Source organism: Carlito syrichta, unplaced genomic scaffold (assembly GCF_000164805.1).
Source record: "Carlito syrichta isolate Samal-C Ts95f unplaced genomic scaffold, Tarsius_syrichta-2.0.1 Scaffold288072, whole genome shotgun sequence".
Lineage (NCBI taxonomy): Eukaryota > Metazoa > Chordata > Mammalia > Primates > Tarsiidae > Carlito > Carlito syrichta.
In genome coordinates this window covers 268,212-340,300 of record NW_007232168.1, presented here as the reverse complement: position 1 = coordinate 340,300, position 72,089 = coordinate 268,212, and the positions used below count along the sequence as shown (strand labels likewise).

Sequence of the window (72,089 nt, the reverse complement as noted above, 5' to 3'; positions counted from 1 at the left end):
AAAAGGAACAAAGTGGGAAGTATCATACTTCCAGACTTTAAACTCTACTACGAAGCTACGTTAATCAAAACAGCCTGATACTGGTAAAAGAACAGGCATGTAGATCAATAAAACAGGACAGAGATTTTGGAAGCAAAAACTCAGTCTTTCGACCAATTAATCCTCAACAAAGCCATCAATAGCAGTCACTGGGGAGAGGAGAGCTTATTTGGCAAATCATGCTGGGAATACAGGCTAACTACATGCAAAAGAATGAAACAGGACCCCCACCTATTGCCACATACAAAAAAACAACTCTAAATGGATCAAAGATCTAAATGTAAAGCCTCAAGCTGTAAAAATCGTAGAAGAAAATGCAGGAGACACTGTTATGCACTTTAGAGTAGACAACCAATTTGTGATCACAACCCTAAAAGCATATGCCATAAAAGATAAGATAGAAAAGCAAAACTTCATTAAACTGAAAAGCTTTTGCAAAGCAAAAGAAACCATCAAGAGAACAGGAAGACACCCCACAGGATGTGAAAAAATATGTGTTAATTATTAATCTGACAAAGGCCTAATATCCAGGATCTACAAGGAACTCAAAGGAGCTGAAAGGAGAAAAGCAAACAGTCTTATTCAAAAATTGGAAGAGAACATGAATAGACATTTCAAAAGAAGACATATGGGCAGCCTACCGATACATGAAAACATGCTCAGCCTCAGTAATCATCAGAGAAATGTAAATCAAACCACATGGAGATACCACCTAACTCCAGTAAGGATGGCCATCATTAATAAACCAAAAAACAGCATATGTTGACAGGGGTGCAGAGAAAAGAATAATGTTTTTATATTTTTATGGATAAATCTTCTGACCTAAGAGTTTCTAGCTAGAAAAATTACTGTTTGTATCACTTAGAGTTTATAGTTAGTTACCTCCTCTTTGCTTGCTTTTCTTCTTTCATTCATTTTTTACAGAGTTTTGCTCTGTGATGCAAGTTGGAGAGCAGTAGCACAATCACCTCACTGCTCAAGGGATCATCTTCTCTCAGCCTCCTGAGTCACTGGGACTACAGGCACACATACCACCATGTCCCGCTAATTTTTTTTTTTTTTTGAAATAGGGTCTTACTATGCAGCCCAGGCTGGTCTTGAACTTCTGGCCTCAAGCAATCCTCCCACCTAGTCCTCCCAAAGTGCTGGGATTATAAGTGTGAGCCACTGGTATGACCACTTTCTAAAATTTGATATTAGAAATTTTTTCAGGTATTCTGTATTCTTTGCTCATACTTAAAATTGAATCACTAATAATCTTATTGAAAACCATAGATGTCTGGAAGGGTCATGTAGACCGTATGCTTAATCATGGAGACAGCTGAAGGAGCTGTTTTATTTGGGAAACCCAGTGGTAATTAGTTTATTTATTTGTTTTCTAAGGCTGGTCAGAGTTCTCAGAGAAAACTTCCAATCTCTTCTCTAAAGTATAAGAAGTAAATAAATAAACAAACAGCTGCCAAAAATCTAGGAACTAAGTTGGAGATGAAATCTGCGGTCTGATGGCTTGTCTTCCAATGTGTAGAGGAGTTTTTTTCCATTTCCTATGTTTGTAATGCAGTGCCCCCACCTTCAACTGTGCCTTGCGTCTCTCAGTGCAGAACGTGCAGAAGCACTCCTCAAAGGGTCAATTTCTAGACATCTACTGCCATTGCGGCACAAAAGATATAACACCTTTCTCTTCTAGAAATGGGGTATGGGATCTGTAGTCAAACTGCAACTTAAAACGCATTTTTAAATAAACACATTGGTTTCAGCTTTTCTCTACACCCACTTCCAGAGGTACCTTGTTTTGCCCCTTCCTGAGCCTTTCAGAACGTCTGCAGTGCATAGCCTTGCCGTTGACCCTCTTCCAGCACAGGGCTCAATGTGGTCAGAATTGTGGCCCTCACGATTTGTATTCTACTTCTTAGCTGGGAATGGTCTCCTCTTTTAGTCATGTCCTTGTGAGTTTAATCATTTCAGTATAAATTTTATCACTTAGTTTTTGTTTAATTTCAGCAGGATATAACATAAATGTGCTTCAACCTAAACTTACTAATGGATTTTCTAACTTTAAATCATTTTCTAATGACTGAGATAAATCACAATTATTATAATGTGGTCTTTTTAAATTGTTTGCTGGGTCTGTTTGGAAAATGTTATTGATAATGTTTTCATTATGTCCATAAGTGATTCTCTTCTATAAGGTTTTATTTTCTCATATTGTCTTAGGTTGGTTTTGGAATAAAGTAAACTGGATTCATAAAATTAATTATAGAGATGTTTTCAGTGTTGTTCTTTGAACAGATTAATGTCAAGCATATATGACATTGGATATTTTGAAAAAAGGCAATTGTAAAACCATTTGGGAATGTTGTTTTTTCAAAAAGACATTTTACTACTGATTAAATTTATTTAGTAATGTTGTTTTATTCAGATTTTCCACTTTTTATAAATTGATTTTGTTAATTGTATTTTCCTCTAAATGTAGATATTTCATTTAAGATTAAATCATTTTGATCTTAAAATTTTAATGGGATTTTTTATAAGTTTATAAGAAGAACTGCATCTATAGTAATGCTTCCTTTATAATTTAATAGAATTAATTTGTGTTCTATTGTAATTTTCTTCTTTAAACTCAGAAATTATTAATCAATTTTAGTAGTTCTCAATAAATCCTCTTTTTATATTGTATTAAAATAAATAATCTGATCTTAATTTTTTTCTGTTCTACTGTCTGGTTTTTTTTTCTCTCTTTTTTAATTTTTAAATTTTATTTTATTATAGTGATATGGGGTAACATTGAGGATTCACTACATAAGTAGGCTGCATGTAGTTGAAGTTTGGGCTTGTAACTGGCCCTCACTCTCCCAGTAGTAGACCAGGTATCCTTCATATTGTCATGTGCCCCTCACCCTCCTCCTTCCTTCCCTCTCCTAGCACTGCCCCAGGGACTGCTGATCCCTTACTTGTGCTAATGTGACTAATGTTCAGGGCCCATATATGAGTGAGAACATGCAGTATTCAGTTCTTTGTTTCTGTCATAGATCACTTAGTATGATGGTCTCCAAACCCATCCAATTTGCTACGAAGTCCATGATTTTTTTCTTCATTGTGGCTGAATAATATTCCATTGTTTACCTGTACATTTTCTTTATCCAGTTCACTTTAGATGGGCATCAGGGTTGATTCCATGTTTTTGCTATTGTGAATAGTGTGGCAATAAACATGCATGTGTGTCTTTTTTGTAGAATGATTTATGTTCCCTCTGGATATATTCCCAGGAGAGGATAGCTGGATCGTATAAAAAGACAATTTTTACTTCTTTTAAGAATCACCACACTACTTTCCATAGAGGTTGAACTACCTTGCACATCTACCAACAGTGTAGAAGCATTCCCTTTTCTCTGCTCCTGCACCAGCATCTGTTGTTTTTGACTGATTTATGGTATGCTTACCAGAATTAGGTGGTTTCTTATGGTAGTTTTGATTTGCATTTCTCTGATGATTAGTGAGGCTTAGTATTTTTTCATGTGTCTGTTGGATGCTTATATATTTTTTCTTTTGAGAAGTGTCTGTTCATGTTCTTTGCCCACTTCTCAATGGGTTGTTTTTTTTCCTTTCACTTTGAGTTCCTTGTAAAACCAGGATGTTAGGCCTTAGTCAGATGCATAATTTGCAAATAGTTTTCCCATTCTGTGTGCTGTCTTTTTACTTTCTTATCAGTTTCTTTTGCTGTGCAAAAGCTTTTCAGTTTGATGAGGTGTCCCAGGTTTCCGTTTTCTCTAACATCATGAATTGAACATTTAAATTACTAATTTTTCACCCCTACCTCTATTGTAATATATGTACTTTGGACTCTAAGTTTCTTTCAAAGAGCCCTCTTTTTTTTTTTTTACTGATTATTTGGATTCTGATACATTATGTTGCTCAATTCTTAATATATGTTAATATATTTTTTCTTCTATAATTTACAAATTTAGAGTGTGTGGTTTTGGATTTTTGTAACTAATTTATACTATTATTAAAATATGGTCAGTATACACACCTGCATAATTTTGTTTATTCAGTATTTGTTGATATTTAATTTTTGCCTGATTGATGACCAGTCAAAATGTTTGTGTTTTGCTAAAAACATAAAGTTTTCTGTATCAGTTTCAGAGATATTTTTTAAAGTTCTATACTACAATTGTGGTTATGTCAATGAATGTTCAACTTTGTAGATTTGTTGGTACAAGTATAAAGATTAGGGAATGTGTATATTTCAGGAACACAATTATAAAATATTTAGAAACTGCAATTAAAATTTCATATTATAGAAATAAAATGTTACTAAATCTAAATTTAAAAACTTTAATTCATATAGTAGAGAATTCTAGTTTTTATTGTCAACAAATCTTTAATAAGCATTTTGGCTTAAGGTTTATTTTATCTGATAGTAAAAAGCTACAGCTTTATCTTGATTAATAATTTCCTGGAACTTTTTCTATGCTTTTACTTTTAATCTTTGGTATCTTTACATTTGAATTTTAGGTTGGTGCAAAAAATATGTATATGCAGAGTCACAAATGTCCAGCTCCCTCAAATGAACTAGTTATTTCATTTTTAAGTATGACTCTATCATTAATAAAAATTTAGCTTAAAGATAGTTTCTATATTATATATGTTTTAGTTTCATTTCATTTTTAAACCACTCAAATTATTCAGTATCACTATGACTTTTACTGTTAATGTTTTCTCCACATTTTTATTCAGTAATTTTTAAAATTTATACAATAAAATTTAATCGCAAATATGTAGTTTTTTATTAGATTTACATGGACATGAACAAAAATATAAAAATAAGGAAAAACAGATGAGCGCTAAAAACTAGGAGAACCACATCATTTCTGTTCTTCTGAGGAATTTTTAAATAGATAAATTTCAAAATTGAAGAAAACCCAGTGAACACGTAAGTTTCCTGCTGGTGAAACTATAAATTACTTTTTAAAACAATCTTACTGAGATTTTATTGACATAAAGTAAAAACTAAATGTTTATTGTATACAATTAGAAGATGATATGTGTATACATTCATGATATAATCACCACATTCAAGGAAAAGAACATAGGCCAGGTGCAGTGACTCAAGCCTGTAATTCCAGCACTTTGGGAGGCCGAGGCAAGAGGATTGCCTGAACCCTGGGGTTCGAGACCAGCCTGGGCAACTTGGTAAGTCCTCGTCTCTACAATAAATCAAAAAATAAGCTGAGTGTGGTGACACACACCTGTAGTTCCAACTACTTGGAAGGCTGAGGTAGAAGGATCGCCTGAGCCTAGCACGTCGAGGCTGTGGTGGCCATGACGGTGCCACTGCACACCAGCCTGAGCGACACAGTGAGACTCCAATAACAACAACCAAAAACATAACCTTCACCTTTAAAAACGTCCTGTGTCTCTTTGTGTGTGTGTGCATGTGTATATATTTTGCTTTGTTTTGCTTTTGTGATAAGAACTCTTAACATGGGATCTACATTTTCTTTTTTTTTTTTTGAGTTGGAGTCTCACTCCGACGCCCAAACTGGAGTGCAGTGGCCGCTCCCGGCCACCGCCGCCTCGACCTGCTGGGCTCTGGCGATCCTTCCGCCTCAGCCTTCCGGGTAGCTGAAATTACAGGTGCGCACTACCACGTCCAGCTGATTTTTTGATTTATTGTAGAGATGAGGTCTCGCCTGCCCAGGCGGGTCTCGAACCCACAGGCTCAGGCAATCCACTCACCTCAGCCTCCCAAAGGCGCAGGATTACAGGCTGAGCCACCGAACCCGGCGGGATCTACACTCTTGACATATATTTAAGTGTACAATACTGTATTATTAACTAAAAGCACTATGTTGTATAGCATATCTCTAAAACCTTTTCATATTGCATAACTGAAACTCTGGGAATGTAACAAGGTGCAGCCATTATAATAGACAGTATGGAAGTTCCTCAAAAAATTTAAATTGAGAGACCATGTAATCCAACAACCTTGCTACTGGATATACATATATGCAAAGGAAATGAAACGTGTGTTTTGAAGAGATATTTTTATGGTCATGTTCATTGCAGCAATATTCACAATAGCCATGATATGGAATCAACTTAAGTGTCCATTAAAAATATGAATGGATAAAGAAAATGTGGTATATATACACAATGAAACATCATTCAGCCTTAAAAAAGAAGGAAATCCTGCCATTTCAACTTGAACAATCCTGAAGGACATTATGCTAAGTGGATAAGTCAGTCACAAATAAACAAATACTGCATGATTCCACTTATGTGAAGTACCTAATAGAATCAAACTCATAAAAGCAGAGACTACCACGATGGCAGCCAGGAACTGAGGAGGCAGAAATACTGTGTTTTTAACCAGTTATTTTTTACTCACCGTTGTATCTTTCTGAGTTTTTTTCTTCACATATATATGGTTTAGTCAATCTTTCATTTAAAAACTATGAATAATAAATACCCTCATTCTTTCCTTAAAAACATCTTTAATTTTTTCTTATATAATAATATATTAAACTATGAAATTCTATATTTTGACTTTTTTTATCAATACTTTGAACATATTTTTGTCTTTATAATGGTCTAATTTGAGGAGAAGAAGTATCTGTTTTTTTCTATAAGGTTTTTTGATATTCACCTTTTACTCTGGCTTTCTTTTGCTTTACTATATTATTTTTAGAAGTCTATTTTATTCATTCTACTTGCAATTTAATGTGTTTCTTAAGTTGAGAGCTCTTGCTATTCTATAATTCTGTACAATTTTCAATTTTTATAACTGTTAGTCATTTCTGTGATTTTCCTGTTCTAGCAAGTGTATCTTTCCCATCTAACCTTTTCCTGAGGGACATCCTCTTCACATTGCCAACTTTGTAGGAGGTTCTCCATTTCATCTCTTAGCTATGCTTACAACCCTAGAACAAATTCCCTACAAGGGTGTTAAAGCCTCACATCCAAGCATTAAGAGTCAAAATCTGAATTATGAACCTACCGGGCAGAAATATTTGTGCACTGACTTTTATTTTATTTTTATTTCTTTCTGGAACCAAGGATTTCCTTTTGTTTCCTTTTTTGGTTTACTTCTACCAATTAATATATTTTTAGAATCTAAATTTATTTTACACCAGGATGAGAATCTCAATCAATTTGGTACTTCATGCTTCTATTAATACATAATATATTTAAAATATGAAAAGACAAAGGAAAAATAATCACATGAATTCCAGGAAGCCTAATAATAATAAGGTAATATCTGACATATGCTCTTATTTCCTCTTTAATGTAGCTACTAAAATAAGATAGTGTAACTTTTATTAAGTAAATAAACCTGCTAGTCTAGTTCTTAACTGCAAAATCCTAAGCCATTAGCCAAGCTCTGAGGTAGCACTAGACTATCAGATCAAAGAAAATCTTCCCCTTCTTGTGTCACTTTGTTACAGCCCTGATATTCCTAACTCACCGTATACAAAGCATGGTCTTCTTTCAGCTTTGCATTCCACTTCAATGAAGTAATACTATGTCATGTAGTATATCTGGAAGCTGTCAGTGCTCTGTATATTACTATTTTATAATAAGCTATCATCTCTTGACAGTGTAAAAGAAGGGAAGTAGATGGATTTTATAGTGATTGGAAGGAACCAAAGTTGTGTATAACACACTATAGGTGAAGCTCCTGCTTCTATGGAGGGGACGACAGTGAATGCGGGAGTTGAAAGCTAGAAGATTTTTCCAGATTTTGTCTTTCCCCAGAACTACTTAATACAGTAAATTGGATGGGAGGGGCACTTGCCTCAATTCCAGCTTCTTCTGTGGTGGTACAAGGTCAAAAATTTTAGAGCAGAGTTTCTTCCTTATGGCATGAAAGATATGTTTTCTCTGTGGTTCAGTATCTTTGATCATATTATATAAATATGCCATCTTGTCCAGTGGTAATTTTCATCTGGTGACATCAAAGACTTGACAAATATCAGATCCTTGAGGGATAAAGGGATCGAAAGGAACAGGGAATTCTAAGCTTGGAAATTTAATTACAGTTATGAAATTCCCCAAGGATCAAGAAAAAGTTTCTGAGTCCCTCAGCCTGTCAGTTTTTCTAGGATATGAAATAAAAATATCATAATATAAGATTTTAGTAGCATGATTATATATATTTGTTACTAATCTGAATTATCAATAAATAGATACAATGTGAGATAGGAAAAAAGTTTATAATCTAATTCTGAAAAATTCTTTTATATTAGTTACTTAAAACTTTTATAGAATTGATAATATAGCAAACTAGATGTAGTTGGATTCCATATCTTTTAATTTTTTTATTAAACATTTTTTATTTTAAAATTGTGGGGTAAGTTAAGGGTTACAAATATGCATCATTCAGGCACACTTGTTGGTAAGGGGTGTCCCCCCCATCCCCAGACAGATATTGACTACCATTAATCCCACCACCCTTCCCCTCCCTGTCCCCCCCTGCATAGATTCCCACCACTGTCAATCCTATTCTTATAGTATTACGATAGATGTTCAAGGTCTACTTATGAGTGAGAACATGTGATACTCAGATCTTTGTTGCTGTGAAAGATGACTCAATATTATAAACTCTAGTTCTATCCAAGTTGCTGCAAAATTCATGATTTTGTTCTTTTTTATGCCTGCATAGTATTCCATCATGTATATGTACCACATTTTTTTAATCCAGTCCTCTTTTGATGGACAGCATGGTTGGTTCCATGTTCTTGCTATTGTGAACAAAGCTGCAATAAACATACGTGTGCAGGTATCTTTTTTATAGAGTGATTTGAGTTCTTCAGAGTATATTCCCAGTAGAGAGATTGCAGGGTCATATGGGAGGTTGATATTTAGAGCTTTTAGGAATCGCCACACTGCTTTCCACAGAGGTTGCACTAGTTTACACTCCCACCAACAGTGTAGAACTATTCCCTTTTGCCACATCCTCTCTAGCTTCTGTTATTTTTTGAGTTATTGATAATGGCCATTCTGACTGGAGTTAGGTGGTATCTCAGTATAGTTTTAATTTGTATCTCCTTGATAATTAGTGAGGCTGAACATTTCTTCATCTGTCTGTTGGTTGCTCGTATGTCTTCTTTTGTGAAGTGTCGGTTCATATCTTTTGCCCACTTTGTAGTGGAGTTGTTTGTTTTTTTCTTTTCAGCACATTTGAGTTCCTGGTAGATCCAAGATGTCAGGCCTTTGTCAGACATGGAGTTGGCAAATACTTTTTCCCAGCATGTGGACTGTCTTCCTGCTTTCTTGATGGTTTCTTTGGATTTGCAGAAACTTGTCAGTTTAATGAGGTCCCACTTGTCTATCTTATCTCTTATGACCCATGCATTTTGGGTTTTGTTCAGGAATGGGATACCAGTTCCAATTTCCATAAGGGTGTGGTCTACATTTTCTAAGGATCTTATGGTTTGAGGTTTTACATTTAGGTCTCTGATCCATTTAGAGTTAATTTTTGTGTATGGGGATAGATAGGGGTCTTGTTTGAATCTTCTGCATGTGGTCAGCCAGTTTTCCCAGCACCATTTACTGAATAGGTTCTCCTCTCCCCAGTGGTAGGTGGTGGAGGCTTTGTTGAAAATGATTTGGTTGAAAAATTGAGGTTTTGCTTCTGGAATCTCAATTCTATTCCATTGGTATATGCCTGTTCCTGTACCAATACCAAGCTGTTTTGATTATTGTAGCTTTATAGTAGAGTTTGAAGTCTGGTAATGTGATACCACCTGCTTTCGTTTTTTTGCTGAGGATTGTTCTGGCTATTCTTAGTCGTTTGTGTTTCCATATGAATTCCTGTATTGTTTTTTCTAGCTCTGAGAAGAATGTTGCTGGTAATTTGATGGATGTTGCACTAAATCTGTAGATTGCCTTAGGTAAGATGGACATCTTCACAATGTTGATTCTTCCAATCCATGAGCATGGGATATTTTTCCACTTGTTTGTGTTACCTTTGATTACTTTGAGCAGTGTTTTGTAGTTTTCATTGTAAAGGTCTTTCACGTCTCTGGTTAGGAAGATGCCAAGGTATTTCATTTTTTTGTGGCTATTGTGAATGGAATTGTGCTTTTTATTTGGGTTTCTGTTTGTTTGTTATTGGTGTAAAGAAATGTGATTGTCTTTTGCATGTTTATTTTATATTCTGAAACTTTGCCAAAGTCCTTTATCAATGCAAGGAGGCTTTTGACAGATTATCTTGGGTTTTCAAGGTACACAATCATGTCGTCTGCAAAGAGAGGTAACTTGACTTCCTCTTTTCCTATTTGGATACCCCTGATCAAAATGTAGTTGGATTTCATATCCTTTCATTTTTTAAAAAAAGTAGTTGATACCTAATAGATGTACATATTTGTGGGATACATGTGACATTTTAATACATTAATATGATTGTAATGATCAAATCAACATAATTGGAATATTCATCACCTCAAACATGTATCTTTTCAAAAGATAAAAAGCTGGGAGCATTCTAATTTTTCTCTTCCAGTTATTATAAAATATACAATAGTTACTGTTACTATTGTCACCCAACTAAACTATTAAACACTATATCTTATTCTTTCTACCTGTTTTTGTATCCATTAATCAACATTTCTTATTTGAAGATGACATAATCTTATAGAAAAACATAAAGATGCCGCCAAGAAAACTGTTAGAACTGATAAAATCAGCAACGTGGCAGTAACAAAATCAACAAACAAAATCAGTAGCATTTATATATGTCACAGTAAAAAATCTGAAAAAGAAATCAAGAATACAATTCCATTTACAATAAGTACAAAAAATAGAAAACAACCTAGAAATAAATTTAGCCCACAAAGTAAAGTATCTCTATAAGGAAAACTAGAAACTAAACTAACATGATGTTCACAGTCATTCTGGGAGCTTATTTTACTATCCCTATTATACTAAAGAAGAAACTGAGGTCCAGATGAAGTTGATGGCTTATATAAAACAAAATATTGGTTTGTATGTTACTTTATTTCAAAGCCCATTTTTCTGTTTGATTTTTCTTTTTTTATAACTAAATTCAAGTATTATTTGGGTTCCCCTCATATGCATATTTTATCATGTTTTATTTTTAAAATGTGGGGTATAATTCAGGGTTAGGTATACAAATGTTCATTATGCATGCACCCTTGATGATGAGGTGTGCCACCCCCCCAGCAATTTCCCACTATTGCCAATCCCTTTCTTATAGCATTATGATAATTGTACAAGGTCTGCTTGTGAGTGAGAACATGTGATACTCAGTTCTTCTGTGATAGATTACTCAGAATTATAGACTGCAAGTCCACCCAAGTTGCTACCAAGTTCATAATGTTGTCCTTATTTATGGCTGTGTAATATTCCATTGTGTATATGTACCACATTTTTTTTTTTTATTCAGTCCTCTTTTGATGGGCAGCACGGTTGGTTTTATGTTTTTGCCACTGTGAATAATACTGCAATAAACATTCATGTGCAGGAATCGTTTTTGTAGAGTGATTTGAGTTCCTTCATGTATATTCCCAGTAGGGGGATTACGAGGTTATATGGAAGGTCAATTTCTATATCTTTTAGGAATTGCCAAACTGTTTTCCACAGAGTTTTTGCTAGTTTATACTCCAACCAACAATGGAAAAGTGTTCCCTTTTCCCCATATTCTCTCCAGTATCTGTTGTTTTTTGAGTTATTGATGATAGCCATCCTGACTGGATTTACGTGGTATCACAGTATGGTCTTAATTTACATTTTTTTGATTATCAGTGAGGCTGAGTACTTTTTATGTATCCATTGACTGCGTGTATGTCTTCTTTAGAGAAGTGTCTATTCATATCTTTCACTCACTTTTTAATGGGACTGTTTTTTTTCCAGCACTTTTGAGTTCCACTGTAGATCCCATATATTCGGACTTTGTCTGATATACAGTTGGCAAATATGTTCTCCCAGTCTGTGGGCTATCTCTCTGCTCTCTTGATAGTTTCTTTGACTTTGTAGAAACTTGTCAATTTGATGAGGTCCTACTTGTCTATCTTAGACCTAGCTAGACCAGCCAATAGAAGAAAATCAGGGGTATCCAGACAGGAAAAGAGGAAGGTAAGTTGTCCTTCTCTGCAGACAACATGATTCTATACCGTGAATCTGTGAAAAACCTCCTTGCACTGATAAAGGACGTTGGCAAGTCTCAGGGTATAAAATACATGTTCAAAAAACAGTCACATTCCTATACACCAACAATAAACAAACAGAAACTCAAATAAAAAGCGCAATCCCATTCACAATAGCCATAATTATAATAATAATAATAATGAAATACCTTGGCATCTTCCTAACCAGAGAAGTGAAAGACCTTTGATTTTTCTATGTATCATGTTTTCCTAAGTGAAAAGGCTATAATTAATCACTGAAAAAAAGATGTTTAACAAAAACAATAGAGTTGATATGAAAGTGATATGAGTACCATATTATAACAAAGGTGCTATTACAGAATTTCTAGGCCAAGAGTCTTGCTAAACCCCTTGTAGCTTTAGCATTGTTAACCATTTTGACCTTCACATATATATATGAATGATTTATAATGTGTCTGTGAGCTGCATCAATTGCATAAAATTATTATATTGTATTTAGTAATAGGACTTATACATGTTATAACAACAAACTTCTAGTAATTGTTGACTTTGTCCTCAGAAATGATGATTTGGGGGCCAACAGTGAAGACTTGAGTTCCAATAATGAACATTTTGCCTTTGCTTGTAATAATGTGTCTATTTCCCTTCCTTTTATTTTCAGCCAAAGTAATCCTGTTCATTTGTTCTTATGGACCCTAATACATATACGTTTTTCACACCATGCAATTTTTAGCACACCTAAACCTCCTTAAGTCATAATTTTTCACACTGCTGCTACAGAGGTAACATTTTCTGCAGTCTCTGTTTCAAACATAATCAGCTGCTTGAAGTGCTCAATATATCTTGTCATCTCAATATTTGCTTCTCCTTCTACCTGGACAACACTTTCTGTCCATTCTTTCCCCTTCATCTATTTACTTATACCAGTCTTCCTTCAAAGCTCAGTTCAGGCATCCTTTCTTTCCTGAATACTCTTCCTGGTCAATAGCATCATATCATACCCATTCACAGATAGTATGGGTTACATGTCTCCACTGTGGTCTCATAATTTCCTGCACATAAATCCCAACATGTAGACCTGGAGATATTATATTGTAGCTGCACTGATGAGTTCAAATCCTGAATTCATCAGTTGCTAGTTGCATGTCTTTGGGTAAGTCATTTAAACTTTCTGAACGTCATTTTCTTCATTTGCAAGATTAGAATTGCCATTTCATACAGGTTAGCTGTAAAAATGAATATTATACGGAAAGCACAGAGTAGGCATTTGTGTTGGATCACATTTGTGTTGGCCACTAGATCCATTAATTCTCAGCCCTTCTCTAACCGGTTCTGGGACCCATGAGACCAACTTATAAACACTGCATCAATGGGATCACTGCGCCTCTGGTTTAAGCTTGACTTCATCCTCACAGGTGCAGAGCTAGAAAATCAGGGGGAAGAAATAAAGTGATTTTAGAGGTCAGGATATTTAGTCCCCTATCTTTCTCTGCCACGTAGCCAGTGGTTGCCTGCACTTTTCTACGAGGTCACAGTTCCTGCCAGTTGGCTCAGTCAATACAGAGATCTTCTCTGTGTTTTAGTAATTGTTCCTCGCTCTTGCCCTTCATGCTCAGGGTACTGTATTATCCCTTGTTTGTTTCCTTTAACTCTACTCCAAAAATTGTAAATAGTTTCTTTGTTAAGCCCTTCTCAAAAGATCAGCTTTAGTGTGTCAGCTGTTTCCTGCCAGGGCCCTGACCGTTACCACATTCAATGTGATGAACAATATATACGTAATCAACTGTCCTAAAATTGTCTCTTGATTTCTCTAACTTCCTTGTTAGACTATGAGCTACTCCATAAATGGACCAGGGCTTATTTGTCACTGTTATTCTCCGTTGTCGTGCACATTGCTTGGTAAAAAATAAACACCAAATAAACAATCACTTAATTAAATGAAGGAAGGAAGTGATCCATGTTATTCCCTTAAAAATAGTCTTGTTTTACCTGAACATTAGGTACAGTACCTCACACAGGGTGATCTAAATAAATGTCTTTTATAATTGATGTATATTTGTTCAGAAATAAGAGTATAATATGATATGAAGGAATGTGTCAGGGCACATTAAGCTTGGGAACAATCAATAGGCCATCAAGTTAAGTGATATACAAAATCAGTTTAGAAGGATCTGCAGGGCAGGCTGATCTCTAGGAAAGGCACACAAGTTGGTATTAGGTGAATATGTTGAGAAATTCATAATTGGTTTGGTAATTTATGTAGTATTTGGAGAAAAGTGAATTGATAAATAAGTATTATATGGATTATTTCGGGAAACATTTTTTAACCACTGTCTTGTATAGAACAATATTTGGCGCATCCATTTAAAAAGGTATCACTTGAAGCATGATGACTGCAGTTAATTCTTTTCTCTTCATTGTAAGTGTTATGCTAATTTTGATCATTTGGTAAAGATTTTTAACTATGAAAGTTTAAACTATTTCTTTGAAAATCTGAGTTCACATCACAATTCACAATTTCTGATTGGCTACTTGAAATCAGTTGTCTTTTGTGTTTTCCTGAGCAGCGACTTGTTTCTAGATATTCAATGATCCCCGGGATAAATAAAGATTGTAATGCCCAACACTAGACCTCTGGGCAGGGGTGAAGAATAATGTAAACAAAAGGGCTCTTCTCCCCCCCAGAAACCCACATGTCATGTGAGGGTCTTCGGGGGGAAAGCAAGAAGGTGATCCTAGATCTTATGGCTTGCTTTGGGAGAAAGGAATTCTGGTTTCTATGACTCACTTAAGGGGAGAAAGGAAGAGCAGAGGAAAGTCAGAGAGACCTTCTTACTTCTGCAGTCCTTCCAGAGTACCTCAACTGAAAATATCCAGCATGCCAAGGAGTTACACTTGGGAGTATTATGTTATGAGTCCTGAGATGAGAACTATTAAACTGACAGTTTGTGTCATTATATATGTTTAATAAATACTGAAAGTCATGTGATTTCTCCTGGAGAATTCACACAATTCTTTGACATTAAAACCATTTTTATTTTTACTTGTGTAGGCTGCACATTTTAGCTCTACGTGTTGGTTCACTAGCTGACTCTGCTCAGAATTAATCAGAGGTTATACTGTCTCTCAATAGTCAACCCAGAGCTCCACAGTTTTATTTCTTTGCTAGCCCATATTCTTTATATTATGTCCTAAATTATGTCACCTGTTCTTGTAATGCAGACTTTGCTCTTTGGTAATGCTATTTAAATAATTTCTAGTAAAGATTTAATTACAAGTGGTGCATGCATTAAGTGATAGCAGAACTAGTTCTGCATGTAATAGAATTGTGCATAATCAGGAAATTGACTCCTGGGAGATTAATACCCTCTGCCTTTAGGATAATTTATAGACAGGCCAACCGTAGCAAAGAAAATGAGTCATTCAGCATTATGGTGACCACAATTTGCTTAACACTTCAAAAGTCTATGAGGACCAGTTTTTAAGGGAGCTTTAGTGCATAACTGAGGTAATATATCACAAAAAAACACCTTGAAACTGGAGCAGGGGTTGGCTTAGACTCACCTATAATCTAGAAGCCCATTAAGAACATAGCCAAGTACCTAAAGCTGACCTTCAGAACAGTTGAAAGAATATAAAACAGGCAAAGTATGGAGTCAAAAAATAGGAGAGGAGTAGTACAATAAAATGCAATCAGAAAGTAAAACTAACATTATCATGGAAGATAATATGATACAATGGAATATTTTTCAAGATTTGGAAATATACAGAAAGATATGGTCTGTGATTTACTAGTAATTTGATCTGAAGCATAAGCATCAGATTCCTTAAATATAGAGAGATATATGTCTTTCAGTCTTGTTTTGACGATTGAATTAGAAATATTGTATGTATAATACCTAGTCCAAAATAGACAACCAATAAATAATGTTCATGAAAATGATTGTTGAATAAATCCTAAGCAAGTATTAGTTGCCTTCCTCTTCTAACTGAGTCTCTGTCAAGTTGCTGGTGTAGTTGTGTCTCTCGTTTTCATCTGCCTGTTAGTTTCTTTTCATAGAGATCCTTCTCACCCTCCTTTCCCTTGGCTGAATTTATTGCTGGTTCTGTGTTCCCTACTTATTGACTGATACCACATTTGAAACGAGGGCTAGTCTCATTTCATACTTCTTCCCTTTCTCCTCCAGTTCGGCCTTTTCTGTACCCAAAATGATACTATGTGATATTAAAAGTTAGCTCACTCATCTAAAATATTAAAATGTATTAAATAAGTATAGTGAATTCATGAGTGCTCATTTTATTGTTTATATTTTTCTGCATGTTTGAAATATTTTATAGCTTTAAAATGTAGTTTACAAAATAAGGAAAACAAAAGAATGAATTGATCTGTCTATTCATCTATCCATCCATTTTTCATCTAATAAGATATATTTAAAGTGCCATGTGCACTTCAAGGTACTTGATGTGAAACCATAATATCATCCATAAAGGATCCTTGGTAAGGAAGGAGCATGAGACAAATCAATAGATTATTTAAATGCATTGTTGTGAGTGTAGTGACAAAGATGAGTTAAAGGTACAATGAGAAAAAAGAATAAAATTCCTTCAACCCAGCACTGGAGGAGGCCTGTAGATCTGCAAAGGTTTTCTTTAGGTTATAACACTTGAGCTGACTCTTACAGTATGAACTGGAATTATGGAGGTGAATAAAGGAGGAAAGCATTTTTAGTAGGGGAAAGAGCATGCGCTAATTTTTGAATTCTAGGGAAGCATGACATTTCTGTGTAATTGCAGAAGTTCAATATCTCCAAGAACAATGCTTTAATTGGAGAGAAAAGGGCAAGTGTGGATGGAAAGAGAAGAAAGGGACAATTTAAAATAATATCTAATTAGATCTAATAAAATAGCTATTTTCTAGCTCTTTACAGTAAAAAAGGATCTACAAGTAATGAGAACCCTGTAGTTATGAACACTAGTAGCATCAAATTTGTGGTTTTTAATAAAAACAATGAACAGTTATTGAGTACTTAATATGTGTCAAACCTTGTAACCTTGTATTGCATGTTCAATATCTATTATATCAATTAAAACTCAAAAGAGCCCTGTGTGGTAGGGCTGAGCACACTGAGGTTATGATAAGGTAAGTTACTGAACAAATATTAAATATATGCTCATACTCTTCTCCTTTTTTCCTCTCCATGAGGCTTGATAAGTAATAATATAATACAATTAATACAATATAATATAATATAACATAATGTATAATAATATAAATTTAGAGTCTGATTTTATAACATCAAATTCAGGGTCAGTAACTTGTACAATTTTGTATCCCCCATGTATGTGGTATAAGATCTTAAGAATTATAGAAGCTCAATATATAATAAATAGATGAATTGAATCTAAATCAAATATAGAATTGATGGCTACATATTTTTTTCTCAATCTCTATGCATGCACACATAAACTTATTCATAATAATCACTGGCCAACATACATGATGTATGCTGACTGATGTTCTCTAGTCAGCAGGATATTGGTCAAAAATTTGCACCTCAAAAATACACTAAATACATAAAAGTGTAGAAATCTTTATGCTAGTTAAAATATATAAATAATGTTTAGTATTGTCAATTAACCACATTATTCTGAAAATTGATAAATAAAAGACAGGAATCAAACATTTACCCCAACTTTCTTGTACAGAAAATATTTCAGGGTAACTAATAGTGAGGAAAAGTGACATTCTTTTACCAAAAAAAAAAAAACACAATTAATAAATGCAAAAGAATCATAGAATTAGATGAATAAGCATACTTAACAGTCTTTAGAAGGATAATAGATGCAGTAAACAATTAAGTGAATAATAAAACCATATAGAATTTTGTTAAAGAATGATATAATGGACAGGATGGTCTGGCATCACCTCAAGCCACTGATTAATTTTGAAAACAAATAATAGGAAAACTAAACAATATAGCCTTCCAGTGTCTTGGAATAAGTAGTACAGAGTAACATTTGTGAAGTAATTTTTAACAAAAGCAATAGCAAAATTGAACCTGAATACAATCAAATGTCTAGATCTAACTTCCTAATTATAAAAATTGCAAAGAAATTATTATTGAAAATTCATGAAATGATAGAAATTACAGGAAAATGAGCATGTTAATTCCACAGAGATAAAATTAGTTAACCCTGAAATATGAAAAATTCTACAGGACAAAACCCACTTTCTTGCATAAATAAATTGCATTAAAGCATTGGGAAGCTTATATATTAATAGAAATTGATAAAATATATCAACTAAATGCAATGTATGAAACAACAAAAATATTTTTGGAATAATTAAAGTAAATTGACTATAAATCTAAAATCAGGTGATATTAAGAAATTATTGTTCTCTCTGTTTGGGATATATGTTTATTATGTATCAGATGTATGTTTTTATTTTTAAGGCCTTAATTCTTAGTCAAATATACCTAAATTCTATAGGTAAATTGTATTATCTAAGGTTTGTGTTAAAATAATTCAGAATTTTTAAGTTGGTGGGAAAAAAAGAGAAACAATGTCAACAGAAAATTGCTGATTGTTGAAGCTTGGTAATGAGTATATACTAGTTCATTATATTATTTTTTACTGATTTGAGCATATGTAATTATTTCCATAGTAAAATTGATTTTTTAAATGGTAGCTATTTATACTGAGAAAATTACATTACTTACACTCAATAAATAGTAACTACTATTACAATTGAAGGATGGAGGGCTGAAAAACAAAGGTGGAGAGGTAGATTCAAGCTACCATCAAATAAAAACGCAAATACTAGCAATCAGTGAGAGGAAAAGAGTAAGACTGATGAGGTTAACATCAATGAGAGGGTGAATAGTCTATGGAAACACCAGAAATAGAGGACCAAGTGACTGTGGTTAGTTTACAGCCACAAACTTACAATTTTAAGCTCAGCTTATCTAAAATTGAACCCTCATTCAACTCCCACAAGCATTTACCATCTATTGGTTCTTATTTAATGGTACAAGCCAGAAATCTAGTAGTGAACCCCACATTTCTTTCCCCTTCACCTCTTAAGTCTCTTGAATTCATCATCTGAATGTCTCGCAAATATACTAACTTATATCCATCTCAGGGATCATCACTCTGGTCTAAGCAACATCATTTTTTGTTTGGTTTACTTTAATAATCTTCTAAATTTATTTTTACTACTCCCCTTCCACATCAGTTTTCTTTGTAGCAGCTTGAATAAAGTGTTTTAAGTTCATATGCATAATTCAGTTGGTTGTACGTATTTGAGTTTATTTCTGGATTCTTTATTCTGTTCCATTGGTCCACGCATCTGCTCTTGTACTAGCGTTATGATGTTTTGGCTACTATAGCCTTGTAGTATAATTTGAATTCAGGTAATGTGATGCTTCCAGCTTTATTCCTTTTGTTTAGGGTTGCTTTGGCTTTTCTCTTTTTTAGTTCCATACGAATTTTAGGATTTTTTTTTTCTGATTCTAAACAATGGCATTGATAATTTGATAGGGATTGCATTGAATCTGTAGATTAATTGGATAATATGGTCATTTTAATAATGTTTTTTTCAGTTCATGAACATAGGATATTTTTCCATTTGTTTGTGACATCTGCAGTTTCTGTCATCAGTGTAATGTAGTTGTCCTTATAGAGACCTTTAACCTCCTTGATTAAGTATATTCTTAGACTTTGACATAATAGACAAAAGCATACACCAAAAAAAGGACACCTTAGTCAACAAATGGTGCTTAAAAAATTGGATAGCTAAGTGCAGAAAAATAAAACTTGATCCCTATCTCTCCCCATACACAAAAAATTTACTCAAGATAGATTAAAGACTTAAATGTCGAAACTGAAATCATAAAAATCATAGAAGAAAACCTAGAAAAAATGCTTTTGGGTATTGGTCTAAGCAAAGAATTTATGGGTAAGTTCTGAAAAGTAAATGCAACTAAAATAAAAATAAATAAATGGGGATTAATTAAACTAAAAGTCTTCTGCATGGCAAAAGAAATAATCAATAGAGTAAATAGGCATGGGAGAAAATATTACAAACTATACATCTGACAAAGGACTAATATTCAGAATCTACAAAAAACTCAAACAAATCAGCAAAAACAAAAAATAAAAAACCCCATTAGAAAGTGGGCATGTGACATGAACCACCATGTCTCAAAAGAAGATATACAAATGACCAGCAAACATATGAAAAAATTCACATCGCTAATCACCAGGGAAATTACAATTAAAATCATGAGATACCACCTTACATCAATCAGAATGGCCATTATCAAAATATCTAAAAACAATAGATGTTGGTATGGATGCGTTAAAACAGAATGTTCACACACTATGAGAATGTAAATTAATACAACCTCTATGGAAATCAGTATGAAGATCTTTCCAAGAACTAAAATTAGATCTACAATTTGGTTCAGCAATCCCACTAGTTGATATCTACCCAAAGGAACTGAAGTCATTATACAAAAAGGACAACTGTACTCGTATGTTTGTTACACAATTCACAGTAGCAAGAACGTGGAATCAATCTAAATGTCCATCAACTGATCAGTGGATGATGAAAATGTGGTGTGTATGTGTGTCTATATAAGTGTGTGTGTGTGTGTGTGTGTGTGTGTGTGTGTATTCCATTATATATGGGATACTATTCAGCCATGAAAAGAAATGAAATAATATCTTTTGCAACAGCATGGACAGAATTAGAGACCATCATCCTAAGTCAAGTGATGCAAGAATGGAAAACCAAAAGTTACATATTCTCACTTATAAGTGGGAGTTAAACTAGCGAACTGTGTAGGTGTATAAAAATGGTATAATGAATATTGAAGACTCAGAAGGGGGAAGGTGGAAAGAGAAGTAGGGGTGAAAAATCACCCTTGGGTACAATTGCACAAGAAAGGCAGGAGATTACACTTAAAGCCCAGAGTTCTTTTTCACTATACATTACATCTGTAACAAAAAATATTTGTATCCCTACAACCATTGAAATAAAAATTAAATTTAAAAAAATAGACCATGCTACTTTCACTTCAGAGCCTTTGAATATGGTATTCCCTGTGTTTGAAAAGCTCACACTCCAACTGTTCTTTTCACCAAACAGACTTCTACTAATCCTTCAGATGTCACTTGAAATGTTACTTCTCCCAAAAATCTGCCCTTGATGATCCCTCATGAGCCTACATAGGTTCTGCTGCCATCTTCCCTAATTTCTCTATTTAATTTTCTTTTATAGTAACTTAAAAAGTAATGTAATCCCAAAAAAGGCAATTTAAAAATATATAGTTGAAATATTATTTAAAATTACTAAAATTAAAATATTACTTTGATAGACTACATCCTTCATGGCAGTAGAGACTTCTTTTTTGTGCTTACTGTAGAGTCCCCATCTCTCATCATATGCTTGCAAAGTATTTACTGAAGCCCTAATTTTAGAGTATAGAGTATTGCATTAACTTCATGCGGGTCATACAATAATCCTCCCAAATAGGAAAGAGTACTTTGAAATCCCCAAACAGGGAGACACCTAAGGAATGTGCATCTAAAGTCAGGGAGGAGCCAATCTAAGAGGAGTTCAGATTTAGGAAACCAGGACCGCCAATACGACAGCTACACATAGGTCAGAGGAAATAGTGACCAATGTTGGAGACAAATAGAGTGGTCTGCCAATTTAAGAAAATCAACTCTGTTAATTAATAGGACAGTGTACATTTTCATCATTCCTCTAAGCAGGTTCTGAAGATTGTGAAAAATAGACTTGGCAGAGCAGACACAAAAGCTCTTCAAGAGCACGGTGGAGACTTTCTAAATTATTTCACTCTGAGGCTTGATGGGGGGCAAGTGCAAGGCAAAATTCTTAATTAAATTGAACTCGAGAAGTTGAATTCTGCCTGCAAGTAGATGGAAAAGAATTGCAAAAGCCCACATGTGGTTACAAGCGGTACAGAACCAAGACTCCCCAGGGACAAGAAGCCCTGTGTTAATCTCTTTGTGACTCTGAAAGGAGAGAAAAGATTAAGCCTCCTTGTGGAGATCATGTGATGACTTCCTGATCTCAGTCAGAGACAGCAGCATTTCCATGGAAACTTCTCTTCCTCTTCACCCACACAATGCTCCATCTCCCTGAAAAGGCTGCTCTAAGTCTCACAAAAGTTGTATGGAGGAGCCTTGATGTTTTTAAAATAACGAGACAAATTCCAGCAAAAAGAGAAGAAAGCAGAGTAGGCTGACATTCCAGCATCACCAAGATAGTGATGGCTTCCCCTAGAATCCCTCAGTTAAGGGTCCAAACACTGATGATTTCCTCCAGGTTTTCACTTTCTTTCCCTTGTTCTTTAAGTTTAGGGGACTACCAACCTCAAGTGTGGAGCAGGATAAAGATGGAAGCTTTAGAGGGGGAGCTTTGATTTGACTATCGTCATTCTCCAGCTTACAAGAGGGCTCACCTTAATTCAAACCACTTAAAAAATCTATAAGCCCCTCCATGAGTTGGTCCCAGGTTTAATTTTCTATGATATGGGGAGGTCTATCTGAATCTAATGCTCCAACTCAGCAGATGAAATGTACCTCCCACATCTACACATCTCCCTTCCTCAAGTGTTGTCTCCATTCTCATTTGTTTGTCCAACTTATGTCCACCCATTGAGGTATTACTCAAGGGGTACTCCCTTAGTAACACTTGCATACTATTCCTGAACTATGCAATCCTTTCTAATATCCTCAGTTCACAAATACATTCCTCCTTTGACAGTTTGATGTACTTACCATCTTAATTACTGACTTAAAAACTAACATAAGTAGTTACATCTTATTTAAAAATACAATGCATTTCAATTTCCCTAACTCACTATATATACAGAGAAAAAATTCTAAAAGAATTGAGATGATCAAAAATATTTGCTGAATGAATATATTTCTCCTTATTAATTCACTGACTAAATTGAGAATTTCTTTACAAAAGCCACATTACAATTAAAAAAAAATCCCTAGTTTCCAGAACTTATAAAGTAAAACAACGTGAATACAGCATTAAAGGGGTGAGGAAAAGGAAGGAAGAGAAAGAGAGCTTTCTGGAGTGGAATATCCCCACATGAAGCAGACCACCCAGCTGTCAATAGAAACTATCCTTAGGAATAGACAGAAAAGCATCAAGACAAACAGGGGGAAGTATTAGGAAGATTTTTTTTCTGGATACTTTGTATAAAGTAAGCAAGCTGAAATATAATCATAGACAAGAAATAATCTCTGGGCTCTGAGAAAATTTTTCCCTAGTTCTACAATTGTTGTAGCCTATATATGGTCTCTGAGAATAACTGCTTTGAACCCATAATCGCCAATACTTTCTGACCTTTCTTAATAATAGAAGCTCTATGCCTGACACTATTTCTCATTTGCAAATTCAAATCATCATTAAGTTTTAGTTAATTAACTGAATTTGCTTAGGTCGGACATTATAATTATTAATCTCATTGTTAATATTCTAACAATAAGACTTAAACTATTGCTGGCAAACAGTGTTTTTCACTTCACATAGGCCTATCCTACTAGTAGGACACATGCCAACTCCAACAAAAAGTTAGTCATGTGCTTTTCAGAAGATGAAAGCTTAAGATAAAGGCTGAAAGTGTTTGATGCTGGAAGTGGGAGTGGCATTATATAGGTCTCAGCCAAGACATGTGATAGTCACTGTAGGGAGAGCTGGAAAGAGAAGTCTGTGGCTCTGATTAACCAGCTCCAGCAGACTTGTGAGGGCTAGAGGAAGAATGCTCCTGGTTGTATTATACTGCCTGCTGTGGAGTTTCCAGACCTCCGCCGGCCATTTCCCTAGAGCCTGTGTCTCCTCCAAGAACCTGATGGAGAAGGAATGCTGCCCGCCATGGACGGGTGATGGGAGTCCCTGTGGCCAGCTTTCAGGCAGGGGTTTCTGTCAGAACATCCTTCTGTCCAACGCACCACTTGGGCCTCAATTCCCCTTCACTGGGGTGGATGACCGAGAGTCTTGGCCATCTGTCTTTTATAATAGGACCTGCCAGTGCTCTGGCAACTTCATGGGATTCAACTGTGGAAACTGTAAGTTTGGGTTTTGGGGACCAAACTGCACAAATAGACGCCTCTTGGTAAGAAGAAACATCTTCGATTTGAGCGTTCCAGAGAAGGACAAATTTCTTGCCTACCTCACTTTAGCGAAACATACTATCAGCCCAGACTATGTCATCCCCACAGGCTCCTATGGCCAAATGAATAATGGATCAACACCTATGTTTAGCAACATCAGCATGTATGACCTCTTTGTCTGGATGCACTATTATGTGTCAAGGGACACACTGCTCGGAGGATCTGAGATCTGGAGAGACATTGATTTTGCCCACGAAGCACCAGGTTTCCTGCCTTGGCATAGGCTCTTCTTGTTGCGGTGGGAGCAAGAAATCCAGATGCTGACGGGGGATGAAAACTTCACTGTTCCATATTGGGACTGGAGAGATGCAGAAAGCTGTGACATTTGCACAGATGAATACATGGGAGGTCACCACCCAGCAAACCCTAACCTCCTCAGCCCAGCATCTTTCTTCTCCTCATGGCAGGTAAGATGTGCTGGACAAACAATGTCGGAGCAGAAAGATGCTTTAGCAACTGCCTCCTTGGGCAGGTCTTTATAAAGTTCCCTTCTGACCTTGCCTGCTCAGGATAAAAAAGAAAAAGTCCCCTGTTAAAAGCTCTCGATGTACACACCTTGCATGCTTCCTTTAGAGCACACTTTAGATATTTGTGCGATTATTTGTCTAATATCCTCCACTAGGTTTCTAAACAGCAGTGAACAAAGTACCTGAATCATAATGGTATTTTTCAGCACCTAGTATGATGCCTAGCAAATGGCAACAGCTCACTATGTATTTTGTGAATGAATGAATAAATGCACATTTAAATGATCAAACAAACAAATGATCCAGACTAGTGTTTCTGAATAATAAAATTTTTATTTATTCACAATAAAATTAATATGTTGCAAAAGTTAAAAAATGCAACTCTCTGGCCCTATCCCAGACCCCTTGATCAGAGTCTTCCCAGGAAAGGGTCCTGATGAGGCACAATTTCCTGAATGTCTGTAGTGATTGTTAGCATCAGGAATGTTTGGGGAATACCTATTGGATTATATCTTCATTTTTAAAAATATATAAATATCCTTATACTCAAAATAGGTAATGAAAACAGTTAATATTCGGTGAGCATCTAGCATGTGTGAACCCTGCTGCAAGTGTTTTTGTGCATTAACTCATTGAATACTCTTATTAACCTTTCCCCATTTTAAAGCAATAAAGGTATTAGGTAACTTGCATAAAATCACATAGCTAGTAAGCAACACAAATGATGTTGTTCTCGAATAGTCTGGCTGCATGAGCACTCTATACCATTTCCAAAGATGTGACTGCTGTGGAATCATTAGATAAAAGGATTAGGCCTGTTCTGTCTCGCATTTTCTTTAGGCTGCATAAGTAATTAGTTTTCTTTCCAAATGCTTGAGAATCTTATAAGGTATTACTGTTTTGAAATTGAATTCTTATTTTTTCTATTCTGAATTTTTCATTCTGGATTAGGGGAAAAAGGTAATCCAAGTAATATGTGTTTATTTATCATTGTAAAATCATATACGTGAAAGGAACGTTTTTCTGTGTGTCATCCAAGAATTTCTAATGGAGCACTTTAACTAGCAACACTTTATGGAATTAAGTCCAGCATGTGAATGGGATAGGAAATGGCACTCAGTGCCTCACATTCTGCAGTTGTGAAATGTGAATGACTTTTCCCCACCAAGTTCACATACCTTCCAAAAGGAGCCAATTTAAGTTCACGGACTAATGTCCACTGTATAATTTCTGGTGACATTAAATGTCAACCATTTAGTAAGAATAATGAATATCTTTGTGCAGAAAAGCCTAGAAAAAAATATTCTTGAAAACAATTGATTTCAATGAGCATTCCGACCGCCTATCATAATCTATAAAGTGCAAACTCCTGTCTAGCTCTCACATCCTCTGTTACTGCTTAAAATACTGCCAAGCTTGGACGTGGGATTTTTCAGTCACTTTTAATGCTTTCCTTAACTAGATAGCTTCACTTGATCCTGAAAGACTGGAGCATTGTCTAAATTGCCAAAGACAGCTACAATATCGCATGATCTCACTTATAAGTGAGAGCTAAACCAAGGGTCTGCAAAGGCATATAGAATGGCATACAGGACATTGGAGACTCAGAAGCGGGAGGATGGAAAGTGGGGAGGAATGATAAATTATCGATCAAATACTATGTACACTAATGGAGGTGGCAGGTACACTTAAAGCTCAGACTTTTCCACTATACAAAGCAGTCATGTAACCAAAACTCATTTGTACTTCTAAAACCATTAAAATAAAAAATATATTTAAAAAGCAGCAACATCTACATTTATTCTTAATAGATAAAAATAAATTTACATTTAATTGAATGAGGTATATACCACCAGATGACATCCAGAATTATATGTACATGAGTTTTCCTACATATTTATTAATTATTGAACAGAAGTTTTTTTTTCCTTTTTTTATAATTGTGGTTAATTTTATTATTATCTAGAGAAAAACTTTTGGGTCTAATAAGCGCTGAATTGAAATTGTTAAAATATTAACTTCAACCTTGTTCTATGATTAAAGTGCTATGTAAAACTGGGCAGTCTTTTTAAAACAAAATGAGGAAATGGAGTGGAGGAAGACACTAAAGAAAAATGAGCAAACCACACTCTCACTAAAGAAGATGAAATGATTGAACATTTGCTGTTCACCTACTGATAATCAAGGGGTTACCGATGGCAGAGGCGACAATCAAAACCAACTCACGTGGGCTATTCCCATTCCTTCACACATCCTCTCTGGTTACAGAATCCTTCAAAAATTAAGACTGGTTGCTTATATTGATTTAATTCAGCGATTCTCAGTGTCAAAATCACCTATGGTGCTCAGTTTAAAAAAATCAATCAATCAATAAACTGTCACATGGGTTTAACCACCCCCCAACATCTTGCCAGAAATTCAGATTCTGGTGTTGTGGTGTAAAGTTCAGGTGTCTGTATTTTTAAAACCTTCTCAAGTGATTCTAATGTGTAGCCAGCGCTGAGAATCACTGTTTTAATGAATATAGAGATTGTTTTGGTATCTATTCACTTTCACATTACAAAAACACAGCTTCTGTAATAAACACACCACTAATTTAAATGCTTTTGTCTGAACTGAACACTCAGATTAAGAAATAGTCTATTTTCTGTGAAATAAAATCGAATAGCTTCCAGATGAAGTGAGTTCATTAATACCTTCCAAATTAGCTAGGCTGATAGCCTCTTTCATACAAAAGCTTTCATGGATTTTTTTTATTGGTTTTAAATATCTTTTACTTGACCCAGAAATGGAAGTTTTAGAGATTTGATAGCATGTATTAACTCTAACCTGAGAGACAGTCAATGGTATCTAGTCTAGTGCGGCATTTTATAAAAGACAATAGAGAGTCCTAAAATGGTAGCATGATTTATCCAAGGTCATGCATCTGAAAACTGAGCCAAGTGGCAACCATCTTGCTCCTTATTTATAAGAAGCCAGTTAGGCTCAGAAGAGGTTGAATAAACCACTAATTTCTGGATGTACTATAATTTGACAGGTAGTTGCTTTTGACATTCTTAAAATTCACTTTCCCAGACTACATGGGTGGACAAAGTGATGTAATCATTTTAATGTCATAATGAAAATATTTTATTAGACTTTTATTGGTCCACCTTCCTTACTCAGGTAGAATTGACCTTCTCCCCTTTGTGCCATCGTTATACCTCGCACAGATTATGTGTAATTATGTGTAATAATTTTAAAACCTGTCTGTGTCTACCAGATTGTCAGCTACTCCAAGTCACAAACCATTTCTAAATATTTTTGTATCCACAGAGTGCAGGACTATGATATACATAAAACAGGCTTAATAAATGCATGCTGAATTTAAAAAAATTTAACATCAAAGAAATGTTAGATCCAGTGCTATCATAGGTTAAAAATTAAACTCTATGCTGGTGGATTTCTACGTTTTTGTAGCACTAGATCCCCAGTGGCAAGGATTCAACAATGCTAACAGCAGTCACTTACTCAAATTCATACTTAACACATTTTGTGAAGTTCTGTCTGGCAGTTCTATATATGTGTATAAAGAAGATCAAGCAAATCGCAACATAGCAGAGTGTTATTTAAATGACATTAATAATATTTACCTGGCAGAGTGTTCTACTAAATAAAATAGTATATTAAAAATTAGGTAGTCAGTGTTAGTTTGCTTAAAAACCTTACATTCATAATTTATGCATATTATTTGTTTGTTCATTTATTTACTTATTTTTTTAATGTCCAAAGCTTTTAAAGTAGAAGCTATGTTTGTCTGCAATGAAAATAGTTCATTAGATTTGGAGGTGTGGAGTTGCTTAATAATATTTAAGTACAAACTACCTATGCTCAACACAATTAGATCAAATTTTATACAACCAACAGATAAGCTAGCCTTTAAAAAGAAAAAAATTCAGAAATAGTTGTCATGATGAATTGAAATAAAGAGGCAAAAACATTTCCTAACTGATAGATGTGAGCAAGTTGTGGCCAGGGAATTCACTCATCAGGTGAAAAGCACATCACATGGAAGCAAACAGTTGGAAGAAAAAAAATCACATTTCAGCAGAGAGTCATGGGTTTTAGGTAACCATGACAACAGCTCAGTGAAATAACAGCTTTTCTTTTTTCTTTATGAGAAAAATTCTGTGGAATGTCATATGGTTTACATTTTTTTCCAGATAAATCTCTCATGCCATAACGAAACCTTTGCTCCTAAAATCTTTTAATAGCAGGCAATTTATTGCTATTTGCTTATGTGTAAGAGAACATGATTTAGGCTCACCTTCCCTGTTAATACATCTGTTTCTTCTTTCTATCCCCCCGCCTTTTTTTAACTTGGGACACCTGATTTTTTTTCCCCTAGCATATACTATAAATTAACTGAGTTAAAATACACAAAGAACCATGCTGTTGTTTGAAGACCTGGGCTCAAATTCTACCTCTACCACTTACCAGATTACACTGGACAAGTTATTTAGAATTGTCGACCTCATTTTTAGGTACAATTGCCATATATGTTTGTATGTTTTGTTAATAATAGGACTAAATATAATAAAAAAGTAGAATAATATAGTAAACAGAGTTTAATCTTTTGGGTCACATCAGTATGAATTTGAGTAGACTTATGTAACTTACTTAGTTATAAGACCTTAAGCAAGTTACTTATTCTGAGGCTATTTTAGTCTCTAAAACTAGAATAATATAGCTTAAAATATTACTGTGATGGGTCCTAATATAATATGTTTATGTAAAATGGTCAGTTTATGTAAAATGATTGCCATTGTTTGAGTTTCACGTGTAGAAAGAATAATTATATTTTTAAATTGTATATAAAAGTTAAATATTATAATAATGAATATTCAAACAGTATCATGGCCTCAGAGTTAAAAGAGAATTTGGTGGTCATTCCAATGGTCTTTTATTCAATAATAATTATAATAATTGTCATTATTAAACACTTTATACCTGGCACTATACAAAGTGCTTTACATATGTTAGATTACCTGTTCCTTGATTCGTTATTATAATTCCCCTTTACTAACTTGATTCTCAAAGAACTTGAGCAGCTTGCCTAGGGTCATGTAACTAATAGGGTTAATATCGGAACTATATCTTTCTGACTACCATCATCATTATCTAACAGTTTCTCCTAGCCTGCCTCCTCTTCTGTAGCAAATATAAAGACGATGGTTTGGAGTTAAGTTTTGCAAATTATTTCTGGAACCAGGGCAGATTTTTCTGCTTGTTACTAATACCCCAGTCATTTGAACACTTAGTCACTTGGCAGTTGGCATTTGAGCAAAAATAGTTTTATTCAAACCTCTCTAATTTAACCGAGTCTGCTGTGGGAGTCTTTTAGGCAGCAGGATCTTTTGAAAATATCCTGAGAAGGTGTATTATTCAAAGAGGAATGAAAATGATTTTGTCTATGTGCCTGCTGTGGTGTCTAGTTAATCAAAATTATAAAGGATTCAACACATTACATTCAATGCAAAAGTTAGGTTAGTTTTATTCAACCATGTCTAAGCCATTAATAGGCAGTAATAAATGTAGTGAATATAGCTTCAGGAGCCCTGTGTTTTAGTGCTCTGGTTCAGCAGTTCTAGTTCTCAATTATACATGGTTAAAAGGATAAGGAATGTTATATTATGAAGTATAAGGAAAGCTAGCAACTGACATTTGTTGCCAGGAATTGTTTGTTGAATGGTTTATTTTCATATATTACATCATGTTACAGTTAAAGAAATTGAGACTTAGCCAGTTTAAAAAACATGTTCACTGTCACATTGCTAATAAGTAAATGAACAAGAACTTAAGTCCACATCTAGCTGAATTTCTAGAGCCCAATTTCTTTCTACTATACAATGTTTCAATTCATAAATTATGTCTTAGTGACTAAAAGTTGCGAATAACTTCTCTAAGTATTTCTTCCTAACACAGTGGCAGTCATCCCTAGCGGCTAGTGCACATTCAATTCTATTTGATGACTTAATTGGTTTTTACATGTTTATAGATTGCAGAATCACTGGGTCAGGAGACCAATAAAATAGTCTTGATTAATTTCAACTGTGATGCACACTGTCGATCAGGAAGGCTTTTCACCCCTAAAATATTATTTCGTGTGCCTTGTCTATTGCTCTGAAAATTCTGAATCATGGCATAGAGCTTTATATCCAGTAGCCTTTGTACTCTTCCATACTCAGGCTCAACATCCTCATCATTAAAATAGGGCTAAAAGCATATAAATACACAGAGTAGTTGTGAAAATTTTAGTTAGAAAAGAGAAACTGCTAGGAGAGGGGGACACACCACATCAACAAGGGTACCTGCATAATGAACATTTGTATACCTTACCCTGAATTGTATCCCACATCTTTAAAATAAAAAGAAAAATTTTTTAATGTACACAGAGATACCTTCTTTGTGGCCAAGGACAGAATAAAGGACCCAATATATGTTTAAGAAAAATGGCTTTTAGAATTATATTCTGTGGGAGAGGTTGATATATAACAACTAGAGAAAATGGGCACTCAACACATATTTGTTGTACGAGATTCAGTGACTTATTCATTGATTTTGTTAATTTATCTAACAAGTATTTATTGAGTGTCTACAGAGTGCTACACGCTATTCTAGATTCTGAGAATAAAGAAATAAACAAAAGTATAAACACAAAAAAAATTGTCCTCATGAAGGTTTAATTCCTATAAGAGAGGTAATAATTATTGTTTAATAAATAAAGTTTAACTTGGCTAAAGAACAATGTTATCTCCTCAGTGGCCACAGCCTCCGGTGGAAGCATGTATCTGTGGGAAATAGTCATTGATAGCAGGATGGGCTCTCCTGCACTTCTTCTTTTGCTTAGGATTTATGTCTCAGTGTTTAGTTAATTACTCTGTTCATTAAATCTAAGGTATTGATTTTAAGTGCTGCATTAATTTATATGCCACTGAGGAAAAAATGAAAACATATGACAATTAAATTGTGATATGATGTTTTTAATCACTTAGAATTTTTATTTTATATTTGTCTTAAGAGGTATTTTTAGTCATATATTTTTATCACAGTTTGTTATTTTGCCTACATAAAAGTGAAACTACAAGTAAAATAACTTGGTAAAGAATTTCTGAAACGTCTTTGCATTTAGAGTCAGAGTCTTTTGAGTTAACTTTGTGTTTGTTTTTAGCTATGATCTTAGTCTTGAAATTCTGGATAACCTTATTTTGAATATATGTTTTATAAGTAAAGTCAGAGGGATAATGGAGCAATACACTTAGCTATTTGTCTCTGTTCCTGCAGTCCCTCTGCCTCCTTAGGACAGATTCTTTGCCCTACAGAGTTGAATCTCATCTACCTCTCCCCATCTCCTGGCCCCAGCCTCCCATCCAGTCTCTTCTTCCCCACCACTCTGCCCAGGGTTGCTGGTAGGAGGAAAGAATGAGATTCCACTGTCATTCTTTGTCCATGGTAGAAGCCTTGGTGCAAACCAGAGGAAGGTTGAGGTTGAGTGTAGGCCTCAGTATGTAATGGTTCAGGGCAAAACAGAGGCCCTCCCTGCTGGGAGTGGCAGCACCTTAGGATGGTTAACAGGTGATTGCTCATGGGCCTCTCACCCAGTGTTATGGACTGAATTGTGTCCCACTCAAAATGTACGGGTTGAAGCCCAAAGTGACTGTATTTGAAGACAGGACCTTTAAGGAGGTAATTAAGATTAAATAAAGTCATGAGGGTGGGACTCTAAGCCTATAGTACTAGTGTCCGCACAAGAAGAGAGAGGACACAGAGCTCATTCTCCCTTTATCTTCATACACACAGAGAAGAGACCATGTAAAGACTCAGAGAAAAGTGCCATCTGCAAGCCAGAATGAGAAACTACACCAGATAATTTGATCTTGGAACTGTGAGAAAATAAATGTCTGTTGTTTAAGCCACTCTGTCTGTGGTATTTTGCTATGGAAGCCCAAGCTGACTAATACACCCACCTACCAAAACACATTTTAGTATGGAGGCTTCCATCCCTAGGGAGCCAACTATTCACTGTAGACTGAGATAGTGAGCCCATGGAAACTGGATATTGATTCCCCTACCTCCTATCAGGGTTCCACATTTTCATTTTTCTGTAGGTGCTACAAATTACAGAGCCAATCCTGCCTAGGACATTGTAATATTTACAGGTAAGATATATGAAGAAGGGTCAATAGAACACCAAAAAGTAACAGCCAGAGAGACAGACAAAAAAAAAAAACAACAACAAAAAGAATGTGGTTATAGAAACCAATAGATAGAGGGATGTGCTTTGTGAAGGTGGAAATGGCCAACTGCGCCCAATGCTGTGTTAAAATGAGGACTGGCAGGGATATTTGGCTTTTAGAATATGGAGTCTTTGCAGTTTTGCAACAAAGTCATTGGTAAAAAGATGAAAGCGGAAACTCACTGGAGTGTCTTTGTGTGTGAATGAGTAGTAAAGAAATGGAAGTTTCATTTAAGACAGTGTTTTTTGTTTGTTTATTTGTTTGTTTTTAAGATTTGAGTCCTTAATCAGACAGTCTTTATTCAAGTATTCACTCTCCCAGTTTTATAAACTGTGTATGTTTGATGAAGTCATTTAACCTCCATAGCCTGTTTTCTCATTTATAAGAGGGAGATAACAAAAGAACTCATCTCATAGAATTATTGATTTATTGTTATTGCATTACACACCAGAATTTTTAAATGTCTACCATGTGTCAAGCACCATACTACAACATGAGAATACAAAGTGAACAAGATAAATGCAGTTCTTATTTTTATGAAGCTTACAATCTATAAGCATAGTTATGAAGATTAAATATGCACACTATATTGCTTTATTCATTCATTAAAAAATATTAGCACCTTATTGAGCATTTTAAGTAACTCACCTTTTAGTGGAGTGGGGCTCAGAAGTGTGTGTAGGTCAGACAGTAAAGTAATACATAAAATAAAGAAATGGATATGTAGTGTATTACAAAGTGCTAAGTTCACAGGTAAAGTAGAAATCAGTGATGTGCAGCGAATGTTTAACAACTGTTCTCAGCGGGGAGTGGGAAAGTAGAGAGGGATGATTCTGACTTGCCAGTTGATGTGGTATAAATACTTGACAATAGTGAATCTCAATTTTATTAGTAGCCCATACTCATTCCTCTTGTCCTCTGAACTCCCAACAACCAAACACAAAGGAAGCTAAAGGTCTAGGGAGCCAGTTATTACAATCCCTAAAACTCAACTTTCCGGAACACAGATCTAGGTGTGGAAGGATAAAGGCTGAATAGTCGGGCACAATAACAATATTCAGCACAAGATCAGAGAGGCCACAAGGTTGCTGCATCAGGAGGGATATAAGGGTCATTTTAGAGCTTGGACATTTATTGTGGCTGGAAGTTACCAACTTACTAACTTAATTTCTTACCAGAAAGTATCTAATTTTATATTTAGCTATCACCATTACAGTTCACAGAATTAAACAGGTTTTCTTTTTACTGTTACCTCAGAAACTTGTAGTCAGTATTATCTGTCTTCGATGGATATTCCAAAGTCATTCTTTAGTTAGGTTTTCGTGATTCTTTCTTTTTCACCACCAAGTACCAAAATTAATTTCTTTTTGTGAATGATTTCTATACTTAAACAAGTTTCATTTTCATTTTGGGCTACTGCACTTGGACTGTCAATTTACCTGAAGGTTTCCAGGGCCTGGTTTGTCTCAGAGCCTTGTACTCTTCAGCACAGGGAATCACTTTAAAGTGGCTTGCGTCTTATGACATCACATGTTAAAAAACCCATCCAAGCCGGGCTCGGTGGCTCAGCCTGTAATCCCGCGCCTTTGGGAGGCTGAGGTGAATGGATTGCCTGAGCCCGCGGGTTCGAGACCCGCCTCTGCAGCGAGACTTCATCTCTACAATAAATTTTAAAAATCAGCCGGGCGTGGTAGCGCATGCCTGTAAGTCCAGCTACTCGGAAGGCTGAGGTGGAAGGATCGCCGGAGCCCAGCAGGTCGAGGCTGCAGTGGCCGGGAGCAGCCACTTGCACTCCAGTCTGGGTGACAGAGTGAGACTCCAACTCAAAGAAAAAAAAAAAAACCATCTATGCTAGGAACTGAATGAGAAGAACCCAATACACAGAGAAAGTAGACACAGCTCTGTTCTGCCACACAACTAAATCACATATTCCAGTGTTTGTCATTTAATGTGCTTATTTAATATTAGTTATTATTTTTAGTGAAACTTTCCTCCACAAGGCATCACTTCCTGAAGTATGGTTATATTTAAAAGGGCAATATGTAAAGTCACTTCTCTCTTCCCTAAATGATTTGACCAGGTTATAACAGTTTATGTTAAATTAAAGACATTTCATATCCAGAGCTAGTCACAAGCTAGATACAGGACTCGAATCTGTTTTTTACTTTAACCTAGTAGCTTCCTTTTAAAAAACTTGAATGAGTCTATGAGTCTAGTTATAAATATATGAAATGGAGTCAGAAAACTTGTTTTGGAGTGACAACACTTCTGTTTAATTTCCATGTAACCTGGGAAATGTCACTTACCTTCTCTGAATCTCATCTTTCTTATAAAGGTGGAACATATTGCTATGTGATTTGAGTGAATCAATGCATGCCCACATCATGTGTGCTTAAAACTTTTTCTTGCAAAAACGTAAGAAATTGAGGACAGAGCTTAAGTTGGTGGCCGACAGGTCAGGCTGTAAAAACCTCCATGGAGGCAAGTGAAAAGTGTGAGTAGACAGGTAATGGTGGGAGCATGAAAGTCCATCTGAGGGGATACTCAGCTGCATGCACTCCGGTTCCCCTCTGAGGGTGACTGCAAGCCCCCACCACCCTGAAATTACAGCACAGCTCCCAAGATTGCAGCAGAAACATCTGCTGCCTTCAGGAACATGCCTGAGAAAAGTCTACTGAATCCAGCTGATTCCCAGCACCTGGCACCCAATGCACACCATCACCTGGCATACCAGACACGCTGGAGCACAGGATTTGATTATTGAAGAGAGACCATCAGGGGAATCTGGAGAGAGGAATACATGCTTGGTGAAGAGCCGCCCACCGCAGCCATTTTCCAGGCTTAGATTTGTATTGCTCTGCTCAGCTCCCCCCTCCCCCAGTCTCCAACTTGCCACACTGACAAACTATTGCCCCAAGTGCTCCCTTATCATTGAAGTAGGAGAGAAAACTAACAAGGCACTGGAAGGGGCTGCGGACGGAGCCCAGAGATCCAATTTCTGTGAATGGCAGATCAACTACTCAGGGCCGGATCATGGTCCAGAGGAAATATCCTGAGAGCACAAACTTCAGAGGAACCAGAAGAGTGCTGAGTCCAGGCACCCCACCTCCTACCGTGATCCAGCTGTGGGACAAAGGGTGTGGCCAGAAAAGGACAAGGAAGAACTCTAAAGAGATCAGTGGTGAGTCCGGGGCTGATTCAAACCCCCTGCTCCCCAGCAATGCTCTGAACGTCAGGCCCACACAGCTAGGCCACAACTTAGAAGAACAAACCCAGACAGAACCTGGACATCAGTCACAATAGAACACCATTCCAGGATAGACCTGGCTGGGGCAACCTGGTGAGAATACATGCTTGGGGAAGAGACTATCCTGCACATCCCCAACAGATATCTCCCTGACCATACGAGAGTGGGAGGGGAGGACTGCAGTCCCACCCATCTCCACTGTCCCTTCTCCCTCCCTGCTTCATTCCCTGAGGTGAGAGTGAAAGAGGTAGCTCTGAAGGAGAGATCTGATTAGAGAAGCAATTATAGAGCCTGCCACAAGAGGACAGGTTTTTTGGTCTTTGTTTCTGTTTTCTGTTTTGCTCTGTGTTTTTGTTTTTGTTTTTTTTTAATTTTCAATTAGTATTTAATTAAAAAATGTTTCTGTTTGTTAGTTCATCTATTTTTAAAATATTTTTCCTTTGTACATGAATGTGTATATGAGACTTTGACCTGCATCCCCTCCTAAAATTTTTTAACTTTTCTTTCTGCTTTTATTTGTCATTCTCTGTTTATGTATTTATGTGAATGATTGAATATTCATCTTTTTATGTTGTTGTTGGTTTTTGCTCTTTTGTTCTTCTGGGAGTTTTTGTATATTCATTTTTTGTAAGTTAAGGTGTGTGTCAACATATGTGTGAGGGATCCAGCTGAATCCCCCCCTTTTTTTCTCATTTTTATTTTTCCTTATTCTCCCCCCTTTGGTCTTTTTGTCTTTCTTCTCTATTCACTTTGTACTAGGCATGTGTGTGTGTTGGTTTAGTTTTCTTGGGGTTTTTCTGTTGTTGTGGTTTGTTTTATCTCGCCTTGTTATTGCAGATTATTTTGTAGTTTGGGTTGGTTTCTGCTTTGTATCATCATATAGAGTGGTGGTAGTGACTGGATCTCAGGAAAAACATACCACAATAAGTGAACATTTTAATTTGCAAGTAGTGTCTGACTCCTAGCACCCCATCCCCAACTTTACTTGGATTTCAAAAACTACAAGAGATAGCAAAACTTCCCATCCACCATCCTATTTCAAAATAGAACAAATCCAGAGCCTGGATCAGGGAAGAATAGAGAACTGAGCAACCATCAGAAGGGAAAGCTTCTTCCACTGATACTGAGTAACAGAACTAAAGAAAAAAAATAAGAGATCTGTCACAGATGAGGAAAAGTCAAAGGAAGACCTCAGGCAATTCCAAGTCTACCAAAGGCAAAACTCCTGAGAAATCAGACCTTGGTCTCCAAACAATGGAAGTCACCAACTACTGGCCCCAGAATACAACAGGGATCAGGGAATGCTTGGAAAGAGTGAATAAGACTCAAGAAAGACAAGATGCAACACTGAAAGAACTTGTAACAGAGATTCTGGCAATAAAAAGTTTCATCCAGGAAATAAATAACAAGATGACAAGCATGGGAAGCAGAATTAATCTAGCTGAAGAAATAATCTCAGAACTCGAAGGCCAGAACATGGAATCATCCTGATCTATAAAAAACATAGAAAGAAGACTCAGAAAGAAAGAACAAAGCCTATAAGAGATGTGTGATTATATCAAGAGGCCAAACCTATGCCAATTGGTATCTCTGAAGAAGAAAGGGAAAATGAGAACAACTTGGAACAAGTATTCCAGGAGGAAATCCAAGAAAATTTTCCCCATCTCACCAGAGATGTGACCAGCCAATCACAAGAGATACAGAGAAATCCCACAAGACATCAAATGAGAAGACCAATGCCTAGACACATAGTAATTTGCCTACACAAAGTAGGCACAAAAGAAAAAATCCTAAAGTCAGCAAGAGAGAAACATCAGAGTACCTACTGGAGAAAACCAATCAGAATAGCAGCAGACTTATCGGCAGAAACACTACAAGCAAGAAGGTACTGGAGACCTATATTCAAAGTCCTCAAAGAAAAACAATTTCAACCAAGAATTTCCTATCCAGCCAAGCTCAGCTTCATTAGTGATACAGAATTAAAATCCTTCCCAGACATCAAATCTCCAAGAGATTATGTAGCTTCCAGACCAGCTCTATAGGAGACACTTAAAAAGGTATTAAGCACAGAAAAAAAGGGAAAAAAAAGAATCACCACACACTTTCCAAGAGAATAGCAGAGCACAGAATCAATAGAGAATACAGTGCAATAAGAAACTTGAAAACACATGCATACATTAACCCCAAAGCCAAAAGAAAATAAGCAAACAAAGAAAAAACTTTATAAGAACCTCATGACAGGCATAAGCAATCACATTCCAATAATCAACCTGAATGTGAATGGACTAAATGCACCACTGAAAAGACACAGAATGGCAGACTGGATAAGAAACCATGACCCCAGTATTTGCTGCTTCCAGGAGACTCATCTCACGACAAGGGGTGCACATAGACTCAAAGTTAAAGAATGGAAAATGAGTTCTCAGGCAAATGAATCACAAAGGAAGGCAGGGGTTGCGATCTTAATATCAGACAAAACAACCTTTAAGCTATCAAAAATTTTAAAAGATGCAAAATGACACTATATAATGATAAAAGGTTCAATCCATCAACAAAAAATATCCATCCTAAACATATATGCACCCAACACAGGAGCACCAGCATTTATGAAGCAACTACTAAATAAACTAAAAAAATACAGACTCTAACACTATTATAGCAGGAGACTTGAATACCCCACTGACAGCCCTAGATATATCATTGAGGCAAAAAATCAACAAGGAGATCCAGAAACGAAGTTTGACATTTGACCAAATGGACTTAGTAGATAACTACAGATTATTCCACCCAACAACCAGAGATATACATTCTACTCATAACCACATGGAACATACTCCAAGATTGATCACATCCTTAGCCATAAATAAAGCATAAACAAGTACCATATGGTTGAAATCTTGCCATGCACATTATTAGACCACAGTGTAATAAAAATAAATACCAAAACAAACAACATTTCCCCAGGGTCCACAAAGATATGGACAGCATGATGTTGAACAATGAATAGGTCAGCACTGAAATCAGAGAAGAAATTGAAAGATTCCTGGAAAAAAATGAAAATGAAGAAACATCTTACCAAAACCTCTGGGATGCCATGAAATCAGTTCTCAGAGGGGAATTTATATTTCTATGAGCACACATCAAGAAAATAGAAAGATGGAGAGCCTAACAAATCACCTAAGAGAGCTGGAAGGAGATCACCAAAACCCCACTTTAGCAGAATAATCCAAATCACAAAAATAAGAGCCCAAATATGGGACATAGAAGACAAAAATACCATAGAAAACATCAACAAAACAAAAAGCTGGTTCTTTGAAAGAATTAACAAGATTGATGAGTCCCTAACCAGAATGACCAAGAAAAAGAGAGAAAAAGTCCAAAAACACAATCAGAAATAGAAAAGATCAAATCACAAGTGACCCTGAAGAAATACAAAAGATTATGAGAGATTACTATGTACACATATGGAAACAAACTTGAAAACCTAGATGAAATGGAGGACTTTCTGACATCACACAACCTCCCCAGGCTAAAACAAGAAGACACTGAGACACTGAATAGACTAAAAACAACCCAGAAATTTGACTCTGTAATACAAAAACTACCTACTAAAAAAAACCCTGGACCGAATGGCTTTCTAGCAGAATTCTACAAAACATACAAGGAAGAACTGATACCAATCCTACTAAAAGTATTCTAGACAATTGAGAAAGATGGAATTCTTCCAAAATCATTTTATGAAGTAAACATCACACTGATACCCAAAACGGGTAAAGATCCAATGAAGAAAAAGAACTTCAGGCCAATATCCCTTATGAACATAGATGCAAAAATCCTTAACAAGATTCCAGCAAATCAGATCCAAAAACATATTTCAAAAACCATCCACCATGACCAAGTAGGCTTCATCCCCAGGATGCAGGGCTGGTTCAACATTTGCAAGACCATAAATGTAATTAAATACATCAACAGATGTAAAAACAAGAACCACATGATTATCTCATGAGATGCAGAAAAAGCTTTTGATAAAATCCAGCCTCCCTTCTTGATAAAACCCTCAAACACCTATGTATAGAAGGAAGATACCTAAAAATAGTAAGCACCATCTACGACAAACTCACAGTTAACATATTGCTAAATGGAGAGAAACTAGAAACATTTCCTCTGAAAACTGAAACAAGACAAGGCAGCCCACTCTCACCCTCTTGTTCAATATTGTGCTGGAAATCCTAGATCAGGCAATTAGACAACAGAAGGAAATCAGGGGTATTCAAATAGGAAAAGAGGAAGTCCAGTTATCCCTCTTTGCTGATGATATGATCCTATACCTTGAAAATCCAAGAGAATCTGTCAAAAACCTGCTTGCACTGATAAAGGACTTCAGCAAAGTCTCAGGGTACAAAATAAATGTGCAAAAGACAGTTGCATTCCTATACACCAACCACAAGTAGGCAGAGACCCAAATAAAAAACATGATCCCATCACAATAGCCACTAAAAAAATGAAATACCTCAGCATCTTCCTAACTAGAGAAGTGAAAGATCTTTACAATGAGAATTACAAAACACTGCTTAAAAAAATCCAAGAGGACAGAAACAAATGGATTATTCCATGCTCATGGAATCATGGAAGAATCAACATGGTTAAGATGTCTATCCTACCAAAGGCAATCTACAGATTCAACGCAATACCCATTAAGTTACCAACATCATTCTTCTCAGACCTGGAAATGACAATACAGAAATTCATATGGAAACATAAATGACCACAAACAAAACAATCCTTAGCAAAAGAAACAAAGTAGGAAATATCACACTTCCTGATTTCAAACTTTACTATAAGGCTATGGTAATCAAAACAGCCTAGTATTGGTACAAAAACAGGCACATAGACCAATGGAACAGGATAGATATTCCAGAGGCAAAGCCTCAATTCTTCCACCAACTCATCTTTGACAAAGCCTCCAACAACAACAACAACCACTGGGGAGAGGAGAACCTATTCACCAAATGGTGCTGGGAATACTGACTGACCACATGCAGAAGATTGAAACAGGACCCCTACCTATCACCATACACAAAAATTAACTCTAAATGGATCAGACCTAAACGTAATTACAACTTCATACTATAATAATCTTAGAAAATGCAGGAGACACCCTTATGGAAATTGGAACTGGGAACCAATTCCTATTCAGAACCCTAAAGGCCAATACCTTAAGAAATAAGATAGACAACGGAACCTCATCAAATTAATGAGCTTCTGCAAAAGAAACCATCAAGAGAGCAGAGAGACAGCCCACAGAATGGGAAAAAAATATCTGCCAACTGTATACCTGACAAAGGCATCTAGGATCTACAAGGAACTCAAATGCACTAAAAGGAAAAAAACAAACAGCCCCTATAAAAAGTGGGCAAAAGACATGAATCGACACTTCTCAAAAGAAGATATATGGATAGCCAACAGACACACGCAAAAGTAGTCAGCCTCACTCATCATCAGAGAAATGCAAATCAAAGCCACTTTGAGATACCACCTAACCCCTGTAAGAATGGCCATCATTAATTAAGAAAACAACAGATGCTGGTGAGATGTAGAGAAAAAGGAACACTTCTACACAGCTGGTGGGAATGCAGACTAGTACAACCTCTTTGGAAGACATTGTGGCAATTTCTGAAAGAACTAGAAATTGACCTTCCATATGAACTAGCAATTCACCTATTGGGAATATACCCAGAGGAACTCAAATTATTCTATGAATAAGATATCTGCACACGTATGTTTGTTGCAGCTCTATTCACAATAGCAAAAACATGGAACCAACCATGTTGCCCATCGAAGCTGAACTGGATTTATAAAAATGTGGTACCTATAAACAATGGAATATTAAGCACCCATAAAGAAGGACAAATACATGCACTTTGTAGCAACTTGGGTAGATTAGGAGTCAATCATACTCAGTGATTTATCACAGAAACAAAGAACTGAGTTCCATATGTTCTCACTCATAAGCTGACCTTGAATAATTATAATGCTATAAGATAGTGATTGGCAGTAGTGGAAAAGTGTCAGGGGAGGAGGGTGGGATTGGCTGTTGAGGAAAACTGCTAGGGGAGAGGGGCATACCTCATCAGCAAGGGTACCTGCAGGATCAATGTTTATATACCTAACCCTGAATTGTACCCCACATCTTTATAACTTAAAAAAGTGAGAAATGATTATTTTAAGATGATGATTCTGCAAAGAAAATCACCCTGGTTCTATCTAAATTAAAGGGTCATAGAAATTGCTATGCTTTAGAAAAGTGTTGTTCTGCACATCAAGAAAAAAAAGACATTACTAATGGGAAATTTTATGGAAAAAGCACAAAGTAGAATTATTTCCAGTTCTTGGCATTCTGAATTTAATATGGATTAATATTGTGGCACTACTACCTATTGAACATTTACTCTTGACCACACCACATGCCATGGGATTTATAGTCACAGTGTTGACTGTCTCTATGGTTATCAACCCCAGCTTCAGCACCTGACTCAGTGCTTGACATATGATAGGGGTTTTATAAATATTTATTGAATTCATGGTCTTATCAAATATTTATAAAATTATATGAAGTAGTTTGTGTTATTATCATTTGAAAGTTGAGGCCTTAGCAGTTTAAGTCATTTCTTAACTGATAGATACAAGACTATAACCCTGGTTTAGGTTTTAGCTTTCATGGATTATTCAGCAGCCTTCAGAAAACTGCTTCCTTCAATAAAATTCTTTAAAATACAGTCATGGACCACATAACAACACTGTGATCAATGACAGACTGTATATATAACAGTGGTCCCATAAGATTATTATGGAGTTGAAAAATTTCTATCACCTGGTAACATTGTAGTAGACATAATATCATAGTGCAAACACATTGCTCATATGTTTGTGGTGATGCTGGTGTAAATAAATCTAGTGAGCTGCAAATCATGTAAAAGTCTAGCACATACAATTATGTGCAGTAGATAATACTTGATAATGATAATAATCAAGTTTCTGATTTATGTATTTACTTACTATACTTTTATTGTTATTTTAGAGTATACTCCTTTTATTTATATAAAAAAAGTTAGCTATAAAACAGCCTCAGGCAGGTTCTTCAGGAGTTATTCCAGAAGAAGGCATTAAGGTCATAGGAAATGACAGCTCCATGTGTGTTATTGCCACCTTCCAGTGGGACAAGATGCACAGGTGGAAGATAATGATATTGATGATTCTGACCCCATGTAGGCCTAGGATACTGTGTATGTTTGTGTTTTAATTTTTAACAGAATTTTTTAAAAGTAAAAATGATTAAAAAAATTTTAATTAGGGAAAAGCTTGTAGAATAAGTATATAATAAAAGAAAATATGTTTACACTTCCACAATGTGCTTGAGTTTTAAGCTAAGTATTATTACAAAAGAGTCAAAGTTTTTAAAAAAATAAAAAGTTAATTAGGTAAAAAAGTCACAGTAGGCTAAGGTTAATTTATTACTAAAGAAAGAAAAATATTTTTATAAATTTAGTGTAGCCTAAGTGTTTTAAAGTCCACAGTAGTGTATAGTAATGTCCCAGGCCTTCACATTTGCTTACCACTCAGTGACTCATCAAAAGCAACTTCTAGTCTTGCAAGCTCCATTCATTGTGCCTAATATATACTGATGTCCATTTTTTATTTTTACTGTACCTTTTCTATGTTTAATTGCTTAGATTTGCAAATACCATTGTGTTATAATTGCCTACAATATTCAGTACAGTGACATGCTGTACAGGTTTTTAGTCTAGAAGCCATAAGCCCAGGTTTGCGGAAGTACATTTAAGGATGTTTGCACAATGACAAAATTGCTTGACAACACATTTCTCAAAACACATTCCGTTGTTAAGCAATGCATGACTGTATTAATATAATAATTATAACTTTATAAAGGGGATAATCAGGAGTTCCAACCCTTCTACCTTCTCTTGACTCAGAGTTGATGACACTCTCTTTAACATGAAAGTGTTTTGTACAGATTGTCTGTAGCCGACTGGAGGAGTACAACAGCCGTCAGACTTTATGCAATGGAACTCCTGAGGGACCATTACTGCGCAACCCTGGAAACCATGACAAAGCCAGGACTCCAAGGCTCCCTTCTTCAGCTGATGTGGAATTTTGCCTAAGTTTGACCCAGTATGAATCTGGTCCCATGGATAAAGCTGCCAATTTCAGCTTTAGAAATACACTGGAAGGTAATCTTGTTTTTACTCACTTGCTTTTTTCTTTCTGAGTTCACATTTATAATCTGTTATCCAAAATCCTGGGTCCAGAGTTTTTTGAGAATTGAGAATTTTCTGAGCTGAGTAAGGATATGTTGTATACACCTATATTGATAATAACCTTAGCAGACTCTGGACAGCACATCATAATCCAGCACATTAGCAATGCTTCAGGAACTGGGCATGGTGGCTTGCACCTGTAATCCCAGCTGCTTGGAAGATTGAGGCAAAGGATCCCTTGCACCCAGAAGGCTTCAGTGAAATGTATGAATATGCCCACCTTGGGAATATTCACCAGCCTAATGGTGAATAAAGAGATCTTTTCACTAAAAGAGTATTGGTGCAAAACAAATTAACTCCATATTTAGAGTTTTTTATATTGTGAAATTATAGATATAGAACCATGGACAGCTGATCTTTTTCTAAATTCTAGTGTTCTTTTTTTCTCTTTAGCTTAAAATATTCTAGACAGTGGGTTTTTTGTGTTATATCCATTCTTTCAACCATAATAAGAATGCAACTCATATGTGGTCTGACAATTAAATTCGAGAACTCATCCTAGAAGAACTACCTCATTGATGAATAAAACTACTGTCATCTTCAAAGTACTCCCCTTGGGCAGCTATGCACTGATGCCACTGCCTAGTTCATTGGTCAAAGCAATTATGAAACTGTCTGGAATAGCCATCAGAGCTGTTATAAGCATGTCAGAGTTTGAATTTGAGCAATGAGCAAACATTAGCTTTCTTGTTAAACTTGGCAAGAGTGGAAGTGAAATCAGAGATATGTTAGTCCACATTTATGGGGATAATGCCATGAAGAAAGCAGCAGTGTACAAGTGGAGTAAAAGTTTTTCTAAGGGAAGAGAAAGAGTCACTGATGAAGAAGGGTCAGGATGGTCAGTAACAAGTAGAACTGACAAAAACATTGCAAAAATTTGTCCAATTACGCTTCAAAATCATAGGCTGACTGTGAGAAGCATAGTAGACCAAATAAATCTCAGTAGAGAAATGGTCAGGAAAGTTAGCTGAAAATCTTGGCATGAGAAAGGTGTGAGCAAAAGTGGTCCTGAAGGAGCTCTTGCATCACAACAATCCACCAGTTCATACAACACTGTCCATAAGGGAGTTTTTAGCCAGTAAACAAATAAATGTACTATAACACCCTCACCACTTACCTGATCTAGCCTCCAATGACATTTTCTTTACCAAAGATAAAGAAAATATTAAAAGGAAGACATTTTGATGACATTCATGACATCAAGTGTAATACAATGACAGCTCTGATGGCCATTCCAGAAAAAGTGTTCCAAAATTGCATTGACAGGTAGACAAGGCACTGGTGTCAGTGCATAGCTTCCCAAGGGAAGTACTTCAAAGGTGACTGTAGTGATATTCAGCAATGAGTTATTCATCACTTTTTCTAGGATGCGTTCATGAACTTAATTGTCAGTCCTCATATGTCGCCAAGACTTCATCCTATTTCTCCAAGATTTCTTTTCTTTATCAGACATTTCTTCTCAAAGTCCTTTATAACTTCTAGTTAGTCTCCTGCAAATGTCTCCATCTTGCTTGCATCTTTTATTCAACATGTTTATTCTTCTCTGCTCATAGTTGTTCCAGTCATGAAACACATTCCATTTACCCTGATTTGTATTAGGGAAAAAAGTTGGCAAACAAATACAAAATAAAATAAAAACACTCAAGTCACAAATTTAACAGGAAGTTTGGGAAGGCATACAGGGCCGGAGTGTGACAAGGCAGACAACTCAAAATTTAACACAACATCCCACCTCCTAAATCCTATGGCACCTTACCATGTAGACAATCCTTCCTCTCCTTTGTAATTTTTTTTATCCCAAACATCTTTCCTTTGTTGTTGTTGATGTTGCTTTATACCTAATTTTTGATCCACTACTGTGCAGAACACTTTTACTATTTCATTCATATTCCTGCTTTTTTTCCAAACCATAATCTCTGAGTCTTACACCAAAGCAATTTATGCAAGAAGAGTCCTATTCTAAAGGGAGATTCAGTTTGCCAGCTGATAAAATACAAATTATGATTATTTTTCAACAGTGATATGAATGACGAACTTCTTTAAGTAATCCCTTTGTGCAAGACACTGTTACAAACATTTTGTGTGGTGTTATCTCACTTTATCCTAACAGTCGTGCTCTGAGGAAGATTGCATTAGTATTCCTATTTTAAAGAGAAGAAACAGAATCAGAGGCATTAAGTAACTTGGTATTGTGGGTCATAGAGTAAGAGGCAGAGCTAATGTGCACCTAGACTTGTTAAGTACCAAAGGCCAAGTTCTTCTATTACACTCTGATAATCCAGAGTGGGTTGTACATTTCTTGAAAGTGAATAATATCAGTTGTGTCTTTCAGTATAATATTAAAAAGGCAATGCATAGTGCCAAGAAATCTTGGAACCTATATGCTGAGACTAAGGCACACAACTTGGCAGTCACCACCCGAGAGGACCAGGAGTCCATTGGGTTCTAAGGAAATTAATAACAGTTCTCCAAGTGCTGACATAAATGACATATTTTAGAAAACTGGGGTGCTTTTTAAGTATTTCAGGCAGAGTTTTCAACCATGAGTGACAAGACACATAGTTTATTATTAGGTAACATGGACAGGTCACAGAAATAAGGAGGGGAAATATCACCCCTCTAGGACCTTGAGTAAAGGTTTAAAAAAAAGTGTCTTAAGATGCATCTACTCGGCCGGGCTCGGTGGCTCAGCCTGTAATCCCAGCGCTTTGGGAGGCCGAGGTGAGTGGACTGCCTGAGCCCACGGGTTTGAGACCCACCTGGGAAACTTGGCAGACTTCGTCTCTACAATAAATCAAAAATTAGCCGGGCATGGTAGCACATGCCTGTAGTTCCAGCTACTTGGAAGGCTGAGGCGGAAGGATCGCAGGAGCCCAGCATGTCAAGGCTGTGGTGGCCCTGAGCGGTCACTGCACTCCGGTCTGGGTGACAGAGTGAGACTCCAACTCAAAAAAAAAAGATGCTTCTACTCAACAAGTGGATTTCAAATGAGTTTCTAACACACCTACACAGGTGAGTAGGGAACAGCAAATTTATTATAAATAATTTGCTTCTGCTAATAATTTGTTTGTGAATTATTGTCTTCTTTTTCCTGTATTTTATTTTCATTCACACACACTCTAGTACTCAATAAAGAGAAGCAGAGAAGAGGCACAACAGCACATTTTCTGGCATACAGCAGTTGATTGAGAAGTATTTGATAACTGAATATGTAAGTAATAGCTAGGGTCCTTGAAATTGCATGTAACCCACCACTTAGCTCATCCATGAATGTTGTATGAAGGCACTGTCATGGAAAGCAGGTGTAAGAAACTACTTATCTGAGCTACTAATGAGCACTTTTTCTGAACAGGGACATATTTCTTAATTTTTTTTCCCTAAACATTTATTCAGAAATAGTTCTAAGCTTACAGAAATGTTGCTAATATAAAAGTGATACAAAATATGCATGTATACTCTTTATTCTGATTTACTTGCTGCTTACATTTTATCCTGTTTGTCCTCTCTCTCTTTTTCCATGTCTAAACCATTTGGGGGTAAATTGCATAGCTAGTTACTCTTCACTCCTGATTATTTCAGTGTGCACTTCCTAAGAATAGGAATATTATCTTATATAATCGAAGAACAATTTATTTTTTTTGAGTTGGAGTCTCACTCTGTCACCCAGACTGGAGTGCAGTGGCACGCTCCCGGCCACCACAACCTCGACCTGCTGGGTTCCGGTGATCCTTCTGCCTCAGCCTTCTGAGTAGCCGGAATTACAGGCGTGCGCTACCACACCCGGCTGATTTTTTTATTTATTGTAGAGAGGAGGTCTCGCCAAGTTGCCCAGGTGGGTCTCGAACCCACAGGCTCAGGCAATCCATTCACCTCAGCCTCCCAAAGCGCAGGATTACAGGTTGAGCCACCGAGCCCGGCACAGAATATTTTTAACATCAGTGAAATCTATATTGATACAATTTTTCTTATCTAATCTACTGTTTATGTTTCAGTTTTTTCAATAGATCTAATAACATCCTTTATAATATTTTTCCTCTCCAGAATAGAATCTGGTCTAGGGTCATGTAGCATTTAATTGTCATGACTCTTTAGCCTTCTTTAATCTGGAATATTTCCCCAGCCTTTTGTGTGTGTGTCTTTATGAGATTGACAGTTCTGAAGAATAAAGTCTCTCCCCCTCTTTTCAAATAAAATGTTCCTCTTTTTAAGTTTGCCTGATAATTTCCTCATGACTGGATCCAGTTAATGCTTTCATAGCCAGAATTCTACCAAGGTGATTTTGTATCTTTCTAAAAGGGTATCGTGCCTGAAGGTGCGTGGCATGATGACCATCTGTCTCATGGTAGTTGTTAATTTTGATCACCTGTCCCATATGTGGTCCAATTTTCTCACTGTATAATTGCTTTTTCCCTCTTTTAAACTAACAAGCTGTCGGCTGGCCTCGGTGGCTCAGCCTGTAATCCCAAGCCTTGGGAGGCCAAGGTGAGTGAATTGCCTGAGCCCGTGGGTTCGTGACCCGCCTGGGCAACTTGGCGAAACCTCATCTCTACAGTAGATCAAAAAATTAGCTGAGTGTGGTAGTGCACGCCTGTAGTTCCAGCTACTTGGAAGGCTGACAGAGTGAGACTCCAACTCAAAAAAAAACAAAACAAAAACAAAAACATAAACTAATAAGCTGTCTATATGGAGACATTTTAAGACTATGCAAATACCTTGCCTCTCGTCAAAATTTTCTCTTATAGTTAGCATTCATTTATGATTACAAAACCATGACTTTCAGCTTTAGCACTTTTTTTACATTTTTAGTCAACATTCAGGATTCTACTGTTAGTGAGAATTCTCCTTTCAATCTATCCAGCTGTATGTCTGTCTATCAGTAGTATGGAGTAAAGTCTTCCTATCTTTTTTCAATGGTATATAATGTATCAATGTGCTTAATTCTCTTTATTTCCTATTGTCTCAGAATTTGCCCATGGGTACACCTTCAGGCTAGCTCTTCTGTGTCTGTTTCATATGCACATCATTTTTCAGTAATTTCTTTCTGGGGTAAAAAACTATTCTAGATTCATCTTGTAACTGTAATGCTCCAGTCCTAGAACTAGCCATAGCTCCAAGGAGCAATGATTTGTTTCATTAGGAAGGATATTCAAGACCAAGATGTGGGAGTAAGTTTTGCTCACTTGAGAGACATATTTTATCTCACATCCTGGATGAGGTAAGATGCAGGATGTCTTGGTCCACAAGGAAGGCTGAAGTGAATATAGCAGTGAGGAGAGCGGGATCTAGAAGCAAGAGCAAAGACAACCATTACACTCTGCTCTTTCAGTGAGGGCACGCGGAAGTGAATTACTGCTTTTAATTGAAACTTGAAGTTATTGCTGCCTTTTCTTTTTCTTTTTCGGCCTTGTAGAGGTGTGTAATATACTTCCTGTGGAACAAATTCTCACAGCTATTCCTGGAGTAAAGGAATTATTTTGTTTGTCTATTGAAGTTATGTATGTAACCTCAGCTTTTCTCTTCGGTTTTCAGGTTGAAATAGTGAAGATGTGCAGTTTGTGAATTGTATTAGAGAGACCTCATGTTCCTAGATAAAGCAAAGAAAAATGTCTGCATTACAAGAGGTAGTCTTCTGATTATGCTAAATAGAGGTTCCTGTGAAGTGTCAGTTATTAGATTTAAAGAAGAATTGTCTCTTGTGCAAAACTTTGACTATTCATGGTGTCCTATATTCCATAGTTTACAAGAGTTTTTACAAAATTAGCACTGTTGGTGGTGGGACATCATGTCTAGAAGTTAAATGGAGTGGTTAAAGGCAATCAGATTGACTGGGATTGGATCATAGCTCTACCACTTTCTAGTTATGTGACCTTGAGTATGTTATTTAACTTATTTGGGACTTAGTTTTATCATCTGCAAAATATAAGTAACAAGGTTAAAGGATTAAATGATATAATACATGTAGGGCATTTAAAGTATTTTTTCCAACAAGTGATATCCAGTATTAAGTTAAGCTGTGATAAGTTATTGATAACTTGATTACCAATCATTAACTTCTCTAGCAATTATCTAGAAACTAAGTATACATTGAGCTCTGAAAAAAATGTATTTTGATAGCTGAGGTTAATGGAAAAAATTAGGAGAGGAGGATAGAAAACAAAATACGTAAACTTGGACTCAAAAATAGATAACGTTTCTGGAGATATTTTTAAAAATGATATGACAGTAAGAACAAAGGTATTTTCTGTTATCCAAAAGGAAGAAGATTCAAGGAATAAGGAATACCTCTAATTTAATGGTGTGTTCCTAGCCATACACTGACTACTGTAGGTGCTCATTAAGTATTAACAGACTGATAAATTAATGAATAAAAGACAGCCACCTTTATTATAAAATTTATATATAGTAAGCATAGTATAAGATCAAAGTAACCTCAGATAGGACCAGACTAGTCTATATCCTCCCGGGTGACAAGGCATTGTTTCAAACCACTCTCCTCTAAAAAATTCAATTTAGGACTATGAAAATTTGGAGTTGGAAGAGACTTCTCAGCATATTCAGTCTAACATCATATAATGTGCTAAGACACTCACTGTGAAAACATTCCTATGTGGCTATTTAAGAATGGGGAAAATCCACCTCACAATGGAGAATAAGAATAAGAAGTTCTTTAGGTTGAGCCCAAATATGATTCCATTCAACTTAGCCATCAATGAACCTGGTACTGTGTTAAATTATGGAAGTAAAAGAAATTCAAAGATAATTAATATGTAGTTTCTTCCAACAAAGATCTCAACATTAAGTGGAAAAAATACTACAGAAATATGTCAGGAATACACAAGATGATGATTCATATGAAATGAGGTAGGAGCCCAGACATATACCAGAAATATTTCCAAAGAAGTTGAAAATGAAATTGGATCTTGAAATATCAGTAATTACTCACCAAGAAGAGAAGAGTAGGAGAGACATTTCCAGCAGAGGGAACAACATATGCAACGACATAGAAGTGTGAAAGTGTGAGAGTAGTTAACAAAAAAATGAGAAGTTGTTTGTGACCAGAATATAATAAGAGAAATAATAAGAGATGTAAGAAGTTTAGAAATACCATGTATACCAGTGTTTTGCAATCGTTTTTGGTGGAAAAATAAATAATTATATTCATTAAATTAATTACAATATTTAAAAATTTTAAAAATCATAGACCCCCTAAGACTATGTCCACAGATCCCTAGAGAATTAAGAGACTAAAGTTGATTCAATGTAAATGTCTTTCAAATCTTTACGTAAATATATATGTAAATTTATCAGTGATACATTAAGGGTTAGTTCTCACCGTAGAAATTCAATATTTAAAGTCATAATATAACATTTATATTTTCAAGGATGTGTCTGAAAGTCTTGTTTTGAAAATATTGCTATAAACAATGAGAGTTGTGAGAGGTTTTTAAAGCAGGGAATTGATATGATGCTAACTATAGTTTAGAAAATATGATGCTAGCGGCCTTAGCAGATATAAAAAGATTAATCAGTGAGCTATTGGGCAGAACACTAGATGGGGAGGACTTAATCTAAAGTAGTGAGACTGAGGATGAAGATAAATTGTTCAGAATATAAAATCAGAGGCTCTTGGTGACTGACTGAATGTGAGGCAGGAAGGAGAGCAGCAAGTTGAGGGTCATTCTGATATATTTTCCATTGACTTCATTCTTTAATTTTCTTTTCAAGATTTTTTTAATGTATTTTTTTAAATTTTAGATTAGGGAGCACAAGTGCATGTTTGTTACATGGACATATTGCTTACTGGTGGGGACTGGGCTTCTGGTGACCCATTTCTCAGACAGTGAACATTGTATCCCATAGGTAACATCTGAACCTTTACTTCTCCCTTTGCCTCCTTTCAGTGTCCCCAGTGTCTATTATATGCATCTTTGTTGCCATGTAGCTCCCACGTATAAGGGAGAATATGTGGCGTTTGGTGTTCTATTTCTGAGTTAGTTCAGTTAGGATGATGTTCTCCAGCTCCATCCAAGTTGTTGCAAAAGGGCATAATTTCTAATAATTGGTCCTTGTTTTGTCCTCTTAAGTTATACAGCATTAAAAAAAACCTAATTTATTTTCATATATAAGCCCTTCTATTTAAAAAAAGAAAAAAAAACTGCTCTTATGATTCTCTAGAACTCTTTTTTCCTGCAGTCCTTTCACTCTTTCCATTTCAGTGTGATTGCCAAGCCCTGTACTGGGAAGTATCTTAACACTGTGCATGCAAGGATTTCTCGAGGAGCAATCCAAGGTGTGGTAAATGAGCTATGGGCTTTAATAATAGACAATGGAAGTTTTGAATTTTTGAATGAAATTTTAAGATAAACAGTGTATGTATGAAAAGCTGGCTGGATAGTCACAAAGAAGACTTCAACAATGACCTAGTTTCATTCCTCTGCCTGAGAAAGGGACTTTCTTAGTTCACAAAAAAATGGTCACACAGATTCAAAAAACATATCCTTTTAGAATAACTGTGTAAACCAGATAGCCAAGGAGGCTGTTTATGAGGGGTGACATATTATAGTTACTGGAAAGCTCTGGTCTTCCCCTCTGTATTTTCTTGACCAGTACCAAGGGGATGCAAAGCTGAGTACTGTGTTGTGCCTTAACTCAGAAGAGAAACAGAGGGTTTGAGAGGTAGTTAATTCTGACCAGGAAAACTTTTCTGGGTCTGGTTTATTGAATTCCTGAGAATTAACCACCTTTCCAATCCTATGGGTATTCTGATCAGGCAATGATTCTGATGTAAGAATAACAATAACAATTCCTACATGCCTAAAATATTCTCTTCTCACATGTTATCTTATTTAGTTCTCACAACAGTCATAGGATATTGTAATCATCATTGATTAAGCTAAAACGCAATTCTCAGCTAAGGAATTATTCCAGTTAGTTTAGGAGACAATCTACATTCTTCCATAATGAGCTCATTTTACTTAAAAGTTACCTTTTATTCTCTTCAAACTCTTGGGGGAAAAAAATAGAACCATTCTTATAACATATAGAGAATTCAAACAAACTGCAAGTGTATTACTTTCTAAGTGGGTTTCCTTTGTAGTTCTTTCTTCAGAAGGTAACAGTACCTTTTCAAAAAGTTTAGAAACAAAACAGGGACTGTTACATTATTGACAAAAGCTTTGCAGACGTGTATGTATGTTATAAGTTATCTAAAACAGAAGTTACTCATAGGGAAGAGTCCATGTTTATGTAGTAGAGTCACACACACACACACACAAAGACACACACAAGTCACATGTAATTACTATAAATACAAACTACCGGTCAAATTCTTAATCGGTGCCTTGTTTCCCAAAGCAGATGGGTGGGAGGAACAGAATACGCTTCTCTCATCCGGCAGTTAGAAACTCTCTAGTTAGCATGAGGTAGTAGCCTACTAGAAGCTATGACTATTTGAACACTAGGGGCATTTTAATTTTTTGCAGAAATAGATTTCTATAGAACCAGAGACATAGTTGAGGCAATTGGGTGGTGGTAAGAGTATAACGTTTTATATTTCTTTCAGGGGGAATTTAGAATAGCTTACAGTGTGAGGCTGTTATTGCTTGACACTAAGTAATCTTTTCGCAGTAAGTGCAATAAAGATATAGCCCAGAACATTTTTTTAAAGGGGGAGGAAGAACATTAGTTTCCATATATTTATTTTTTTAATGACTTCTAAATTTAAATTCCCGCTTCTACTCCCCTTCTCCAGTTGTACTAGCATGCAATTTGCTGTTTTTGCCAAATATGAATATTGAGAAAGTAAAGTAAATTTATGTAAGACATGTTATCTTTGCTCTGAATTCAAAGGTGTGAGGATTATGCATACAAGCTTCATTTTAGGGAGCTCTGTTGGGGGTGGGGAGAGAGAGAAAGAAAAGGCTAAAGAAAGAAGAGAAAGAAGAAGAAAGAGGAGGATGAGGAGGAACAGAGAGGAAGAGGAGGAGGAGGAGAAGGAGGAAGAGGGAGACCACCCAGATTGGAATAGGACCCTTTAAGGTAATTTGAAACACTGTAGGCATATAGAACTAGATTTGAGCATTAGTTCTAAGATTCTGAGGATCTACTTTCTCACTTGTAAAGTTTGTTTAATAATTATGTCTTTAACTGCTCAAAGAAATCCAAGACACAAACAAATGGAAAAATATTCCATGCTCATGGATAGGAAGAATTAATATAGTTAAAATGTCCATCCTACTAAAGGCAATCTACAGATTCAATGCAAAACCCATTAAGTTACCAACATTATTCTTCTCAGACCTGGAAATGACAATACAGAAATTCATATGGAAACATAAACGACCACGAATAACCAAAACAATCCTTAGCAAAAGAAACAAAGCAGGAGGTATCACACTTCCTGACTTCAAACTTTACTATAAGGTTACAGTAATCGAAACAGTCTGGTATTGGTACAAAAACAGGCACATAGACCAATGGAACAGGATAGAGATTCTGGAAGCAAAGCCTCTATTTCTCAACCAAGTCATCTTTGACAAAGCCTCCAACAACAACCACTGGGAGAGGAGAACCTATTCAGTAAATGGTGCAGGGAAAACTGACTGACCACATGCAGAAGATTGAAACAGGACCCCTAGCTATCACCATACACAAAAACTAATTCTAAGTGGATCAAAGACCTAAATGTAAAACCTCAAACTATTAGAATCTTAGAAAACACAGGAGACACCCTTATGGAAATTGGAACTGGCAACCATTTCCTATTCAGAACCCTAAATGCCCATTCTTTAAGAAATAAGATAGACAAGTGGGACCTCATCAAACTAATGAGCTTCTGCATAGCAAAAGAAAGTGTCAAGAGAGCAGGGAGATAGCCACAGAATGGGAAAAAAAATATTTGCCAACCTTCTACCTGACAAAGGCCTAACATCTAGGATCTACAAGGAACTCAAACTGGTTGAAAGGAAAAAAACAAACAGTCCCATTAAAAAGTAGGCAAAAGATATGAATAGACACTTCTCAAAAAAAGATATGTGGGCAGCCAACAGAAACATGAAAAGTACTCAGCCTCACTCATCAACAGAGAAATGCTAATCAAAACCACATTGAGATATCACCTAACCGCAGTAAGAATGGTCATCATTAATAAAATGAACAGCAACAGATGCTGGCAAGGATGTGGAGAAAAGGCAACTCTTCTACACTGTTGGTGGGAATGCAAACTAGTACAACCTCTTTGGAAGACGGTGTATGATTTCTGAAAGAACTAGAATTTGACCTTCTATTCAGCAATTCTCCTATTGGGAATATACCTGGAGTAACTCAAATCATTCTATAAAAAAGATACCTGCACATGTATGTTTGTTGCACTCTATTCACAATAGCAAAAACATGGAACCAACCATGTTGCCCATTGAAGTGGGACTGGATTTTAAAAATGTGGTACGTATACATAATGGAATATTTTGCAGCCATAAAGAAGGACAAACATATAGACTTGCAGCAACTTGGATGAATTTGGAGTTGATCATACTCAATGATCTATCACAGAAACAAAGAGCAGAGTACCATATGTTCTCACTCAAAAGCAGACCTTGAACAATTATAATACTATAAGAAAGGGATTGGCAGTAGTGGGAAACTGTCAGGGGAGAGGGGGTGGGATTGGCAGTTGAGGGAAACTGCTAGGGGAAGGAGGGGCATACCTCATCAACAAGGGTACCTGCATAATCAACGTTTGTATATCTAACCCTGAATTGTATGCCACATCTTTATAATAAAACAAGAAAAAAAATAGTAATTATTGTGTTTAGGCTATTGAGATGTATGTACATGTAGCTCCTACTACATAAACAAGAAATGTGTCTTTTTCCTTCCTCCTGCCTGTTTTGTGGTCCTCAATAGTCTCCCCAACTTCTCTTACAATTTGGCAAAGGTTGTCAATCTTCATGAAATGTATTTATCCATACTAAAAAGCTTCTAGTTAGTTTTTCATCATTTGAACTCATTGCTTCACAGAATGACTAGTCACTAAAGAGTACTCTCATTTCTCAAGGTTTCAATTTAGGTTCCTAGAAGATCTTTATAGAGCCAAATAATGATGCATATCTTTTAAGTGTAGTGTCAGGCATTAGGCATATGTACAACTCACTTTCTCAGGGCAAGTCTTGGAGAAAATGCCACTACTTACTAGCAATAAATACCGCAAAGAAAAAGTAGAACTCTATTTTATGCATTTATTAAACAAATATGAGTTGAGAAACGTCAGGTTATCAAAGAATAATTAGCAACATCTGATGCCCATGTAAGACTGCTCTATAATTTGAAACACTGATTGCTCTCAAATATTTTGGTTTCAGAATCCCTTTGCAACTCATACAGTATATGGAAAATCTCTGTAAACTTTTGTTTATATTTACGGTTACTTACCATTTTAAAAACTGAGAAATTTTGAAAATATGTATTGATTCATTAAAAATAACAATAATAAATTCATTATATGCTAGTATAATAACTTGATTTAAACTATTTTCAAAAACAATAAGTGGATTGGGACTTCATTATATTGTTGCAAATACAATACATCTGAATTTTTACATCTGCCTCTTCACTTAATATATCATGATTTGCTGTTTGAATGAAGAACTTGAAGAAAATCTAGCCTTACAAAATAACTTTAATAGGGAGAAGTATTTTTTTAATATTTTCAGATAATTGTGGGTCTTTTTTTCTGCACTTAAACTTTATAAGTTATCATTTCTTTTTTTTATAATCAATATTTTTTATTACGATATTGTGGGGTATAGTTAAGGGTTAGGTATACAAATATGCTTCATTCAGGCACCCTTATTGATAAGAGGTGTCTCCCTGTCCCCAGACAGATGTTTACTACCATTAATCCCATCTCCCTTCTCCTCCCCCCCATAGTTTCCCACTACTGTCAGTCATTTTCTTATGGTATTACGTTGGATGTTCAAGGTCCACTATATGAGTGAGAACATGTGATACTCAGATCTTTGTTTCTATGAGAGATCACTCAGTATTATAGACTCTAGTTCCATCCAGGTTGCTGCAAAATTCATGATTTTGTTCTTTTTTATGGCTGTGTAGTCTTCCATCGTGTATATATACCACATTTTTAGTCCAGTCCTCTTTTGATGGGCAGCATGGTTGCTTCCAGATTCTTGCTATTGTGAACAATGCTGCAATAAACATACGTGTGCAGTTATCTTTTCTATAGAGTGATTTGAGTTCTTCAGGGTATATTCCCAGTAGGGGGATTGCGGAGTCATATGGGAGGTCAATATTTAGAGCTTTTAGGAATAGCCACACTGCTTTCCACAGAGATTGCACTAGTTTGCACTCCCACCAACAGTGTAGAAGTGTTCCCTTTTCACCACACCCTCTCCAGCAGCTGTTATTTTTTGAATTATTGATAATTACCATTCTGACTAGAGTTAGGTGGTATCTCAGTGTGGTTTTGATTGATGCAACATTTTCTTTCTTTCTTTCTTTCTTTTTTTTGAGTTGGAATCTCACTCTGTCACCCAGACTGGAGTGCAGTGGCCTCTCCCGGCCACCACAGCCTGGCCTGCTGTGAACCAGCGATCCTTCCGCCTCAGCCTTCCAAGTAGCTGGAATTACAGGCACGTGCTACCACGCCCGGCTGACTTTTTTATTTATTGTAGAGATGAGGTCCCGCTGCCCAGGCGGGTCTCGAACCCGCGGGCTCAGGCAGTCCACTTACCTCAGCCTCCCAAAGGCACGGAATTACAGGCTGAGTCACCGAGCCCGGTTGATGCAACATTTTCTAAAGTGATCATTTTAAAACTGATTTTAAACCATTTCGTCTAAGTAACACTCATTTATTTCATTGAGGAGGTGATTTATTTCAACCTTTGATCTTCCTTTCTGTTTTCATATTGTCACTGTTCGACTGTGGATCACCCTCACTTGCACCTCCCACTACATCTCATCGCCTTGGCTGAAGTTTTCTTAGTAATAGATGGTACTTTTCCGGGAAGTGGGGGGGTTCACACTTTCTGCCCCATTGATGTCAGGCAAAGCAATATGACTAAAGTGATGGTTACCGCCTCTAAGCAGAAGTGTTAAGGGTAGATTCATGGTTTACCAAGCTCATTTTTACTCTCTCTTCTAGCTAGAGTTTGATTTTTCAGGGCGAATGCTGGAGTAAATAAAATGTAGGACCCCTGAATTGATTGTAATGGTCTCAGTTTTTCTTAGTCTCTTCCTTTCATCAAAATAGTTTCATCAAATGGTGTACACATGTATATAGGGGTGCCAAAAATGTATACACATTTTAAGTATGATGTTCACTAATCAAATGGTGTATATATGTCTCCTTCCCTGATAACTCATTAGAAATTAATTTGACAAACCAATTCTAGCTAAGACATTTGTGATTGAATATGTTGAAACACTTGCTTTCAAAGTTGTGTTTTAATAGAAGTCTTTAGTGCCCGAGACAAATGGGTTGAAAAATGTACGTATCTTAGAAATAAGGGATGTTTCAAACAGTCCAGTTTTGTTTGCACTGTTTGTATAAGGTTTGAGTTTCTTTTATGTAGCAATGTGGTTAGCACTATGTCTGCAAGACCCATGAGCTGTGGCAGCATAGAGCTTCCGCCAAATTTAGATCAGGAACAGAGAGGAAATAAAACTGTTGTAGAGTAGAAGGGGATAAGGAAGAGGTAGGGTCAAATTAAAATCCTGGAAAGGTGTTTGATCTAAACTGAACCTTTAATAAGTAGTCCAATAGGGCAAGTTACTGACAAATATTCTAATATGAGGGCATAATAAAAGGTATCATAATTTCAAGAGATGTCAAGAATAAGCAATTCAAAGATACAGAGATGTTGGCTTTGCTTAAGGGGTAAAATATGACCTTATAAATAAAGGGGGAAAATCAGATATTTTCTCAAAGTCACTAGGTCAAAAATGGTGTAGGTCAAGAATATAAATCTTGGTGTATCTAAAGCTCAAGTTAGCTAACTTGGGCCTAATCCTGCTAATGATTACTAAAAATGTGATTTATTATTTGCTATAACTTTAAATAAAGACGTCTCTTGACTTTTCTCTTAATGAGGTTAAAGAAGGAAAGTTAAAAATGCATCGAGTGATCTTTTGATAAGAATGTGAAATGGGCCAGGCGCAGTGGCTCAACCTATAATCCCAGAACTTTGGAAGGCTGAGACGAGAGGATTGCCTGAGCCCAGGGGGTTCGAGACCAGTCTGGGCAACTTACTGAGACCTACAATATCTACAATAAATCACAAAACCTGGCCGAGCGTGGTAGAACGTGTCTGTAGTTCCAGCTACTTGGAAGGCTGAGGCGGAAGGATTGCCGAAGCCCAACAGGTCGAGTCTGCGGTGGCTGTGAGCATGCCACTGCATTCCAGCCTGGGCAACAAGGGTGAGACTCCCAACTCAAAAAAAAAAAAAAAAAAAAAGAATATGAAATGAATTGGGCTACAATATCAGATGCTATGAAGCTATAACTTAGACATAAGAACTACTCTACTTTGATAGTAAAATCCATTACATTTTGAAACATTCAAATAACTTTTTATGTTAAATTTCATACTAAGATAGATTTACATATGTTATATTGTCTTTTGCAAGATGCATGTGTGTGTATGCATATACACATATACACACAAGTATACATATATGCTTACATACATGTATATAGGGGTGCCAAAAAATGTATACACATTTTAAGTATGATGTTCACTCAAAAGATAACATGATACTTAAAATGATGCTAGCATCACCACGTGACAAACAGGACAAAGAGAATGGCAGAAGCATGGTTGAGTGAATATCATACTATATTGCTACCACAATTGTATTCAACTTAGAAAAGTAATACATAACTTCTCTTAAAATATGAAAACATTTTTTGGCATCTCTGCATGTTATATATGGAAGGAAAAAAATGAATTATCTTAGGGGAGACTTGCCCTGTGAAGTACACTCAGAGTTTGTTCCTCTGGGTCAAACTGTCAACCAAAGTTTTTATTAGGAAATTTTGAGAAGTTTGTGTCATGATTTGTGGAAGAAATGTCTTGATTTGTGGCAAACAGGTGACTGGTTCTTCCACTTTGACAACGCACATGCCCACGCCGATCTGAGTGTTCAGCAGTTTTTGACCAAAAACAGTATGACCCCTGTACCCTACACTCCATATTCACAAGTTCTCACCCTGAGCGACTTTTTCATTTGTTTGCTTATGCAGAAAAAAATGTCCTCAAAGAAAAACATTTTGCCAATATGGAAGAGGTGAGTCAAAAAGAAGGAGTACTAAAAGGCATCAAAAGTGACAAGTTCAAAAACCATTTTGAACAGTGGAAAAAGCATCTCAATAGGTGTGTTGCATCAAACTTTTGAAGGTGAATGAAGTTTCAACATGTAAGAATAAATATTCAATATTTTATAAATAAAACCATTTTTGAGATCCCCCGTGTGTGTGTGTGTGTGTGTGTGTGTGTGTGTGTGTGTGTGTGTGTATAAAAGTTAAGCATAATGGATATTATCTCCAACAGTCATATGGATGGGGGACTTGATATTTATAACAAAATGGAAAACAGAAAAAGACTACTACTTTATTTTATTTCATTTTCTCCCTCAGCTAAAACAATATGTGTTCATTAGCAAATTATGTCAGCTTAGCTTCCAAAACGTATCCTTAGTCTGTTTACTCCCTAGTTCCACCATGACCACCCAAGTCCAAGACCTGATTGTCCCTCAGACGGCCTAGAGCAATAGCCTACCAATAGTCTTCCTGCTTTCACTCTTTTATAGTACTATTGAAGTATGTTTATTTTTAATATAAATGTATATATTTATTATAATAATAATATGCATTCTAAAATGTAAAGATTTTAAGTACGTAGTTCACTGATCTTTAGCAAATATATATCTCTATTTTTTTAATAACCCAATTCAAGGTCTAGAGCATTTACATTTTCTAGAAAATCCCGCAGGCTCTTTATAATCAATTCTCCTTCCCATCAAGGCAACCGCTGTTCTGTTATCTCGGTTTATGGAATATATTTGCCTTTTGTTGAATTTCATATTCATGGAATTCCTTTTGTGCCTATATCCTTTTGCAGCACAGCATAATATTTGTAAAATGAATTGTGTTGTTTATTAATCAGGAGATGATTTTTATTCCTAAGTAACACTTCATCATATGAATACATAATAACTATTTAGTATACTCTTAATATCCATTTATATATTTCATATTAATTGACTTTGTGAATGAAGGTGCTGCCAAATTGTTTTCTTTTTTAAATTTTAAGTTGGTATGGCTACATAATAGTTATAAATGTTTACGTGGTACATATGATATTTTGGTACAAGCAGATAATGTTCAATGACCAAATCAGGGTAATTGGGGTAACTATATCACTTGAAACATTTGTTATTTATTTGTGTTAGGAATATTTAAATTTTACTGGTTTACTTATTTTCAAATATACAATGAATTATTAACTTTTGACGACATATTGTGCTACCAAATACTAGATCTTATTCATTCTGTCTAACTATATGTTTCTACTCATTAGTCATTCTCAGTTTAACCCCCACTCCCCAATTGCTTACCAGATATCTGGGGACTATATATCTCCATGAGTTCAATATTTTTAGTTCCCACATATATGTGAGAACATGCAATATTTGTTTTCCTGTTTCTTACTTATTTTACTTAAAGTAATGTCTTCCAGTTCCATTTATGTTGTTACAAATGACAGGATTTCATTCTTTTTTAAGATTGAATATTCCATAGTGTATATACACCATGTTTTCTTTATCCAGTCATTGGTTGATGGGCACTTAGGTTAAATATAAATCTTGGCTATTGTAACTAGTGCTGCAATGAACATGGGATTGCAGGTACCTCTTCAATATATTGACTTCCTTTCTTTTGGATATATATAGCAGTAGGATTGCTAGATGATGTGTAGTTCATTTTTAATTTTTTGAGAAATTTCTGTGCTGTTTTTCAGAGTGGCTGTGCTAATTTATATTCTTACCAACAGTGTATGATCGTTCCCCTTTTTCCACATATTCTCCTCAGCACTCGTTATTACCTGTCATTTGGATAAAAGCCATCTGAACTGTGGTGAGATTATTGTAATTTTCATTTTCTTTTTAATGATGATTAGTGATGTAAAATACACACAGGATTTTGAACAGATGCATTACTTTTACTTGGAAATAATATCTAAAAGCTTCCATTTGGAAACTTCACTCAATCAAATAATAGCTATAACCTTAACTCTAGAAGAAACTGCTAATCTATTTTCAATGTTTTTATAGTTTTTTACATTCTCACCAGGTACTCTAAGAGTCCCTGTTGCTCCATATGTACTCCAACACTTTGGGATTGTAAGATTTTTAATTTTAATCCTTTCTCATGGGAAAACAGTCTTGAGATGTTATGCTGTGCTTCATCTAAAACAGTTTCATTTTTTAAGGTATAATATTAAAGTACACAAAATAGAATATCATATATATGTATTTTATATATTTATCTTTATATAGATACCTTTAAGATTATATTGTGGAATTTTATTTCACTTCCCAGTTAAGGGGAGAAAGAAGTCTTAAGTTTGGAACCTAACTTTTATTAAACAAGTTAAAATCTTGGTTCATACATTCTCACCCATTCATAGTTTAATTAGGAACCAAACCACAAGGTGTTTACATGGAGAATTTTCATTAGTCACTAAGCTCATTAAAGTTGGTTTCCTCAGAAGTAGGTTAACTTTTAGCATGACAAGGACACTTTGCAAACAACTAGGGTTTTACATTTTAAAACCTTTATGAAGCCGGGCTCAGGTGGCTCAGCCTGTAATCCCGCACCTTTGGGAGGCTGAGGTGAGTGGATTGCCTGAGCCCGCGGGTTCGAGACTCGCCTGGGCAGCGAGACCTCATCCCTACAATAAATCAAAAAATCAGCCGGGCATGGTAGCGCATGCCTGTAATTCTGGCTACTTGGAAGGCTGAGGCGGAAGGATCGCCGGAGCCAGCAGGTCGAGGCTGTGGTGGCCGAGAGCGGCCACTGCACTCCAGTCTGGAGTCTGGGTGACAGAGTGAGACTCCAACTCAAAAAAAAACCAAAAAAAACCTTTAACCTTTATGAAAGGAATTTATTTGATGGCCTTAAATTATGTTTTCTAACTATAATAGTAATCCTATTTTTAAATATGAATATCTGTCAATTTTATTTTCAGTCAAAAAGGGCAATATCTGCTCTTATTCACTGCATATTCAACTTCTATGAATTGCGTTTTTTATTTTAAATTACACGCACCTTCCTTTTCTAGGTCTTTTACTAATAATCTAAATATAAGAAAGTAGTTATAAGAAAGTGTATGTTCACTTCAGTTTAAATTAGTGTATAGTTTGTTTACTGTTTTTTTCCATTTTCTTTTTATCTACCTACAAAGATTGCAATACCAGCTCCTGAAAAGAATTATAAAACTCATTCACTTTATTTTTACACTATAAACTTTTCATTTGAAATGTATTTGCCTAATGAATTTAATAGTGATATGCCAGCAAGTAGAGTATTTGTTTGAAAATGACTTCCAGTTTATAATTCTCAGCTCAGCCAGGACTACCTAAAATGATGTTCTAAGCCTGAGTAGAAAGAACACTAGGTTTCCTTTTATGATTCTTTCAAAAATATGTCCATAGAACTCTCTATTTACACTAAAAATATTTTCCACCTGGTGTTTCCAAGGAGACTCAGGTGGGCACCTCTCACCTGGCCTTCTCTAATTGGCATATGGAAGCTATGATTGATAGCTTAGTAACAGGGTACACAGAAATGGCTTGGCTGGAACTAATGCTTTTTCCCGTCTGTGGTCTGTGATATACAGTGAGACCAACTATGATTTATGTTTTGGTCTTTGTAAGAGACTATTAGATTTCTCCTCCTCTTTTTTTCCCCCTTATTTCTTTATCATCCGCAATCTTTCTAATTCATATTCTGCTTTGCCTTTATTTTACGAATTAGGCACTGCCAATACTCTCATTCCATGAATGTATCACAAAAATGTTTTATTCTCCATGTGTCATGTCTCCATGTCTCATTTAACAAAATTTCTTGTGCAAGGTCAAGAATTAGCCTGAAAAAATTAATTTCAGTCTTGATCGCATAGTCTGATTCAGTCTTCATAGGTTAATTTTAATCAGAATGTCAACACAATGCCTCATGATGTTGTGAGCATATATTATAAGGTTAACAGTGATAAAATTAATTTCTCAGGCTACACTCCCTGCTTTAAGAATACTCTGAGTGGCCAGATGCGGTGGCTCAGCCTGTAATCTCAGCACTTTGGGAGGCCAGCAAGAGGATTGCCTGAGCTCCGGAGTTTGAGACCAGCCCGGGCAACTTGGTGAGACCTTGTCTTAACAAAAAAATCACAAAAACTAGCCGGGCGTGGTGGCGTGTGTCTGTATTTCCAGCTACTTGGGAGACTGAGGCAGAAGGATTGCCTAAGCCCAGCAGGTCGAGGTTGCGCTGACCATGAGTGTGCCACTATGCTCCAGCCTGGACGACAAGAGTGAGACTCCAACTCAAAAAAAAAAAAAAAAAAAAAGAATACTCTGGGTTACTTCAAAAATGAGGAAAGGAAAGGAGTTGACTTCCAGTAAAAGTTCTTCTAATTCAAGAACAATTTTTGAGAGTCCACAGTTCAATTTGAATCATCTCCTAAATTCAGAATCAAACTGTAATTCACAAAGGAATGTGTTGTGGTATCATTCCAAAGTTTATGATGGGAATTAATTTAGGGTACTTCTCTCACTGACTAGATATGAGAGAGAGTAATTTTGAAATACTACTAGAATATAAACTTGGCCTTGATTTCCATATTTCCTCACTCTAATTGCCACAGTCATAGTAATTTTTAATGTTTAGATATAGCTCAATTTATATTAGATATGCTTATAAACACTCTGTAATATGTATCAAGTTTGAGAACTTAAATGTCATTTTAAATGCACTGAAATATTTCTCTATTTAATGGAAAAGTGCATCAATTAGTATTGAAAAGTGAACACCCATTGGCTAGTTTACATTTTCAGCAAATCCAGATTTCAATTTGTCATGATTTGAATAACTTCCTGTCTCATTTAACATTTGCAATCATTCATTCATTCACATATTCATTCAAATTACTGTGAGCATCTATTATTTGTCAGGCTGTAAACTAGAAGCAGGATAGATGACAGATTATAAATTGTAGTCGCTACCTTTTATGATGCTCCATAATGTTTCAATAGCTGTTTGATGTGCCTGTAAGTAAATACATGAGCATTCACTTTTGTGAAAATTATCTAAAAGTGGACTTTAGAAGAAACTTTACCCTTTTAACTTTTATAAATAACTAAAATACTTAATAGTTGTCAAAACATAGCATTCACTGCATAAACCATTTTTTATTATTGAGAAAGAAAATTTCCATAGTGCTTGTCTAAATAAACCTATATTCTTTAGCAAAGTCAAAGGCGGAATGTTAATTATCCCATCTTATTGAAAGCTGTATTTTCTAGACAATGGTCTTGAAGAATTGCACTAGGAAAAAGTTTTAAACAACTCTTTTTCTGAAAGATTGTAAAATGAATGTAAACGTCAAAGGTATCATTCAAAGACTCATTATATTCATGCCATGTGTTGGCAGTTGGCAAAATATGTATTACATTTTCTAACATATGTCAACCCCTTTTCATTTCTTAAAAGTGTACAAAATGTTCCTGATTAGTATAAAACAGCAAAACTCTTTCCATGTCTTTTGATTGAAACCTTAATAATTTTCTTTCCTCAATAAGTTCAAAAAGCAACTGTCATTGTGCAAGCACTTTTTTTTGGTAGTGTTAATTTAGCATAAAGAAAAATAAGTGTTTTTACTTACCAAAGTCTAGCTAGATGATAGATAGATGGAGAGATAGATAGAAAGAATATCTTATCTACAGGAAAGGTTTTCTATCTCTGGCTATCCTAACATTAATATTAAAATCTCATATGCCTCACTAACAGGCAATGTATTATTGTCTTAGACAATATCCAACATTATCAATACTGAGTTAGTAATATTCTTATTTTGAAAATAAAGGACAAGAGAAAGAGATCAAGGGTAACCAAACAACAAAAGAGGAAGTCAAGTTATTCCTCTTGCAGACAACATGATTCTATACCTTGAAAACCCAAGAGAATCTGTCAAAAACCTCCTTGCATCGATAAAAGACTTTGGAAGTCTCAGGCTATAAAATAAATGTGCAAAAGACAGTTGTATTTTTATACACCAACAGGAAACAAACATAGACCCAAATAAAAAGCACAATCCCATTAACAATAGCCACACACAAAAAAAGATTACCTTGGCATCTTCCTAACCAGAGGCATGAAAAAGCTTTACAACAAAAACTATAAAACACTGCTCAAAGAAATCAAAGATGACACAAAGGAAAAAGTATTCCATGCACATGGATTGGAAGAATCAACATTGTTAAGATGTCCATACCACATGAGGCAATCTAAAGATTTAATGCAATGCCCATTAAATTACCAGCAGCATTCTTCTCAGACTTAGAAACTACCATATAGAAATTCATATGGAAACATGAATGACCATGAAGAGCCAAAAAAATCCTCAGCAAAAAAGCAAAGTGAGAGGTATCATACTCCCAGACTTTAAACTTTATTATAAAGCTACATTAATCAAAACAGCCTGGTATTGGTACAAGAACAGGCATATAGACCAGTGGAACAGAATAGAAATTCCAGAAGCAAAACCTCAACCAGTTCATCTTTGACAAAGCCTCCACCACCAACCACTGAGGAGAGGAGAACCTATTCAGTAAATGGTGCTGGGAAAACTGGATAGCCACAGGCAGAAGATTAAAACAAGACCCCATACCTATTACCATATACAAAAAATCAATTCTAAATGGATCAAAGACCTAAACAGAAAACCTCAAACTATAAGAACCTTAGAAAATGCAGGAGACACCCTTATGAAAATTGGAACTGGCAATCAATTTCTGATCAAAACCCTAAGTGCCCATGCTATAAGAGATAAGATAGATAAGTGGGACCTCATTAAACTGACAAGCTTCTGCAAAACCAAAGAAACCATCAAGAGAGCAGGGAGACAGCCCACAGACTGGGGAAAAATATTTGCCAACTGTATATCTGACAAAGACCTAACATCTAGGATCTACAAGGAACTCAAACATACCAAAAAGGAAAAAACAAACAGTTCCATTAAAAAGTGGGTAAATGATATGAATAGATACTTCTCAAAAGAAGACATACAAGCAGCCAACAGATACATGAAAAAACGCTCAACCTCACTAGTCATCAAAGAAATGCAAAATAAAATCTCACTGAGATACCACCGGACTCCGGTCAGGATGGCCATCATCAATAGCTCAAAAAACAACAGATAATGGAGAGGATTTGGGGAAAGGGAACACTTCTACATTGTTGGTAGGAGTGTAAACTAGGACAACCTCTGTGGAAAACAGTTTGGCAATTCCTAAAAGATCTAAAACTCGACCTTCCATACGACCCCTCAATCCTCCTACTGGAAATATATTTCACACTATGAAAATGATACCTGCACACACATGTTTATTGCAGTATTATTCACAATAGCAAAAACATGAAGCCAATAATGCTGCCCATCATAAGAGGACTGAATAAGAAAAATTGCGGTATATATACATGATGGAATATATGCAGCCATAAAGAAGGATACAATTATGAACTTTGCAGCAACTTGGATGAATGTAGAGTCTATAATACTGAGTGATCAATAACAGAAATAAAGAACTGAGTATCTCATTTTCTCACTCATAAGTGGACCTCGAACAATGATTGTAATACTGTAAGAAAAGGAATGGCAGCTCTTATATCTTTTTTTGAGAAGTGTCTATTCATACTTTAGCTCACTTTGTTATAGGGCTGTTTGTTTTTTTCTTTTCAGCACTTTTGAGTTCCTTGTAGATCCTTGATGTTTGGCGTTTGTCCAAAATGGAGTTGGCAAATATGTTTTCCCAGTCTGTGGGCTATCTCCCTGATCTCCCTGGTCTCTTGATGGTTTCTTTGGCTTTGCAGAAGCTTATCAGTTTAATGAGGTCCCACTTGTCTATCTTATCTCTTATGGCCTGGACACTTTGGGTTTTGATTAGGAATTGGTTGCCACTTCCAACTTCCATAAGAGTGTCTCCCCGCAATCCCCCTACTGGGAATATACCCGGAAGAACTCAGGTCACCTTATGAAAAAGACACCTGCACACGTATGTTTATCACAGCATTGTTCACAATAACAAGAACATGGAACCAACCATGCTGCCCATCAAAAGAGGACTGGATAAAAAAAAATGTGGTACATATACACAATGGAATATGATGCAGCCATAAAGAAGAGCAAAATCATGAATGTTGCAGCAACCTGGATGGAATTAGACTTTATAATACTGAGTGATCTCACAGAAACAAAGAGTTGAGTATCAACTGTTCTCACTCATAAGTGGACCTTGAACAACTACTGTATTACTATAAGAAAAGGATTGAAAGTGGCAGGAAACTGCAGGGAGGGGTGTAGGGGAGTGGGGAGGTGGGATTGACAGTAGTCGATATCTGCCTGGGGAGGGAGGGCACACCTCATCAATAAGGGTAACTGCACGGTGAATATTTGTATACCTAGCCCTGAATTGTACCCCACAATTTTAAATAAAAATAAAAGTGGGAAAAAAAAAGGATTGGCAGTAGTGAGAAACTGCCAGAGGAGTTGAGGGCACACCTCATCAACAAGGGTACCTGCATAATAAGATTTTGTATACTTAACCCTGAATTATACCCCACATTTTTGAAATAAAAAAATTTAAAAAAATAAAGATGTGACATATTTTTGCTATGCATAAATTAAGTTTTGTTATAGCAATGACTATCTTTATATATTTGGTTTTTTTTTTTATTTCTTAACTTTTACTTTAAAGATGGGTACAATTCAGGGATAGTTATACAAATGGTCATTGTACCAGTAAAGTTGGGACCTCACTTTGGTCCCCACTTCACCTGGCTTGAGATCAGGTACATTTATTGATGAAGTGTGCCTCCCCTACATCCTGTATCAGTTTCCCACTACTACCAATCCTTTTCTTATAGTATTATGATAATTGTTCAGGGTCCGCTTATGAGTGAGAACCTGTGGTACTTGTTTCTTAGTTTCTGTGATAGATCACTGAGTACTATAGACTCTAACTCCCTTGAAATTGCTGCAAATTTCATAATTTTGTACTTTATGGCTGCATAATGTTCCGTCGTGTATATGTATCACATTTTTGTTATTCAGTCCACTTTCTTTTTTCTTTTTCTTTTTTTATATTTTATTTTAAAGCTATGGGGTACAATTCAGGATTGGGTATACAAGTGGACATCATACCAGTTAAGTATGGAAATTTTTTAATTGATGTATTTATTTTTAAATATACAGCAAAAAAACCCCCAAAAACTATCTTTCAAAGAATGATACCATTAACTAGCTGCACTTTAGGATTTTCTTTGGGAGAAAAAAAGAATGTGCGCATCATTATGCTTCAAATACCAATACCTAAACTTGAGCTTTATTCTCACTCTCTCTGAAGTGAGTGTACATACTCTTGAATTTATGAATATAAGCATTTTCAAAAATAGTAATACATTAACACGCATGAAGAAAAATAAATACCTTAAATTAGTAATTTAGAAATGTAGTATATATGGGCGTTGTGGCTCAAGTCTGTAATCCCAGCACTTTGGGAGGCAGAGGCAAATGTATTGTCTGAGCCCAGGGGTTTGAGACCAGCCTGAGAAACTTGACAAGATCTCGTCTCTACAATAAATCAAGACCTAGCTGGTGTGGTGATTCTTGCCTGTGGTTCCAGTTACTTGAAAGGCTGAGATGGAAGGATTGCCCGAGCCCAGTGAGTCAAGGCTGTGGTGCCACTGCACTCCAGGTTGGGTGACAGAGTGAGACTCTGACTAAAAAAAAAAATTAGTATTTACAGATAATACTATAGAAAGCACGTAGACAACTGGTTCTGATATTCAGATCTAGCAAGTATAGAAACAAACCTTGTAATTTTCCATTTTCCCCTCAACCACAAAGACCAGTATATATCTTACATTGTTAACTGAAAATATAACATTCTCTCCAGTGTTACTTATTAAAATTCTGCTTTTCAAAATGAACTAGAAAATACACAAACCACTGTTCAATATTTTGAGTGAAGGCTAAACAAAAAAATCATTAATTATTATGGAAAGTAGACTTTCTGGAGAGTAAAACACATCTTAATACTTGTAGTTCAACTGTGTCTTTACAGATATCAAGGCCACATATAGAATAGAATGTATTCTCTTTCATAAGTAGCCTGATGATCCCTTATTTTTAGTAGACTAACATAATTACAATCAATTTTCTTTACTAACAGTTCAACCTAAGATAAGCTGAAAATTTAAATTCATAGATTATAGAAAGGGATTAACAAACACATCATCTCTCACAGAGTAGACTGTGCCAATGACTTTAATTTTAAAACCATCAGCAGTTTTGCTCTGAAACATGAAATACAGTGTTATCAGTTATAATCATTGATTCAAAGTGAGCTAGAAATGTAGGTACGCTATTTTGTACTCAGAAGGACAATATGATTTAAATTCCATGCAAATAGAATGATAAATCTAAAACATTACTCTCTAGTAAAATTAATTATTATTCCTTTGGGTGCTTAAATGCCCATATTTCCATATTATACTAATTTAGCTAGCAATATAAATATTTCTAGCTATGGAGAATTAGAATTTAAATGATGGAACGTCTTAAGGCCAAATCATGAACCAAGAAAATAATGAGGTAGATAAATGTGTTATGAAAACGTATCCACCTCACTGCCCTCTCCTCTTCTGTCTTCTCTGCCCAAGCATGTAGAGTAGAAAATACTACAGTCACGTGATCCTCTGGATTATAAGTACAAAACACAAAATATCAGCCTATTTATTTTGGTAGTTTTGTGTATATTTTCTTTCTTTCTTTCTTTCTTTCTTTCTTTCTTTCTTTCTTTCTTTCTTTCTTTCTTTCTTTCTTTCTTTCTTTCTTTCTTTCTTTCTTTCTTTCTTTCTGAGTCAGGGTCTCATTCTGTCACTCAGTCTGAGTATAGCGGCAAAGTCACAGCTTATCGCATCCTCGACAGTCTGGGCTCAGGTGATTCTCCTGCCTCAGTCTCTCATGAGCTGGCACGTGCCACCACATCTGGCTAATTTTTTTTAAATAGAGACCAGT

The 72,089-nt window shown here is 35.8% G+C and overlaps 1 protein-coding gene across 1 annotated transcript; it reads left to right on the top strand.

Moving 5' to 3' along the window:
• Window positions 1-23,490: 23,490 nt before the first annotated feature.
• On the top strand, window positions 23,491-45,119 carry TYR (tyrosinase). Its single transcript, XM_008053329.1, has 3 exons — window positions 23,491-24,802; window positions 44,418-44,634; window positions 45,115-45,119. The coding sequence occupies exons 1-3, from the start codon at window positions 23,984-23,986 to the stop codon at window positions 45,117-45,119; spliced, it is 1,041 nt and encodes a 346-aa protein (XP_008051520.1). The 5' UTR covers window positions 23,491-23,983.
• The last annotated feature ends 26,970 nt before the right edge of the window (window positions 45,120-72,089 follow it).

Excerpts from the sequence above, each read along its gene's own strand:
- TYR (XM_008053329.1), top strand. The coding sequence starts at position 23,984 with ATGCTCCTGGTTGTATTATACTGCCTGCTGTGGAGTTTCCAGACCTCC. Across the intron at positions 24,803-44,417 it reads CTTTCTTCTCCTCATGGCAG|ATTGTCTGTAGCCGACTGGA; the intron begins GTAAGATGTGCT and ends TGTTTTGTACAG.